This window comes from Malania oleifera, chromosome 1, assembly GCF_029873635.1.
Source record: "Malania oleifera isolate guangnan ecotype guangnan chromosome 1, ASM2987363v1, whole genome shotgun sequence".
Taxonomy (NCBI): Eukaryota; Viridiplantae; Streptophyta; class Magnoliopsida; order Santalales; family Ximeniaceae; genus Malania; species Malania oleifera.
Window position 1 is genome coordinate 144,832,552 of NC_080417.1, and position 72,089 is coordinate 144,904,640.

Genomic DNA, 72,089 nt, shown 5'->3' on the forward strand with positions numbered 1-72,089 from the left:
ACAACTAGCTTTGGTACCAAGATTTTCTTGGGTCCAGGGGGGTAAGTGCTAGATTCTCCTTTTACCTTCCATACTTTCTTAATTTTAACATCTTTATTTTTGAAAGGACAGTCAAATTTTATGTGACCCAACCTTTTACATTTAGAACATGTAATGTTTCTATGATATTCCTTAGTTGGAACATATGATTTTGAGTCTCTTACAAAATATTTCATATGAAGATATCTTTGTTTTAGATTTTTTTTCCCATTAAAACTAAGACCTTCCTTTTCTAGAGAATTCCTTTGAGCTCCTAGGAGTTTTTCAAAATTCTTTTGTCCTTCAGTAAATTTACAAATGATTTTAGATTTATCTTTCAAGTTTTTTCTAACTCCTCAATTTTCAATTCTTTGTTTTTCATAAGAGATGCATGAGATTCATTTTGGCTTTCAACTAAGCTCTAAAGTTCTTTAACTTTACTTTTCAAATCAGAAATTTTCTTTATTTTCTTCTCAACCATTTTAATAGTGTACAAATATTCTTATTTCAGTTCATCATATGAAATCATGTCATTTTCATTTTCAGAGTCACTAGAATAATAAGAAGATGATGAAAATGATGATTGTACCTCCAGGTCATCATGTGTCATTAGACACAAATTGACAATCTCATCATCGTTGGATTCAGATTCTGAACTGTTGGGAGTCCCAACCCGGAGTATATAGTTTAGAGGGGGGGGGGGTGGTGAATAGACTCTTTTCATGGAATACGTATTTTCTACAAAATAAAAACTCTTGGCAAGATACAAGAAATTATATCGCAATATAAATATAAATCATACACAAGATATAAAATAAAGAGTATAAGGGAGGGAAAGAACAACACCGGTACTTTTACGTAGTTCGACACCAAACCTATGTCCACGCCTTAGCACCAAGCCAAGGATTCCACAATCCACGATAATCACTCCTTCCACAATGGAGCGAGCGTTACAAACTCGGGAACAGATCCCTACCACTCATAAAGAGCCTTTACCAATTCAGTTCACAAAGAACCTTACAACTTGGTTCATAAAGAACCTTTCACAAGAAGATGGAAGATTACAAAGAATGCTCCTTACAATGAGCAAATATGATTTACAAATCAAACCTCACACTATTCTCTCAAGAATTGAATCAAACACAATAAGTGAGCAAGAGAGAATGAGCACAAGTAATGAAGAACTAATATGCAATGTGTTTGGTTTTGTATAAAATGATGTTTTTTACTAATAATGATCAAAGACCTTCAAAAACCATGTTAATACAAGTCTAATAGCTTGTATTTATAGCCCAAAAGCCTTAAGAGCCGTTAACTAGTCGTTGGGGGGGGAAGAAAAGATATTTTATTTGGTAAACTAGTCGTTTTTCGCCCGTTAGTGTCATTCTACCCGTTGGACTTGTCTATGAATCCCCTGTGTTAGTCAATGAGGTCCTTGAATCAAAAAAAGTCATCAACATAAAAGTTGTGGAATTTTGTCTTAGCTTTCTAGGGACACCAAGATAGTCTCATTTGAACTTTTCTAGCAAATGTTATGCCCAAAATATCAAAAGGTGTTCAGGACTCAAGGCTGCACTATAGTAGTGACGATTGGTTTATTTTTCCTTGTCAAAAAGTGTTTTAATGAATCAAAACATTCTTGGACAAAAGTATATAAAATGTATTAAGTCTAATGAATATTAAAACTTATCCAAATGAGTTTCCTTTTGAATATAAGATATCTTGATTTATAAAACAAATTTGAAAACCCATTTTGATATCTTATATGCTTAGTAAGTCCTTTTATAAATATACTTGACTTTCTTTGAACCTTTAGGAAACAAGACTCATTTTGATAAAACCAGAACTAAGTATGAAGATTTTCAAAATAAAAAGATATTTGTAAACTTGGCTTTTTAGAAAACATATTGGAGTTTAGGATTCATTTAACAAACTCTTTAAGTTTAACTTTGGAAGCTATAAAAGATGAGTTTGTGTTTATATCTTTAGTGAAATCCTATAAACTCATGTGTCCTAATATGCATGTGCTTTACTGAACTCTTGCTCAGAAATCATGCAAGAAACACACTCGCAAGAGTTACAAAACATGCTACCTCACACAACCCTTATTACAAATAATTCTAAAATTAAGCTTCCTTTAGTTGTGCTTGGGTCATTCTGAGTACGTGTCCATTTGATCTTTCCTTCTTGACGTCTACTTGGTTTTATCTTTGCCTTCGATCTGATAATTCATGTACGAGTACCTATACTAAACATGATCTGCAAAGATAGGAAAACACTAGGAACAACATATAGGTCAATATCATCAAAACACATTAAACAATGATGGTGTAGCCACTAAGGCTAACATGAACAACTAGTATTGTGTGTATCCGAACCGACTTTTAGCCCCTTCTTCTTTTTCTTAGAGGCTTTCATTGGTTTGGGACACTCGAGCTTGATGTGTCCAACTTCTCTGCAGTTGTAGCATGTTGGAGGATCTTCCTTATTTTTCTTCATGCTTGACTCTCCTTAATCTGATTTTGAGTTCCGAAATTTTATGTTGTACTTCTTATTCTTCTTCAAGAACTTTCCGAACTTCTTTGTTAGCAAGGCCAGGTCATCATCTGATTCTAAGTCACTTCCCTCACCGGAGCTGTGAGATGTTGCCTTAAGCGTTGTGGCTTTCTTTGCTTTGCTTTGCTCATTCTTCTTCTCATTTATTGCTAGCTCAGAGGTGATGAGTGATCCAATGAGTTCGTCAACCGACATCTCCTTGAGATTTCTCCCTTCCGCTATTGTCGTAGTTTTTGCTTCCCACACTAGAGGTAGTCCCCTGAGTATTTTCCTGATCAACTCATAAACAGGGTAAGTCTTTCCAAGTGCATTTAAAGAATTTGTGATATGTGTGAATTACTTTCATAGGAACATGATTACCCTTAGTGACTTTTTTCCATACCTTCCAATCTACGTTTAATAAGTAGATGCTCATCCTACGTTTCCAATAGGTGTAATTTACACCACAGAAAATAGGTAGTCTAGTGGATGAATGTCCCTCACCGAATGGAGTTACAACGATATGTGTCATGTGATCTTTTTAAAAATAAACTATTAAGTTTATGTAAACCCGCTCTGATACCAAATGTTGATTTAGGTGTAATCCCAAGAGGAGGGGTGAATTGGATATTTTAAAATTCTTTAAAACTATTTACCAATTAATCCCTATTTTTATATTTAACTAATTAATGGCAGGGATTTGAAACTGATTTAAATTACTATATCAATGACTTTCTTTTTACTCAATTAAGTGTGTGTGAAGTTATTCAATATACACAAGCAAGCTAGATATTGAAATGTAATGCATAAAATAAAGAGATAAGGGAAGAGAGAATGCAAACAAAGTTTTTACGAGGTTCAACCAACCCGGCATACGTCATCGCCTTGAGCAACCCACTCAAGGATTCCACTATAATCTCTGCTCCTTAAATTGGGACGGAGCTTCCCTTACAATCCGCTGCTTACAAGAGGTACAACTCCCTCATAATCCGTTGCTTACAAGAGATACAACTCTCTCCTCAAACCCGGTTCACAACCCGAACTCTGAATACAATGAAATCTATAAAACACTCAAATCTGCTTCCAAAAAAAAAACTAGTGAGTACAATTCAAATTCCTAATACATAATCATATGATCAAACTTGAAGTTCAGAATGTATGATCAATACGCAAATTCTCTTTTATCAAATCTTCCAAAATATTTGTATGAGTAATAGCCTCAAAGACAAGATGCACAAATATCAAATATGATCTTGTTAAAAAAATTTGTCTTGAATATTGTAAAGATCTAAATCAAAAATCTTTCTTTCAAATATTCAATTACACCACGATCTTTGTAATATGCAAATATATACACACACATGATATGTATTCCAAAGAACAAAAATCCAATGTAATATCTTTAAGAAAATATCCCTAAATAAAATATATATTTATGAGTACCAAGGATATTTAATCAAGTGTTTTAATATCTAAAGTACAGAACCTTTAACCGAACACACACTTGAATCAACTCTATTCAACCAATGATGAAACCCTTTATCAAATACTGAGATTATCTTAATAATCTATATGAAAGTATACTCACTATTTATTACTCAACCTATTTCAACAATAGATTTTGAAATGAGAAGTTCTTTGACGAATATATATCAATGGAAAAATAAAATTTTCTCAAGTAACAAACTTGTCAAAAAAAATTTCTATATGATTAGGAACACTCAAGATCAAACTCTCTAACGATATTCAATAACTGATGATGATATGAGAAACTCTTGAAAAACACTAGACAGATTCACCAAACCTCAATGCCAAGTTGAAATCAAGATGTGTAAATGAATCCGCTTCGATTTTCTGAGTTGATTTGCCCAAGCTTGATGAGTATGTGCAAAAGTGCAGGCAATCGTATATCAAGACGTTCAAGTTTCTCAATTCTCGTTTCAACAAGATGTTCTCTTCTCTTATCGTTTGTCTTGGCTTTTACACTAGGGTTTAGATATTCAGTATATATAGTTATCTTGCCCTTAGAATAGATCTTGACCGTTGGATCAAAAGATAGCTCGCGTGTTCGCTCATTAAAAATTAGATTTTTAAGTTTTTCTGCAGGTTCAGGCGACTGAAGTGGGGTTTACGCTCCTGAAGTGGCGAGTTCAGGCGCCTAAAGTGCCATGTTTAGGCGACCGAAGTGCCTCAGCCAGATTTTGTGTTTCACCATAAAATCTTTAGGCGACTGAGCTTAATCGTTAGTGTAATGACCCGAAGAATAATGGTATTTTTTAAATAAGAGGAGCTCATCGACGAGGATAGGTGTTGACTCTACGAGTCCAATCTTGTTTTGATAATGACAAATCACTTGATATTTGATCTGTGCATTGAGTTTGTGAACAGGACTTACACTAAGCATGCACGGAGAGTTAACAAATCTTGGCAAGATCCATGGAACTCAAAGAGTACGAGAATCAAGATGCAAGTGGCAAAGTTCAAGAATATCTTGGCAAAGGTTATTTAGAACTCATGTTTCTACATTCTCGTATGATTTATCTTGAGGCTCAACATAACTTAGAACAATTTTAGGATTCACGCATTTCATGTATATCATTAGGGAACCTTCATGGACTTAGAAATGTTTTTGAAATCATGGAAAATATGTTTTATAAAAGGTCCAAGAAAAAAAGCAAAGCATTTTTCTAAAATTAGAAAAAGGAAATAAAAATTTGGACTTCGGTAGCCTGAACTTCACTTCAGTAGCCTGAAGAATTTCTTCGGTTTCCTGAAGATTAAGTTCAGTCGCCTGAAGAATTAAATGGGAAAGATAGAACCTAGAAGAGGTACCTTGGTCCCCTGACCTTGGAACCTCAGGCGCCTAAAGTTGACACTTTAGGAGCCTGAAGTCGAGTTCGGTTGCCTGAACTCGCGGGAAAGCCTAAAAATCTGTTCTTTATTAAAAAAACACACGAGGTATCTTATTGATCCAACGGCCGAGATTAATTCTAAGGGTAATATACTATATATTATGAATATCTAAACCCTAGAAAAGAAAGAGACACGTAAGAAAGAGAAGAACACACCTTGTTGCAAGTTTGTTGATTAGTGCTATTCGTTTGCCTATACATCAATCTCATATCTTCAAGCTTGGGCAAATCAATTCAGATTTTCAAAGGAAACTTGGTTACTCTACTGTACTTCAATCTAGTATTGAGGTTTGATCTTTCAAGTTATTAGTCTTGTGATTTTTACATATCATCTCATTGGTTGTTCTTGACTAGTATTAAAAAGTATTGATCTTGAGTGTGCCTTTCGTACAAAAATTAATCTTCTAAGAGATCATTACTTGAGAAAGTTTATCTAACTTGGTAGATTAAATCTTTGTTCAAGAGTATATAAATATACATTTATTTTCTTAAAGGGCTTCTTATTGAAAAACCTAGTTTTTGATTAAAAGAGTGATCTTGAAAGTATCTTTATATATACCAAGCTATTTTAAACAAGATCATTATTTGTTTTATGGTGTGTGACTCATTGATAGGTTTGATTCAAGTGTGTGGTTTCTAAAAGGATCTATCTTTAGATACATTAGAACTTTATTTAATATCCTTGATACTTATAAATATAATTTTAATTGAGGGATATTTTTCTACAAATTAATATACTCAGTTTTGTGGTTGAGTACTTGAAATAAAAATTTTGTGATTTTGATTAAGTGTATATTCAAGACAAAGTTTTTGCCAACAAGTTCACTTCAATTATATAAGTGTGCATTTTTGCAAAGTGAACCAAGAACCCTAGATTATTCCAAAATGTTTTGAATTTATCTTTACTTGAAAGTTTTGGTTAAAAAGGGATTCGTGTGTTGAGGCATATCATACATAAAATGAGTTTATCGTTTTCATACATTCACGAGCTTCAAGTTATATCATATATTAATGTGCTAGGAAATTGAATTGTACTCACTAGCTTTTGTTAGAAGCATTATTTTGAGTGTTATTTTCAGATTTCATTGTAAACACGGTTCTGGTTGTGAACCGGGTGTGAGGAGGAAGCTGTACCTCTTGTGAGTAACGGATTAGAGGGAGCTGTACCTCTTGTAAGCAGCGGTTTGCAAGGGAAGCTCCGTCCCACCTTAAGGAGCAGGGTTTTTAGTGAATCATTGAGTGGTTGCTCAAGGCGAGGATGTAGGCCAAGTTGGCTGAACCTCGTAACATCGCATTTGTCTTCTCTCTTCCCTCTACTCTTTATTTTCCGCGTTATATTTAATTTGAGTATATTGCATGCATAGATAGGATTGTTACACACATACATAATTGAGCAACAAGGAGTAGTTGGTAAATTGATAAGAAGTGTGTAAAAGGAAACTAAGTGGCTTAATTTTTTTTATATCCAATTCACCCCCCCTCTTGGGATTACACCTTAATCAACAACAGGTTTCATCGACGAAATTATTAAAGAGCTCGTCAATGAGATGAGGTGGCTTGTTGACGAATCTGGCACAATAAATTGTGAAAACCTGGATTTTTATGAAGAAATTCGCGCAAGAAACCCTCTCTCTCTCCTTCTATGTTTCTCTCTCCTTCTTTTTTCGATTCCGGCTCTATTTCTCACTGGATTGAAGATTTGAGGCCACCACAACACTCCTAGCGAAGTTCTCTACACGTCTACTGGAGCTAATCGTCGGTGGGAGTAGTTTGGATTTCATCACAATCCCAGGGTAAGGTATTTTATTGAGTTTTTGCCTTTCCCATAGTTGTATAAAATGTTGTATGTAGGAAAATACTGAGGTTTTGTTATGGGAAATGTCATTTTCAGGATGTTGAGTGGAGAACCTTGCGGGTGTAGGGCCAGAGTTCAATTAGAGCTTTTTAGAAACTAGGTAAGGGAAATATGTTATGCTAAGAGATTTGAATATAGTGATAGGAATTTTACAAACATGCCTGTATATCAGTTATTATGTAATTTTACAGAATATGTATTTTTAAAGTATGTGTGGCCTGAGTACATATTATCTGATATAGAGTTTTATGCAGTTTTTCAATATATCGAGTTATACAACATATATAGATATAGTCAGATATTATACAGATAGATATATGTATATTCACAGTTTTAGCCAGATGATTATATAGATAAATGTATGTATAACTGTATACAGATATTTATTCTGAGTAGTATGAATAGTATTTACAGAATGTCATGTTTTCCTAAATGCCATAACACTCAGAGTATACAGATAGCTTATACAGACAATTTATAAACACAGATTATACAATTATAGCATCAAGATGCTACAGTTATTCAGATATCACAATATTTACAGTACAAAATTATAGTATTATGCTTATTTTGGAAACATATGAAAACAGTAAAAATATATTTATATACTTATATAGTATCAGATCCTTGTGAAAATATTACAAACAGATACAGTTTATAGAGCACGGTACCGTTATTATACACAGAATAGAGTGCAAGCACATATCTCAGATTGTGTGTGGGTACCGTCAAATTGTGCTCGGAGAGGATGCAGCTCCCTAGTACACTCGATTGAGGGGGCCAGTTTGACGAGGTAGTAGTCAGTCCCGCGCTTAGGAGTGGATGCAGTTTGGTCGGGCTGAGGTAGTGTAGAGTATGATGACTTACCTGGAGGGCCGACCAGGTTAAGTCTCGCCTACGGGCCGCACAACCCTGTCATGAGGGGTTAAATCATGACATACAGAGTCCCAAGGAAATAGCATAGTTATGTATATGTATATGTATACAGTTTTACAGCTTTTGTCGTATATAGTATGATATAGCAGTATGAATAATAGAAAAGTCAGATGATACAAATGTTTTAAGCTACTATACCTGTATTATACAATTTTGCAAGATCATGCAATTTTAAATACTATTATTACAGTTTTACAACTCAGACGCCACACACTAGTAATAGCATATTTTCATTTACTGAGCCTCTTCTCACCCCATTACTTGACCACTTTTTAGGTGAGCTAGTTAGGCGAGCAGATCAGGCTCGCGGATAGAGAGTTGGTTGGATTACCCTAGTTGTAGGGTAAGTCTGTGACAAGTTTTTGTATTTTCTGGGATAGATGTTTCTAGAGGGAGTTAATGTATATAGCTATGGTTTGAGTGTACTGAATTCTGATATTGTTTAGTATATGGTTGTATGACTTGTATATCCGCTGCGTTGGTATGACTTTGTATATTTTAAAAAAAAATGATGTAAATTTTGAGGACGTTACATTCAGGCTCCTGAAGAAATTCTTCAAACGACTGAGGTTAAGTTCAGGCTACCGAAGTGACCTAATCCTGTTTTTTTTTTCTTTTTGATTCATAAAATCTGCTTTGTTCTCTTTCTTGGTTCTTTCATAAAATTATTTTCTGGGGTTTTGAAAATATTTCTAAGTCCATGAAAGTCTTCTAATGATGTTCATGAAATGCATGAGTCCTAAGGTCATTCTAGTTCATGATTTGTGCCTCAAATTAAATCATATGAAAATGTAAATACATGAGTTCTAAGTACCCATTCCCACGACACTCTTGACCTTGTTGCTTGCTTGTTCATTCTTGTACTCTTTGAGTTCCATGGATCTGCCCAATTGTGTAAGCTTTACTCTTCATGACTTCCATGACTTGTTATTCTTTTGTGCATGATTAATATAGTTTTTGTTCACAATCTCAATGCGCAGATCAAATACCAAGCGATTTGTCATTATCAAAACAAGATTGGACTCATAGAGTCAACAGATATAAGTCAATCATTTTTGGAGAATAAGATTGGAATTTAGGATTCTATCTTGCAGCCTAGAGGTAGGAAATTCTGGGGTTGTTTATGTGGTTTTCCTAGGGTGACAAACTCGGGAAAGCCATAGTAAACTATCGCCGGTTCTTATTTCTGAGCAGTAAGACTGAACCTTAAATTGGGAAAGAGGATGTTAAGGTAAATGGTTATAGAAGAATATATTATGGGTTTTAGTCTGATGAGTATATTAGTTGGGTGATAATGATAGAGTCTACGACTGTTTGGTTCCCTTTGCAGAATGGACCCTAGGAACAGTAACACGAATGCAGGAGGTGATGAGGCAGGGCCTTCTAGCTTGGGTGGCGGAGATCCAAATAAGGTATTGCGCATAGTGTCACCCAGCAGGTGATGACAGAGATGGCCAGAGGTTCAGGGGAGCGGAGCTGCACGATTGAGCAGTTCATGCTAACATGCGACTTGATGAACATTAGACATAGACGGTTGGATTTCTCCCACCGTTCATGGGCCAATTGATTGATATGTAACTGGACTTGATTCCGTAGGTACTGTCGGTTTGTCAATACGGAGTGCTAGATCAATATCCATGCACCCTAATGTCAAGAGGATTTTGTCCTTCCAATCCGAAAAATTTTCACCGTTCAGAATTGGAATATGAGAATCATTACTTAAAATAGAAGTAACAGCAACTGCAATAACCAAGAAATTTAATTAATACTTTGAAACAAAACTATAGTTTGAACCAACCAATGTTAGATTCAAAAGCAAAAATCTAAACCTTTCCTGTGGGTATAGGTTGCATGTTAGCTTTGGTGCAATCCCAAGGGGAGGGGGGTGAATTGGTATTTAAAAGTTCTTCCTAGGTTTAGCTAATCCAGCAGACAGTATTTCACAAGCCTAGGGTCTTTCTACGTATTCACAATCCCAAACAAATATTCAAATAATAAACATAAACATATAGGTGTAGAATGTAAATTTGCAGAAAATGAAATCAATACTAGATATGATATCGGGGTTCGACTAATACTGCCTATATCCCCGTCTTGGCACACCTGCACAAGGATAACACTATAAGCTCACTTAACGGGTGGAGCGGCATCGATTATAACCAGGTCAATTAAGGGGTTGACCTCAATCAACATGCCTAACTAGGATGGCGCACCTAACTTTCCTAACCGGGTCTAAGCGAGTTTGGGATTATTCCACAGAGCTAGTCTCCCTCTTCAGGCCCGCGCCTGGAATACAACCAATGTGTATAAAGTTTGTACACATAAATACGCTTCTAGAAAAGCAAATGTGTGCACCAATACAGCTCAGTAAATATTACAATTACAAATGATATGAAATATGCTCAGTGCTCTAATGTGTGCTAAACACTCAATCAAGTATGATAATCAGTCTAGATCTAGAGTGTATATCAAAGCAAGATTTGAAACATGATATGTAAATAACACAAGATCAGATAAGGGTTTCAAATATGCTAAGCAAGTTAAATCAAACAAATTCAATAGGTTATTTCAATATACAAAGCACAATGGAGTTGTTTGAAAGACTAGCTTTTTGAAAAGAATTTTTGCACACTAAAAACTAGGTTTAGGTATCTTGCAATGATAATGCAAGAACCACAACCCTTAAAGTCTTCCCATACAAGATTTATCAAATGAAATCGGTGGAAGAACTTTAATGCTAAATTCTCAAATAAAATCAATCAAACAATAATACAAGTGAGAGTTATAGCTAGAGAGATTGCACAATAGCCTTAGAGATACTCACAATGCTTAAAGAGATCAAAAGTGTGGAGTATGTGAGTGTTTGGAAGTAGTATTGGCTATAAAATGATTTTTGGATTTGAGAGAATTTTGGCCTTAATGATCTTACTATTCTCTTGCTAATTATTCCAAATGAAGGGGTATATATATACTTTCCCAAAAATATGACCGTTAAGAACACAAATGGAATAATTATAAAAGTTTTAATATTATTTAAATAAATTAACCCCATTTAAAAAATATTAACTGCAGTAAAAATGAGGGGTAACCCGAGAGCACCGGGCGACTATGTCAAATTTGGTTGACTCAAGTTCTTGGGGTTCGGTCGACCGGTCTAAAAATGAAATGGAGTCTCAGTCGACAGGACTCATATGTCCAAAGGCGATTTTCCAATTTTCACGAGGTTCGGTCGACCAGGCTGATTTGAATTAAGCTTGTCGGTCGACCAGACCATTGGGTTCCCAGACATGGGAACTCGGTCTACCAGGTTGGTGCAATACAAAAAGTTCTCAGTTGACTAGGAAGTCCATTAAGTTGACTTCAGGGAGGTTCAGTCGATCGGGGTCAAATGAACTAACATAGTTCGATCGATCGGGCCGTGGCCAACTAGTTGACCCGGACCAAGTTCGTTCGACTGGGAGCGAAATGAACGTGAGGTGCCGGTTTACCGAAGGTGCACATTTTGTGCATTTCAGTCCTATTTCATCCAAGAATCACTCTATTCACTTAGTCGTACATATGTGAGTGTCCTAGGGTCATTTCGAGGTTTTTTTTATTTTATTTTAAGGACACCGAAAAAATTCGGTGTCGGTCGACCAAGGGTGTTCCCTAAGGTCTTTCTATGGTCTATGTAGATACCTAAAGCCCAACTAGGGTCGATTTGAGCATAGCTACCTATCAGGTATGATGCAAAATATTATAGGTCATAGAGGTGCAGAGTCCACAATTAAGTTTACATCCCAGAATGAAGAAATGAAATAATGAATACAAAAATAACACACAAATCTTCATTCTTTGGCATGAACACTGCACACCATCATGATATGTCTTTCAACACGTCCACAGTGTTGCTATGGCTAGTGCTTATACTTTATAATAAGACTAGTGGAATAAGGAAACCTATACCTATTGGTATTTAGTATTCCCTTTCTTAATCACTCTCTTATTACAATCATGTCAAAGAAAATAATTACCTCCCTGTAGGGTAAAGTAATCATCAACTACGACTTAACTGCAATGTGGATTTAAAACTAATTTATAAAAAAAAAAATTATCTACGTGTCATAAAATTGTTGTGGCTAATTTTTAATACACAATTATATTCTTTTTTCTTGATATAGCTCAATCCATTATTTAGAAACTTTAATATTCTAGGCCTATTTTACTGTAGATATGAATAGCACTACCAAGTAAGTTCGCAGGAAAGATTTTTCTTTCCTAGATAGAACTTCAAGATTCGTAGGAAAGATGGAGGGGCCACAATGGTCCCGCTTAAAATCTAATATCCTGGACAGAATCTCCTTAGATGTACACATCCATACCCCACAACAAACAGTCCATTAATTTAATTAAGGCTTGTATAATCATGTATTTCAATACTGATGTACATGAAATAAAATACAATTTTTAACAATAATAAGCCTAATTAATAAAGACATATATTGACATTTGCATAAAAATTTAATAAATGCACAAATAATAATCACAATTATAGGCCAAAATAATAATAATAAATGCATATATATATATATGACATGCATTAAATATATATGCACAAGTTATTATTTATTTATTTATTTTAATTTTAATTTTTTTTATTATTTATTTTTTTGGTTTGTCAGAGCAGAAATGTTGATGATAAACTTAATCAAAGTAATCAAGCAGAGTGTCTGATAGAGGAGAAGAGGGAGATGGGTGCAGGAAAAGAAGTAGGTTTATTTCCTGTTTTGGGTAAATTGCAATGTTGTTCCTTGAAGTTTAGTCCAATTGTACTTTAATCCCTAATATTTCAATAATGACATTTCAACTCCTTGTCTTGCAATCAAATTGCAACTTGATGCTTGACCAATGACCACCATCAATCTGCTAACATACATAACAGATGCAAGAAACAAGCGGCAGAGCCTTGTACATGACTTTTTCTCCACTTCTATTAAGGCCTAAAAATGAGTCTTTTAAATCAACCTTCTTCTTTTTTTTAAACTAAACTCAAATAAGAAAAAAAGTAATTTAAAGGACTTGCAGGTTCCTTCTGAAAGCTAAAGCCAATTTAACGGTCAAGAATCATATAGTAATTTAATTGCAAATCTAAAGAGTTAAAATCAAAATACGAGGTTAAAGTGCCAGTTGCAACTTGAAGGATCAATTATGTAATTTACCTTTTTCACTTTTTACCCCAAAAAACGTCATTAAGAAAAAGAAAAAAAAAAGAAGTTGACTTTGGAAGGATTCATTACAACCCATTACCAATAAGCAAAACAAGATAATTTTCCCACTCAACTTTTCCTTCCACTCCTTTTTTCTATTCATGCCGAAAGTGAATAATTCATCATAGAAACTAATACTGTAATATCAAAATCAATTTCTTGAAAAATAATTTAATGCGATTTTAGAATAATAGAAACTAAACAATATGGCATGGAGTTGGCTCTGATACCACTAATGAAAGCATAATTCCAGAAACTACAAACCAACAATTGTTTACAAGCGGAAGAGAACAGTGATCTAACCTCCAGCCAAAACTGTTCAAGTCTTCAAGAAAGGGATCTGAAATAAGAAAGATAACTATGAGAAATAGAGAAAGAGATTTGGGAATTATCTTTACTCTCACTGTGTTTCAGAAGAGTAGAAGGAGTAGAATTTTTGGCTAGTTCTATATCACCATAAGCCATTGTATGACTTAATGATTAATCACAGGCCCTATTTATAGACTGGTCAAGACCCCATCCACTGAGAGATTTCCTCTCACATTTCCTACCATCAAGGGATTGTGAGTTTTCAAAATCTCTTACTTGAATTTCAAATCAGATTTAAAATCTTCCATTTGAATTTCAAACCGATGACTTAATCTTAGGAGACTTAGTCTTAGTATATCAAGTAGTTACTGTGAAATCTCATCTCTCATATTTGATTTTTTTAAATAAAATAATAATTATAATAATTTAGATAATAGTATTTTTAAATAAAACAAAATGTGTTATGTGTGGCACCAAAAAAAGGAAACATGTGCGCTAACATAATATGCATAAAATACTACATTAAAAACTTATTATAAATATTTTTTTACGCATTGTCATGCTATCATAACTTACTATGTATTATGAGTACTGCACCAAAAATACAATAATTAAGAGCACTTATCATCATAGCTTATATATATTATGAATTTGCATGCATATTTATATGTCACGGTACATAATTATTTCAACCTTTTCTTCTGGAACCGTGCATGCCTAAGCTTAGAAACCAAGGAATGGAACTAGTTTACTACACTTTGCTCTCGCCTTGGTCTGTAAAGATGCTCATGTTGTGTTACACAGACAATTGTAATCTAACTCTCAACCTTCTTGCACGAGGACAAGTATTTCTTAATAATATGACATTATTGTTAATAATAATAATGGAGAACTGTATTATTTCCTGTCCCACGAATCATCTGAGACTCCCGAATGAAAAATTACTGGCATATCAAGTAGTATGCTACTCTAACAAAGGCTTTAATATAGAGAAAAGGTTTAGATAGTTTCTCAAAACCAAACCAAATGAGCATAAAGCAGAACAGGAGAGAACCAGATCCGATGGTGCAAATAAGAATGGCGAGCCCCAAAGCTTCTGTAGAAATCACCGCATACAACCCGCTCATGAAAGCCACCAATGTTCCACAAAGTGCGGCAAGCAACAGTACGATGCTACAACGAATTCGCCTATCCAAAACCATGATGTCGTCTTCTTGTTCCCATATAAGGAGAAATACCACAACTATGGCAAAGCACACCGCCAAGGTATCCGCACACACAAATATATGCAGCACCGCTTACTTTCCTAGGACCGCGTGGCCCGCATGGGGAGGATTATTGTTGAAGCCGCCAGGTATTGTGAATGCAGCTGCAAAGGCTATGGTTGTGAGGAGTGCAGCAACCACTGACAAACTATTGGCCCTTTGTTTCAAGTACCCCATGAATATTTCTTCTGATTTTGATTTATGGGATTCAGTAGTTTTCTCTCCACATAAATTTTCCCACGCAATGGGTTTCTGTCGTTGTTGAGGTGCCTTTTGATGTAAGAATGACTTAAACAGCAAGGAATTCTGTAAATATGATAAAAGATCATCATAACGTATGTATACATTGATTCACCGCTCCCTGTGAGACATGAATCACCGCTCCCTGTGAGACACTGTTTATTGAAATTTTTTTAGAACTTCACTTCAAGGTTTACCACATATCTAATTTACATGTGAGATTTCCAAATGCTAACAAAAATTAAATTTATTGTTTGATTGAAGAGGTATAGGATGGTCAAAAGAACAATATCCTTGTTTTGATGAATTAGTCACCTATTTATATTTAAGTGTGGCGAGGGAGTATGTATATACCAACCAAACTCTATCTATATAAATAAATAAATAAATAAATTATATATATATATATATATGTTCGCAAAATGTACCTCTCTAAAAGTAGTTTGAGAATGCTTCTAAAAAATATTTTTTTAATAAGTACTCTTTTAAAAAAATTAATAATAAATTTTCAAAAAATACTCTTTTTTAATAAAAAATAATTGAAAAAATACTTTTTAAAATAAGTTCTCATTTAAGTGTAAATTACATACTATTTATTGATACAAGTGCTTAATTTAAGTACTTTTTTTTAGTAAATACTTGTTTTTAATATAGACTATTAAATAAAATTAATGTTAATGACTTTACATATTTATTATATAATTTTTTATTTCATTTAAATCCACAAAATATTGGATAAGGGTTTAGTCAAGCCTATCCTGCTAATTGCCAAAGAAACACAACCTTTAGGCTGTGAACAATGAAAAAAAAAAAAGTTTATATTATGATTATTAAACCTCTCTTCTAATTTTCAAAACAATAAAAAGTTTGTAACTTTATTAATCTTTGTTAACTGAAAATGTGTGAAAAGACCACACAAAATCAAAATTGTGTGTGTGTGTGTGTGATCAAAATGTGCAAAACAATGTTTTATTTTTTATTAAAAGATTTCAAAATAATCACAAAAAAGACAATTTGGTAAGAATTTCATAACCTTGAATTCATTGAAAGAATTTATCCATTGTGTAATAATCTTGGTTTGTTATAATAGTTGAAATCATGAATTTTGAGGTTTGAATTTGAATTTGTGTGGATTTAAAAAATTTTTATACATAATCCACACAAATTAAAGTCTAATATTTGAATTGATGTTCCCATACAAAAAGTAATAGTTAGAAATTTTAAATAATAATAATAATAATAATAATAATAATAATAATAATAATATGTTTGCCAACTTTTCTAAATAAATTTTAAATATTAGAAAATATTGTGGTATTCTCATAATTATTTAAAAACTACAAATAAAAAATAAAACTATTTTCACACAAAATGCAACATAAATTGTATTAAATTGTGTATAAGTTCTTACAAACCTAAATTCAAAATCTAAAATTTATATTTCAAAACATATAATAGTTATAAATGTATTAATCAACAAAAATCTCAAATAAAATGGATCCACCTTCACAATAAGGCACAAAGTGAACCTTCAATTCAACTATATATTTAAATTATTTTTTGCAGCCTCATATTGGGCCTATAAAAAGGCATCAAACTTGACGACACTCATGTATCATTGGGTTTATAAGAATTTTCAAAATTTCTAAAATTGTACTATTCATGACATTATATTTTCATATATAATCAGATCCAAAAAGTAACATAACAAAGTTATTACTATTGAATGAGTATTCACTATATATTAAATGTGCAATAACCTGCCCGTTTTAGAAAAAGAGTTATTTAAGATATTTTTAATAGGTGAAAGCTACCCAAGAATGTTCATTTTATCAACTACATAAATCCATCAACAAACACTAATTGCTATACTCCACTAAAATATAAAATATTACGATTAAAAAAAATTAACATAAAATATTCCACTAGCATATTTTAAAAAATCTTATCGTTTAATAACTTGCATATTCTAATTAAGATTTTACAACAACAACAACAAAACCAAGCCTTGATCCCACTAGGTAGGGTCGGTTATATGAATTATTTTCCATCAATTTATGCGATCATGAACCATTTCTTTTGATAGATTCAAGGATATTAAATCCTTACTTACTATCTTTTCCCAAGTTATTTTAAGTCTACTCCTATCCCTTCTATTGCCCTCTCCCAACAGTAACTAAGTCATTCTTCCTCACAGGTGCACTCTGTGGCCTATGTTACAAGTGTCCATACCATCTGAGTCGTCATTCTCTTACTTTTTCTTCTATAGAAGCTACACCCAACTTACCACAAATATATTCATTCCTTAATTTATCTTTCGATGTTATACCACTCATCCATCTAAGCATTTTCATCTCGACAACTTTTACTTTTTGAATATTATGTTTCTTTGTCACCCAACATTTCGATCCATATAGCATAGCTGGTTTTATAACTGTCCTATAAAACTTCAATTTCAATTTCAAGGATATTCTACGATCACAGAGCACACTTGAAGCACTCCTCTATTTTACCCAACCCGCTTTAACTCAATGCATTACATCATCTTCAATTTCTCCTTCAGCTTGCATAATAGATCCAAGGTATCAAAATCTACAAGTGATATTTTTTTCTTCATCATCAAGTTTAATTTTGTCTCCAATATTCCTCCTATCATCACCAAAATTACATTTCATATATTCTGTCTAAAATCTACTTATCCTAAAGCCTCTAGATTCCAAACTTTCTCTCCATAATTCTAACTCACCCTCTAATCCGTCCCTTGTTTCGTCAATTAATACAATATCATCTGTAAAACAACATATACCATGGAACCTCCTTTTGAATACTTTTAGTTAATTGGTTCATCACTAAAGCAAAAAGACAAGGACTCAAAGCAGATCCTTAATGTACACTTATGGTGATTGGAAATTCTCTAATTTCTCCATCTATAGTCCTTACACTAGTCATTACTCCATCGTACATATCCTTAATAACATCGATATAGCTATTACGTACACCTTTTAAAAAAAAAAAAAAAAAAACTCACCATAGAACTTCCCTAGGCATCCTATCGTATGCTTTCTCAAGGTCAATAAATATCATATGCAAGTCCCTCTTCTTTTCTCTAAACTTTTTCATTAATCTTCTTAAAAGATAAATAGCTTCTGTGGTAGATCTCTCAGGTATAAAACCAAATTGATTTTTTGAGACCTTCGTTTCTAACCTTAATCTTTGTTCAACTACCCTTTCCCATACTTTTATCGTATGACTCATAAGTTTAATTCCATGATAGTTATTATAATTTTGAATATCTCATTTATTTTTGTATATAGGTATTAAAGTGATTTTCCTCCATTCATCTGACATTTTCTTAATTTTTACAATTGTATTAAATAAATTAGCTAATCATATAATTCCATTATCACCTAAGCATTTCCAAACTTCAATTGAGATGTTATCTAGTCCCATAACTTTCCAAATTTTCATCTTTTTTAATGCAAACTTAACTTCGTTAACTCTAATTTTGTAAATAAATCTCATATTTTTAATCTTTTCCTCATTTGACAATTCTAAATTTAAGCATTCTATTTGGTTTTCATTAAATAACTTACTAAAGTAACTTCGCCATTTTTCTTTATTGTCTTCGTCCTTAATCAAAACAATATCATCCTCATTTTTTATACATTTTACATTTCCTAAGTCCTTACTTTTCCTTTCTCTAAATTTAGCAAGTTTAAATATATCTCTTTCCCCTTCTTTTGTACCTAATCTACCATACAAACAATTAAATGATCTATATTTGGCCCACTAACTGTTTTTTTTGCATCTTTTCTTATCTCCTTATATTTTCAAAGTTGTCTCTATTTCTACATTTTTGCCATGTTTTATTCCAAAATTTTTTTTATCTTTATGATCTTTTGTACATTTTTATCTTACCACCAACTCTCTTTACTATTCGAGAATCTTCCCCTTGATTCACCTAAAATCTCTTTTGCTATCTTTTTAATAGAGCTAGCTAATTTATTCCAAAGAGTATTTGTATCTATCTCATCCTCTATGGTCTAATCCCTATCTTTGATTATTTTATCTTTAAATTTTATTATATTTTCTCCTTTTAGGTTCCACCATCTAGTTCTCTTACACTGATTTATTTTATCTTTTTTCTTCCATTTTTTGAATACATATATCTAACACTAAAACTCTATATTGTGTGGTTAGACTTTCACCTGGAATAACTTTACAATTCTTGCATAATAAATGATTTACCCTCCTAGTTAAAATTTTTTTTTTTTTTATTTGACCTCTATTTTGTCCACTTTTAAAGGTCATTAAGTGTTCTTCTCTCTTCTTAAAACAAGTATTCATTACACTAAAATCATATGACATAACGAAGTCTAAGATCATTTCCTAGATTCATTTTTGTCTCCATATCCATATCCTCTCATAATTTTTATTATCTCTCCCAACGTATTCATTCAAATTTCCTCCTATAAATATTTTCTCAGTCCTTGGAATGCCTTGTATAAAATACTATCCATATCTTCCCAAAATTATCTTTTAAGATTTTCTGCTAAGCCGACTTGAGGAGCATAAGCACTAATGATATTTATTATCTTTTGTCCTAATACCATCTTTACTTTTATAATTCTATCCCCTATTCTAATTACATCCACAATTCTATCTTTTAAATTTTTGTCTATCATAATGTCTACTCTATTCTTATATTTCTCTTTTCCAGTGTACCAAAGTTTAAATCCTGATTTATCAATTTCTCTAACTTTCTCCCCCACCCATTTAGTTTCTTGAAGGAAAATTAAATTAATTCTTCTTCTAATCATTGTATTCACAATTTCCATGCTTTTACCCGTAATTGTCTCTATATTCCAAATTGCTAATCTAATCCTAGTTTCCTAAACTAACGTTTTTACCTGCCCATGTCCAGAATGATGCAGGAACCCTAACATATTTGACACCGTACCTGGGTGCCGACACGGCGCGCCACTTCGGGGCAACGACCTAGCCCACTCTCACCCACTTTCGCTGCACATGGATGGTTCAAGTGCAACGCGTCGCTCGTAGGAGACGCCCCAACAAATATTCGGTAAGGATTGATATCAAGTGATCTGAGAAATTTTACGTTGGATGTCAGCTGCCTAACACAACCCTCCTCCTTTACCTGGGGTTGGGACTGGCTGTGTGTGAAAATATTCTAATCAAGATTTTGAGAAAAAAAAATTACTAATGACTTGTTTGGTTCGCCAGAATAACTATTCCTTATTATATGAACTTATAAAAATGTTTTACTTTTTTATTTGTTTTATAGTAGTGACATAATTTTTTTTTATATAAACAAGTGTAATCAATTGTTAAAATTGGAGAAGCATGATTTTTTGTATTGATTTTTTTAATACAAGGATTACAAAGGTATATATACATAAGAGAATTGGAAAAAATGGAAAGTAAAGATTGTGCTAAAAATGGAAAGTGTGTGTGTGTGTGTGTGTGTGTGTGTGTCTATATATATATATATATCTAATACTCCCCCTCAAGTTGGAGCATGGAGATCCGTAATGCCCAACTTGCGTGATAAAGTTTGGAAATGTTCACGACCCAAAGCTTTGGTGAAGATATCGACAAGCTGACTGTGGGTAGGAATATGCTTAGTGAAGAGTCCAGCCCGTAACTTTTCACTAACAATATGACAATCGATTTCTATATGTTTGGTACGTTCGTGGAAAATAGGATTCTGGACAATGTGAAGAGCCACTTAGTTGTCACAATATAAGAGCATAGGCTGAGAATGTGGTACGCTAAGATCATGTAAAAGAGTTTTGAGCCATGTAAGTTCACAGGTAGTAGACGCAAGTGCCTGGTACTTAGCTTCGGCGGAGGAACGAGAGACGGTAGTTTGTTTCTTAGTGCGCCAGGAAATGGGACTAGTGCCTAACTGAATGAAAAAACTAGTGGTGGAGCGGCGAGTGAGAGGGGACAACTAGCCCAATCCGAATCAGAATAAGTCGAGACTTGAAGAGTGTTGGCAGTAGGAAAAAATAAGCCTTGACCTGGAGATGCCTTAATGTATCGAAGAACACATACAATAGCATCATAATGTGGTAGTCTGGGTTGGTGCATAAATTGACTGAGAATGTTGACTGGAAAGACAAGGTCGGGATGAGTGATGGTGAGATAGATCAAACGTCCAATGAGGCACCGAAACGAGCTTGGATCGGAGAGGAGAGCACCATCAGTATTATTGAGCTTCAAATTTTGTTCCATGGGAAAGTGGGCAGGACGAGCATTTAGATGACCGCTATCAGTGAGGATGTCAAAAGCATATTTGCGTTGATTGAGAAAAATGCCAGTGGGAGAGCGAGCAACTTCAAGGCCAAGGAAATATTTCAATTTGCCAAGATCCTTGAGTTTGAATTTCTAAGCGAGCATGACTTTGAAAGTGCTAATAGCGGAGAGATCATTACTTGCCATGAGAATGTCATCAACATAAACAAGTATAAGAGTAAACTACTGACCTCGAAAGAGGGTGAAAAGAGAGTGATCGGCCTAAGATTGGGTGAAACTCGAAGCAAGTAAAACAGAAGATAATTTAGAGAACCAATTGCGAGAAGCTTGCTTGAGGCCATAAAGGGATTTCTAAAGATGACAAACACGAGTCTCCACTTATTTGCAATAACCTGGGGGGGGGGGGGAATCATATAAACCTCCTCATCAAGGTCACCATGGAGAAAAGTGTTGTTGACGTCCAATTGAAGGAGACACCAATTTTGAGCGGCTGCCACTGTAAGAACACACCTGACAGTAATGAGTTTAGCAACAGGAGCAAAAGTATCATGATAATCCAAACCTTCAACCTGAGTGTAGCGCTTGGCCACCAAGCGAGCTTTGTGTCGCTCTATGGATCCATCGGCCTGGAGTTTTGTTTTGAACACCCATTTACAACCAATTGGTTTTTTTTTTTTTTTAGGGGGAAGGGGTTGAAGAACCCAAGTATTATTGGTTTTTATGGCTTGTATTTCAGAAGTCATGGCATCACGCCAATGGGAGTGTAGCACAGCCTGAGAATATGAGGTGAGTTCGGGATTTTGGGACACAACAGAAAGAAAAGCCAAATGTGGTGTAGAGAAACGATGGTAAGATAAAAAGGAGGAGAGACAATGAACCGTACTTGAGGGACGTCTTGAAACCTGTGAAGCCGTGGAGGATGTTGACCTTATTGGTCATACCCGGTTTTGATAATGACAAATATTGATATTTGATGTTTGTCAAATATTTGTGCAGATTCAAATCAAACTTCCTTGATGACACTTGAAGTGACAAGAAAACCGTGAAGCCTTGTAATTTACATTGTAGTATATAGTCATATCTGTAATAAGGTCTGTAATAGTAATCTAGGATATGTCTTGTATGCTTATCACCTACACATCATGCACACAATGTATAGTGTGAGCTCAACTTGACCATAGTAAGACCCTAGGCTCCCACACACATACACACATTGTATAAAATACGAGTGTGAAATAATTTTGCTTAAATTGAAATATATCTAAACAAACTTAGAGGGGACGGGCGACCGAACCCTGGCAATTCAAACTGCCTCGGGCGATCGAACCATAGAGGTTAACATGTTGACCTGAACTAGGGCGACCGAACTAAAAATTTTCACATATTCCTCAGCCACCTGAGCGTCTCGAAAGGGACATCTTACAAACTCGGGCGACCAAGCATATCAGTTCAAAAACTGACTTAGGCAACTAAACTCAAGAGTTCGGGCACCCGAACAAACCACCGGGCACCCAAAATCACATAGCTTTGCTACTGACTTTGATTTGGGTTGCTGAACTAAGACACGGGCAACCGAACTTCTTTGAACATCTTTTTGAGCTGTGTCTTGTCGGGCGACCGAACTCAGGCTCAGCCACCTGAACTTCATCCGGTTAAAAATAGTTTAATCGCGGTAAAACTAAGTTTGTACGGGTTAAATGAATTTTAATTGTTTGGGACTTTCTTAATTATTCCCATTGTGTCCCGAACGACTATAAATTTTTACCAGCCTATAAATAGGTCTTCATTTGCATGATTAAGGACAGATTAGCAAAGTGATTAGCAAAAATTCTCTCTCTTCTGAAAATCAAAATTTTGCCCTAAAACTCTCAAACTTGCATCCTTTGATAAAATCCGAGATTATGAGAGTTTCATTGGTGTTTGTTTATTTGGTGGTCAAAGCTATTACTCCCATTGTTTGTGTGTGTTTGAGATTTATTTTGTTGGGAGTATAGTTTAGGTTTATCCGACGGATTTCTCATTTATAAATCTCGTATGGGACCAAACCTATAAAGCTTAGGATATCTGCACTTCATTGCATGTATCTAATAGCTTTGAATTTGGTGTGCAAAGATTTTTCAAACAAGTAAGCAACCCTTTCAAACTAGCTTTGTACTCATTTCATTGAAGAAAACCTTTTTTTGAAACTAGTTTGATTATCTGCATAATATACTTGGAATATTGATGTATTGTTGAAATATTTTGTTTAGATTCCAAGTCATTGCTTGTGTTGATTATTTTTGAGCATCATACTAATTGTATTGTGTTGAATACTCTTGAGCTTCATATTAACTATACTGTGTTGAGTATTGATTAAGCAAAAAGCACATCACTGAGTTTACACTATATTCATGTGTCTGATGTGTTTGTGATTGAGCGCATTACGTGGGTACAAATTTGCTTTGTGTGAAAACACTATTTCATTGTGCCATTTGATTGTAAATCTGAGTGATTCCAGGTGTGGCCTGAGGGGGCGGTAATCCAGTCTGGTAAGGATTGGTGTAAAGGTTGAGGTCATCCCCGTGCTAATTGACCTAGTTTGTATAGGTGTTGCTCCATCCGGTTAAGTGAGCAAGTGATAGTGATAATCCTTGTGCTTGTTAGCCAAGGCGGGGACGTAGGCAATTGGCCGAACCTCGATAACATCTCTGTGTGTCACTCTTACTTTATTGCTCTTTTGGTGCATGTGCTATTAATTAAATTGCTTGATTTAAATTCCTGTTATATTTATATTGCTCGCACTAGATTGACCATAGGGTTGTGAACATACTGCTATTAGGAGGAATACCTAGGTGCTTAATTTTAAAAATACAAATTCACCCCCCTCTTGGGATCACAGTAAAACTAACAATTGGTATCAGAGACATGTAACATAGACTAGTTTTTATTTTGCGAAAAGATCAAATATGGGTCATAGCTCCGTGACCCCTTTCCCTGAGGGACCATCTTCCACACGACCCCTTGTTTTCAGTAGTGTTAATTACATCTTCTAGAAACATAGGATGCGCATCTACCTTCAGAATACTGATTGGAAGGTGTGGAGGATCGTCTCTAAGGGAAACTATATCCCTATGAAAATTGAGGGTGCAACTAGGGTTCCTAAAACCGAGGATGAATATGATGATGATGATATGAAAACTGCTAGTCTTAATGCCACTGCCATGAATATTTTATACTGTAGTCTTGATGTAAAAACAGAATTATGACACGTTCTATTGCAAAAGAAATATGGAATAAGTTCGAAGTCACATATGAGGGTACTAGAGATGTGAATGACAGTAGGATAGATATGTTGACTAGTGTATGAGGCTTTTAGGATGAATGTAGGTGAGTCCATTCAGAGTATATACACTAGATTCACACACATCATAAACTCACTACATGCATTAGGAAAGACCTATCCCATATATGAGATGATTAGAAAGATCCTTAGAGGCTTACCTCTTGTTTGGGAAACCAAGGCTACGACCATTGCTGAGGGTAGAGACCTTAAGGCCATGACCTTAGATGAACTAATAGGTTCCTTGATCACTTATGAACTGTCCATAAATGAAAGGCTTAATGAGCACAAAGGAGCTAAGAAAGTTATTGCATTAAAAACTTCCACAAACATATCTAGTGAGTGCAGTGGATCTAAAACTGATGAGGATATGGCTATGCTAACCAGAAAGTTTAGCAAATTTTTTAGGAAAAACAGAAAGCCATTCAAAAATTACAGGGAATCCATTACTAAAAAGGGAAAGCCTAACAAAAGAAAAGAAAAGTCAAATGCTCCCACATGTTATAACTACAATAAAATTGGGCACATCAAACCAGACTGTCCATTGCTGAAAAAGGAAACCAAGAAAAAGAAGAAAGCTATAAAGGCAAGCACTTCATGGGACCGATACAGCAGTAGCGAGTCGGACATAGATCATAGTGACACAGAGGTCGCTAATCTGTGCTTAATGGCACGCGAAGATGAGGTATTGTCCTCTAGATCATTATCTTCACTTTATTCATCTGATTCTAATTTTGACTACATGCCTACTTTTAGAGAGATACAACTTGACTACATTTGTGTATCTAAATTATTAGGCAAAATAACCACAGAAAATGATGATTTGAAAAAGAAATGTGAGAATTGGTCAAAACTGTTTAATATTGCGAAAACCTCTCATGCCTCCATTTTAAAAGAAAAGGATGCTACTATTTTTTAGCTTGAAAGGAAATTGGAGGATAGCTCCAAAATCATTTTTAAATTCACTAAGGGCAAAGAAAATTTTGAAAAATTACTTGGTGCTCAAAGAAACTCCTTAAGTAAAGAGGGTCTTGGCTTTAATGGTATGGAAAATGTAAGATGGCCTAATCTTTACTTAGGACACTTCACACGTGAGTCAAAAACTCATATACCTCCTAAGGAACCTAAGTGTAGACTAAAATGCTTTAAATGTAAATAGATTGTTCACATACAATTTGATTGTCCACTTGGAAATAAGCAGGCTCGAATTAGGAAGGTATGGGTAGTTAAGGGAGATCCTGCTACTAACCCCCGTGGACCCAACAAAATTTGGGGACCATCATCAATCATTTAGCTTATTTTGCAGGTATGCCTAAGATCGTCCTCCTCCAAGGACAGATGGTACTTGGATAGTGGGTGCTCACGGCACATGACTGGCGACAAAGAAAAATTCACATCAATTGTTCCCAAGGACGGAGGCCATGTAACATTGGGGACAATGCCACAGGACGCATCATTGGGGTAGGTAAGGTTGGTGGGATTCTTCTCTTACTATTGATAATGTTTTGCTGGTTGATGGACTGAAACATAATTTACTTAGCATAAGTCAGTTATGTGACATAGGATATAAAGTATCTTTTGAAAATGACAAATGCATAGTAGAAAATAAAACATATCATAAAATACTTTTCACTACTGATAGGCATGAAAATATTTATACTACCTCTCTTGACAATCTAGCTTCACAACAAGTAATATGCATTTCTGCTATAAATGAAGCTAGCTGGTTATGGCATAGACGTTTAGGACATGCTAGCATGGATTTATTGTCTAAACTTGTTAGAAAAGAATTAGTTAAAGGCTTGCCTAAGATGTCCTTTGTAAAGGATAAAATTTGTGATGCATGTCAAATGGGTAAGCAAACAAAGTCAAGTTTTAAGAAAAAGAAATTCATATTCACTACTAGACCTTTGGAGATGCTTTATCTAGATCTATTTGGACCTAATTCTGTGAAAAGTCTTGGTGGTAAATTTTATGCTTTTGTAATTGTGGATGACTTTTTTAGATTCACATGGGTGTTATTTCTTGCACATAAAAATGAATCATGTGAACAATTCACCAAACTTTGTAGGAGAATTCAAAATGAAAAAGGGTATAAAATCACTCACATAAGAAGTGATAGAGGCACGAAATTCAAAAATGAAAGCATAGAAAATATTGTGACTTAGAGGACATTTTACATAACTTCTCTGCACCTAGGACACTTCAACAAAACGGTGTAGTAGAAAGAAAGAACAGGTCACTGCAAGAAATGGGTAAAATTATGTTAAATGAGCATAACTTACCTAAATATTTATGGGCCGAGGCTATTAATACTGCATGCTATGTTATGAATAGGGTGTTGATCAGACCATCAATTAATAAAACTCCTTATGAATTATGGAATAATCACAAGCCTAATATTTCCTATTTTCATGTGTTTGGTTGTAAATACTTTGTACTTAGAGATAACGAACATCTAGGAAAATTTGACTCCAAATCTGATGAAGGTATTTTCCTAGGATATGCATTAAATAGCAAAGCATATAGGGTTTTTAATAAAAGAACTTTAGCTGTTATTGAATCTATTCATGTTGTGTTTGATGAGTCTAATTCATTTTCTAATAAAGATGATGAAGATGATATTGATATTAGAAAATGCTTAGAGAAAATGTCAATTGAAAACAATGCAAGTGAAAATCAAGAAGCAAATGAAAAATCACTTGAAGATGATGAAAATAGAAATCAGGAGTTGCCTAGAGATTGAAAATTTATTAGAAATCATCCTATAGATCAAATCATAGGCGAACCATCCCGTGGAGTAGCCACAAGATCCTCCTTAAGAAATATAGTGAATCATTTTGCTTTCTTATCCCAAGAAGAACCTAAAAACATTAAAGAACCTATAGAAGATGAGTCTTGGGTGATGTCCATGCAAGAAGAGCTTAATCAATTTGAAAGAAGCAAAGTGTGGACCTTAGTTTCTAGGCCTAACAAGCACACCATCATTGGATCTAAATAGGTATATAGAAATAAGAAAGATGAGAATGAGGTAGTAACTAGGAATAAAGTTAGACTAGTTGACCAAGGGTATAACCAATAGGAAGGAATTGACTTTGATGAAACATATGCTCCTGTTGCTAGGTTAGAAGCCATTCATATGCTACATGCCTTTACCGCTTTTAAAAATTTTAAACTGTTTTAAATGGATGTTAAAAGCACTTTTCTAAATGACTATATTAATGAAGAGGTTTACATAGAACAACCACCCGATTTTGAAAATCATAAATATCCTTATCATGTTTACCGGTTATCTAAAGCCTTGTATGGATTGAAACAAGCTCCTAGAGCCTTGTATGAGAGGCTTAGTAGCGTTCTACTAGAAAATGGGTATATCCGTGGAAAAATTGACACTACACTCTTCATCAAGTCCAAAAATGATGATATGCTTCTTGTTCAAATTTATGTGGACAATATCATTTTTGGAATAACTAATGATGTGTTGTGTAATGAGTTTGCCAAATGCATGCAAAGTGAATTCGAAATGAGCATGATGGGTGAATTTAGTTTCTTCTTAGGGTTACAAATTAAGTAAGCTAATCATGAAACTTTCATATGCCAATCTAAATATATTAGTAACTTGCTAAAAAAATTTAATATGGAAGATTGTAAAATTCTTAGTACACCTATGAACCCTTCCATTAAACTTGATAAGATGAGTAAGGAATCCCTATTGACGTAAAATTGTATTGTGGCATGATTGGGAGTCTCCTGTATCTCACTGCTAGTAGGCCTGATATTATGTTTAGTGTATGTATGTGTGCTAGGTTTCAGGCTGCTCCTAAGGAATCTCATCTAAAAGTTGTTAAACGAATTCTTAGGTATCTAGTTGGGACTGTTGAATTAGGATTGTGGTACCCTAAGCATACTACCTTTAAGATTGTTAGTTACACTGATGCTGACTTTACCTGTAGTAAGGTTGATAGAAAAAGCACTAGCGGCACTTGTCATTATTTAGGACAATCTCTTGTTTCTTGGTTCTCCAAGAAACAAAACTCAGTTGCCTTATCTATAGCAGAAGATGAATATATTGTGGCCAGAAGTTATTGTGCACAAACTCTTTATATAAAACAACAACTTGTAGACTTTGGATTGCACTATGAAATAATACTGATTAAACGTGATAATACTAGCGCAATCAACATCTCTAAAAATCCTATTTCACATTCACGAACTAAATACATTGAGATTAGACATCATTTTCTTTGTGACCATGTACAAAAAGGAATTGTTGCACTTGAGTTTGTATGCTCCAATGAAAAATGGGCTGACATATTCACTAAACCACTACCCGGGGATAGGTTCATACAAATTAGACGTGAATTAGGCTTAATGCATAGTAGAGAAGCTTCCTAAAACTTAAATGTTTCATAACTTGCATAAATTTAGGGGGAGCTCTCGCACGGGAACTTTTTCAAGTTTTAGCAACTAATCCTATTGTTGACGTATCTTCTTGCTTGAGACTTTGTGAAAGTTAATTATTGATTATGTGCACAGTTCATATTGCATGCTTATATTGTTTCTCATCTGTAGTGCAAAATTTGTTCACTCCATGTTCATAGTAATATTTTATTTACTTGATTAAATCATACTGAACTGTTTGAGTAGTTGTGGATAAAATGCTCGGATATATAACCTCAAACCGGTTACAATTATACAGGATATATTTTGGAAAGTCCGATTTACAAACGGCACTCCGCTGAAATTTTTATAAATTTTTCCAACTTTTCTTGAATATTCGTAACATTTACTCATTGTCTGGTTTACTTTACTTGGCCCTTTTTGCTGTTGCCAAAAGGGGGAGATGGAAAAGGGGGCAAAAATAATGGGTAACATAATTTGTTTAGAATGCATATTGAAAGGGGGAGCCTTATTTGGCTTAACCCATATTTTTGTTAGTTTTATTTGTCATCATCAAAAAGGGGGAGAATGTTGACCTTATAGGTCACACCCGGTTTTGATAATGACAAATATTGATATTTGATGTTTGTCAAGTATTTGTGCAGATTCAAATCAAACTTTCTTGATGACACCTGAAGAGACAAGAAGACCGTGAAGCCTTGTAATTTACATTGTAGTATATAGTCATATCTGTAATAAGGTCTGTAATAGTAATCTAGGATATGACTTGTATGCTCATCACCTGCACATCATACACACAACGTATAGTGTGAGCTCAACTTGACCATAATAAGACCCTAGGCTCCCACACACATACACACATTGCATAAAATATGAGTGTGAAATAATTGTGCTTAAATTGAAATATATCTAAACAAACTTAGAGGGGACGGATGACCGAACCCTGGCAGTTCAAATTGCCTCGGGCGACCGAACCATGGAGGTCAACATGTTGACCTGAACTAGGGCAACCAAACTAAAAATGTTCACATATTCCTCAGCCACCCGAACATCTCGAAAGGGACATCTTACCAAATCGGGCGATCAAGCATTTTAGTTCAAAAACTGACTCAGGCGACCAAACTCAAGAGTTCGGGCACCCGAACAAACCATCGGGCACCTGAAGTCACGTAGCTTTGCTACTGACTTTGATTTGGGTTGCTGAACTAAGGCACGGGCGACCGAACTTCTTTGAACATATTTTTGAGCTGTGTCTTGTCGGGCAATCGAACTCAGGTTCAGCCACCCGAACTTCATCTGATTAAAAATAGTTTAACCGCGGTAAAACTAAGTTTATACGGGCTAAATGAATTTTAATTGTTTGGGACTTTCTTAATTATTCCCATTGTGTCCTGAACGGCTATAAATTTTTACCAGCCTATAAATAGGCATTCATTTGCATGATTAAGGACAGATTAACAAAGTGATTAGCAAAAATTCTCTCTCTCCTGAAAATCAAAATTTTGCCCTAAAACTCTCAAACTTGCATCCATTGATAAAATCTGAGATTGTGAGAGTTTCATTGGTGTTTGTTTATTTTGGTGGTCAAAGCTATTTCTCCAATTGTTTGTGTGTGCTTGAGATTTATTTTGTTGGGAGTATAGTTTAGGTTTATCCCACGGATTTCTAATTTATAAATCTTGTGTGGGACTAAACCTATAAAGCTTAGGATATCTGCACTTCATTGCATGTATCTACTAGCTTTGACTTTGGTGTGCAAAGATTTTTCAAACAAGCAAACAACCTTTTCAAATTAGCTTTGTACTCATTTTATTGAAGAAAACCTTTTTTGAAACTAGTTTGATTATCTACATAGTATACTTGGAATATTGATGTATTGTTGAAATATTTTGTTTAGATTCCAAGTCATTACTTGTGTTGATTATTCTTGAGCATCATACTAATGGTATTGTGTTGAATACTCTTGAGCTTCATTTTGACTATACTGTGTTGAGTATTGATTAAGCAAAAAGCACATAACTGAGCTTACATTATATTCATGTTTCTGATGTGTTTGTGATTGAGCGCATTACGTGGGTACAAATTTGCTTTATGTGAAAGCACTATTTCATTGTGCCATTTGATTGTAAATCTGAGTGATTCCAGGCGTGGCCTGAGGGGGCGGTAATCCAGTCCGATAAGGATTGGTGTAAAGGTTGAGGTCATCCCCGTGCTAATTGACCTAGTTTGTATAGGTGTTGCTCCACCTGGTTAAGTGAGCAAGTGATAGTGATAATCCTTGTGCTTGTTAGCCAAGGCGGAGACGTAGGCAATTGGCCGAACCTCGATAACATCTCTGTGTGTCACTCTTACTTTATTGCTCTTCTGGTGCATGTGCTGTTAATTAAATTGCTTCATTTAAATTCCTGTTATATTTATATTGCTCGCACTAGATTGACCATAGGATTGTGAACATACTGCTATTAGGAGAAATATTTAGGTGCTTAATTTTAAAAATACCAATTCACCCTCCCTCTTGGGATCACGGTAAAACTAACAGAGGACTTTGGCAAAGTAGGGCATATATAATCAGGTAAGTGAGAGGTATGTGTGACAGCTCGTTTGGGTTGTGAAGAGGGAGGTGGTGGGGGTGGTGGCAGGGGGGTGGAGGGGAAGGGGGTGAGGGTGGGGGTGTCGGGGAAGGGACCAAGGGAGAAGGAGATAGAGAGGAGGGGCTAGGGTTAGGTGTGGGTGGTGGAGAAGGTAAAGTGTAGGAAGGATGTAGATCAGAAATAGGAAGAGGAAGGACTGGTGAAGATGTGGGAGTTGGAGAGACGAGATGATAGGGAAAAACATTTTCTTCAAATGTGACATCACGGGAGATGAAAATTTTTTTGTTTTCAAGATCGTAGACACGATAAGCCTTATGATGAGTAGGATAACCTAAGAAAACACATCGAAGAGCACGAGGAAAAAATTTATCACAATGTTGGCGAGTAGTTTGGGCATGGCACAAGCACTCAAACACGCGCAAGTGTGTATATAAAGGGGGTTTCTGAAAAAGAAGTTCATAAGGGGACTTATGATTGAGGCTAGGTGAAGGAGTGCAATTAATTAAATAAGTGGCTATGAGAATGCATTCGCCCGAAAAAAAAAATGGGAAGATTGGCTTGAAAACGTAAACACCGAACCACATTAAGAAGATGACAATCTTTACGCTTGGCAACACCATTTTGCTGTGATGTATCCACATATGTGCGCTCGTCAAAAATGCCTTGATCATGGAAAAAGGTTTGTAGCGGGGTGGATAGAAATTCTCGACCATTATCAGTGCGTACATGTTTAACAGTGCAATTAAAATGATTTTTGACCATGACGCAAAAAATTTTAAGGCAAGTGAAAGTATCAGATTTCATGCGCATAAGATAGACCCATGTAGCACGTGAGTAGTCATCCACAATTGTTAAAAAGTAATGTGTACCAGAGAGTAAAACGATAGGATAACCACCCCATATATCACAATAAATCCGATTAAAACAAAATGTGCTCTTATGTGTATTCAAGGAAAAAGGTAAACGAATGTGCTTTGCTCTAACACAAACATCACAAGACAAATGAGGAGAAGAAATATTTAAGGGTTTTGGCATACATGAAATGGAAGGGTGATCTAGACGTTGATGCCAAAGAGTAGTGTCAGAAACACGTTGAGAGTGGAAAACTAAGGCAGAGGGGGGTGTTTATAGTGGTAAAGCTCATCACGTACTTCACACGTTCCAATTAGCCTCCTTGTTGATAGGTCGTGAAAGATACAAAAGGTGGGAAAAAAATATAGTAACACAATTGAGATCAGTGGTAAGTTTGCTGACGGATAATAAGTTAAATTTAAATGAAGGCACATAAAGAACATTAAAAAGAGAGAAATAAGGAGAAAAACACATAGTGCCCATATGAGTTACAGGAACAATGTCACCATTTGGAAGCTTAATGGGGCATGGCTGATTGAGAAACTGAATATTACAAAGAGAAGACAAATTGGAAGTTATGTGATCGGAGGCACCTGAATCAATAATCCATTCAGTGTTAGAAAGAGAAGCAGAATGACAAGAAGCGAGGTTACCAGCAAAATTGGCAGAATAGGTGTTCAAGAGCGATAAAGGATCCAAGAGTCGACGACATTGTTCGTTGGTGAGGTTAGGGATAACAATCTCAGAAGAGGTTGAAAAACCAATAGGTGCCGCCATTGAAAAACCATATGCTTCCATGATCTCAGATCAGTTCAGTTCAGAGGAATCAAACCGCCGAATTGGGTCAAATCCGAGTTTTGCAACTACCAAAAAAATAAACTTTCAATTTAATAATCTTCAAGTGTAGAGAAGGCGAAGGTGCTGTCGGAATGTTGAGACCACGAAGGTGAGCCGAAACCGGAGATGGTCAATCGAAAAAAATGTTGAAGAAGATGGGCTATTGTAGTGAGTATGCTGCTGTGTGCGGTCTGGGGGCTGCTGGTATGCTGCTGAGAAATATAAGTCCAGGACCCAAGTACGCAACAACTACAGTACCAAACTCAAGTGAGTCGGTTGACCACCACAATATATATAAAAAAGGAAGAACACAACCGTTCGATTAATACAAAATGCAGAACAAGAAAAGGTAGATTTTGCTTTGAAGCTGGAATATTCGGAAGGCTACCAGCATCCCATCCCACCTCACTTCGTAGGAAAAAAAAGTTGAATCTGCTGCTGTTATGGAGTGAAATAGAGGAGAGCTGGTGTGAAGAAGATATTGCAGCAGTAAAGGGGTGGCCTCGGGTAGCCTGCGGCTACTGCTGAAAGTAGAAGAAGAACCCGAGAGATGGCCAGAAAATCGACACAAAGGATCCGAGAGACGGAGCTATAAGCAGAGATGTCGCCAGAGAAGGCAACCCAAGACTGCTACAAGTGCCGAAGACGACGACGGTTGAAACAAGAGACGAGCAGAGACGCTGAGATGGGCCGGAGATACTGGAAAGACTGAGAGATATGGCCGGAACTGCAACAGAGGAGAGGTTGCCCAAAGGAGACGACGGGAGAGTGTCGAGACGGTGTGAGACAATGCCGGCGAAGAGGAGAGACGGCCGGACAGAAGAGGTTGCTGGTGTCCGTGCTACTGTGGATGTCACTGGTGGCCGGAGGAGGTTGCAGCAGCAGCAGGCTGGTTGGTTGGAGTTGCAGAGGGTTGCTCGGGTGGTCTGTGCAGAGACTGGAGGAGTGCTGAACGTCGGAGCAGACAAACTGAGATACGAATGCCGCCGATGTACTAAGAGACAGATGGAATCTGCTGTGATCAGAGAAACCAGAGACGAGATAGGAGATCTGAGGACTAAGAGAGAATAGATGTAGCTGGAAAAAACAGAGGCTTGCCAGGGATACTGAGAAATGGCGGAACAGCCATGCGAACGCCGGAGAAAACGACCGGAACTGGAGAATCTGAGAGACGGAACTGATACAAGCTGCCGGAGATGGAGAAACGGCTTGCAGGAAACGGATGGGTGTGCGGCAGCGGCGGCAAGGTAAGGAAAACTTGATTAAAATCTAGGTTAAAAACCAACTTACTCTCATACCATGTTAAAATTGGAGAAGGATGATTTTCTGTATTGATTTGTTTAATACAAGGATTAAAGGATTTGTTTGATACAAGGATTAAAAAATAAAAATTGTGCTAAAAATAGAAAGTATATATATATATATATATATATATATATATATATATCTAACATTAACCTACTAAAATTTATATATTCTTAAGAACAAATATTTCACAAACCAAACATAACCTAAGAGTCCAAATAAAAGATATTTGTCAATAGAAATTCGCTAGTGAAAACAAATGTTATATTTGTCGGCATGAATTTCAAATTTTAAATTTAAATTAGGATGAATTTAAATAAATTTTAAAAATAATTTTGTATTACATTTGATCCAAATCCATAACCTGTACAAATAATTTCTAGAAAAGTTAAATTTTATTATAAATTGGCTGGACATTGAGTGTGTAGTGTTTCCCTGCACGTGTGAAGGATGACATTACCTTGTGCCTTCCCAATGGCAACTTGCTATTGGTAAGAATAAAGCAATCTTTTTAGCAAAACTGAATTTCAAGAAAATCTATATTTTGTCCAATAAAATTTGAAAATACAACCCATAGTCATACGCATCATAAAATTCCGAATATATATATATATATATATATATATATATATATATCTACTAACAAAAACAAAGGAGCGGAAACCAAACAAATTTCAGATAATTTAAATTCTCTGAAATTTAAACCCTGAACTATTATATTAACAAATTTTGATTATTCAAAAATTATATACCAATAAATTATTTAATTAAATTTTATAAATAAAAATGTTTATTAAATTATAAGAATTTTGATGTAAGTTATTATTTTGATTCATATATTAATAAAAAAATTTAAATGTATAATATGTTGAACATATAATTTAATACAACATAAACATATAAATTGATTTTAATAAACTTAATATATAATTTCATTTATTTTTAATTTAACATAACTATTTCAAAAAGTATGAATATAATCTAACATTATTTTTAATAATTCTACTGTGACTAAAAATTATTTTAGTACAAATCAATAAATTTTATTAAATTAATTTAATAAAAATATTTTTTATAAAATTTAATATATAAAAAATATAGAAATAAATATATAAAATCATTTTAATAAATTTAAAAATTACACTATTACTTTGATAAGTATAAATATAATTTAACATTAATTTAATATATTACTACAACTAAAAATCATATTTCAAAAAATAATATATTGAAATTGTATAGAGACATACTTTTTTTAAAATTTAAGAAACATATATTATATCTCAATAATTTTAATATAATTCATATATTTTTAATCAAGTTAATAATTAATTTATTATAATTAATGTATTAATAAAAAAAAATTTGCACTTAATTACAATGTTTAAAATTTTAACTTATTTCTTTTAAAAGGAGGAAATAACTTGTAAACTTCTTTAACATAGCAATACAAAAGATGTCAGCATATCAACCCAACGGAAGTGCTAACAGATTGTTGAATCGTACCTTATCAACGTAAATTCGGAACTCCGGATCAGATTCGCAAAGACTGGAAAATGAGATACCCTTCTTACTTTCAGCCGAGGCATCGACCCACTTGGTTTCTAGGAGTTCCTTGATCACAGGAAAATGCTTATTCTGGATTGCAAGATGAAGGGGAGTGCTTCCATTCTCATCGGTTCTGTTTAGAAGCTTTCTCATCTCTGGAAATTTCAGTAACTCTCGGACAGAGTCAAGATTGCCAGATGCAGCGGCAAGGTGAAGCGGGTGGCGGCCATCCCCGTCAAGCAATTCCATGGAGTCTGGGCAGAAATCAAGTATGGCTCTTATGTTTTCCATTGCACTAATTCCTGCAGCTAAATGTAAAGGCGTAAGGCCCTTCGCGTCACCTTTGTATGCAAGACCTGCATCTCTCTCTAGCAACCATTCTGTAAATTCTGATGATGATTGATCAGTCGCAGCATAGTGTAGGGCTGTCCTTCTAAACTCATCTTCTTGGGTTAAGAGATCAGGCTGTTTGTCTAGCAGTTGTTGTGCACAACTTATGTCACCTAGGAAAACTGAAAAACAGATTTTATAATTAAGATACTGTAGGAGGTGAAGGTGGACGGAGGATCAGTAGGATCACCGATCCAATCACCATCGAAGTAGGCAAGTAACTCTTATAATGAACAATATGAAAAATGAAGACCATGAATTTGGGTATCCTTGACATATTAAGAGACTGTAGGAGAAAATTGGCAAAAAAAAAAAAAAAAAGAACTACATGGATTAATATTAGGTTGAGTTATCGTGAGACGTATGAACTGCTAAAAAACTATCAATAAAGAGTAGCCTCACAAAGTAGTGTACCATCAAGCGAAGCAAGCTTGATATTACACAATCACTAGGCTAAGATCAAACTTCAGAGGTACCCAGATCCCAGAGCCTTCTCTGGTACAGCTAGAGAGAGCTTGCTAGGAGACTTGGAAGAGAAATTAACTAGTAAACAATTCAATGGATGAATCATGTGAATGGGATGCTTAGAATACGAATGAAGATAACAGTATATGTTTCCAAATGATTACATTGCAGGAAATGTGAACATGGTTGTAGAGAGGATCCCAACATTTGTACCCTTTGTGATTGATGACATATCCAAGAACACAAAAAGAAGCTCAAGGGCTCTAACTTGTCATACTTGTAAGGTTCGAGCGGAAAAAAGCATAACTAAAAGTTTTGAGAGCGGAATAGTTGAGGAGAGTTCTGAATAGGCATTCCAGGGGGATTGACTGTTAATGATTGGAGAAAGGATTTTATTTATGGTAGTGTAAATAGTGGAAAGAGCTGCTTCTCCCCAAAAATGCTCAGGACTCAAGGTAGGTAGCAGGAGAGCACCGATAGCATTCAAAATATGTAGAAAGGACAAATGTGTTGCAGATCTACATGATAATATGTCTTGAATTTTTACTATGGAGTCGTTGGAGAGCTGTTCGCAGAATCAGGAATTGACATGTGAACCCAACAATAATGAGATCAGATCCAAGGAATGATGGTGCATGGATGACATTTTTGCAGTGAGGTTCACGTTGAGGAATGAAAACCATTGGCGTCAGAAATCTAGACTTGGCAGTGGTGTGGCTGAGATTAGGCAATGAAGAGCCAGTAGTGTCGTGCCATGCATGGCTGTGTGTTTGCACTCCTTAAGCATGAAAATCAGACAAATATTCCAATAACATTTGGAAGCATGGTCAATGGTTCACATCAGGCCAGTTTCCTAGCAGCAAGGCCTGCAAGCAGGTGATCCCTTATTTCCCATTCACGATAATGATGGGTGGATTGAGCCTTATATCAAATAAAGCAGCAGTTGCTAATCTCCTCTCTACTTTCCATATTGCAGAGTCACAATTTTGTACATTTCTTGGTGGATGATACACTAATCTTCTACAAAGGATCCAGTCAAGAGTTCCACGTATGGGGTGTTCTGCACTTCTACTTTGCCGCGAGGCAACTTCAAGGCTTAATATTAACTTTGTCAAAAAGCAAATTAATTTTGGTGGTGATTGTGCTGGAGGCTGAGAGATTATTTGCTATCCTCGACAGCAAAGTTGAGACATTGCCTTCCACCTTACTTGGGACTGCCATCTGGAGTGGCATATATGGTTGAAGAGCTTCGAGAGTAGATTAGCAACATTGAAATCTGGTTACTTATAAAGGGATGGTCCAACTAACGCTTATTTATTATTTTAAAATACTCTCCATAACAATTTTTGTAGGAACCCGAACCCGAAAAATAAAGGAAAATGAATATGAAAAAGAGAAATAAAGAAAAATAAAAGAAAAAGAAGGAATTTGGAAAGTGGGAACCCAAACCAGCGACGGTTTTGTGAGCCAGAAGAAAATTGGCCACAGTTTTGGGTCAGCTGGGCCAGTCAACTATAAAACCGGCAACGGTTTTGGGAGATGGGGAAAATCGGCACCGGTTTTCCTGTAGGTCTGCTCACCTATAAATATGTTTGAGCTCATTTTTTAGAGAATTTCAAATCTATCTCCTCTCTCCTAAGGTGTAGAAATTTTTTCACCAAAAAGTCTTTCCGAGCTCTTCTTTAATTCTCGGTTGCCTCTCTCACCCTTAGTCGAGCAAGTATGCATGTTTTCTCCGGTTAGAAGTTCTAGGATTTTGTCGTTTTGAGCCATTCGAGTACATTTTTCAGGAAAAAGGTAAGGGGATTTATTTACATCAGTTATTTTTGAAATCTAAATCGGTAGAACTGCAGGTTATAATATTATGTACGACATGACTGCTTATTTGGAAAATATTATCGGGTGGAATTGCCAATTTTTCTGTTTTATGGTTTTGGTAAAAACTAGGGTTTTGGGGTATGACCTCCATTTTTCCTAAAACTCATTTCTTTGTATTAATCTTAAAGTAGAAGGTGCTTGAAACCCTTTTTTTTGATTTAAATTATATTTTTACGAACCATATGCTATACGAATGTTTTTTAAGCCAAATGAGTGTGGCATGAGATTTTAAATGGAAACATACTGAACTGAGAAATATGATTATGAGATATGGGAACTAAAGTTCCAAATTGTTATCAGGAAATGTAGAAAAGAGATGCCGGTTAAATACCGAAAGATTTATGTACCAAGGTTAAACTGAGAGCTGTGTGTGTCGGTTTATACCAATGAATAAATGAATGAATGAATGAAATGTGAAAAATACTAGAACTGCTTAAATGTTTTACGAATGAAAACAGGTTGCTTTCGTTATAAATTGTATATATGATATATGAACCGCTTAAGAAAACTTGTTACCAAGAGAGCACAGTACTATTGCTAGCATGAGAGATACATTGCAACCACACGTTATTCTTGAGTGTGGGTATCGAACTAGTCAACTTGGTAAAAAGGGCCATTGATCGACTTACGGACCAGGTTGGTGTGGGCCAAGTTGGTTTGGAGAAAGTAGCGTGACTAGCCTAGTGACCCTAGGTCTAGATCAGAGCATTATAAATGCATAACCCGTATCATGAGGGAAGTAAATGGTGTAGTGATGATGTTTCAAAGCTAAGATGACTTCATTATGCATATACATGATTTAAAAATAAAATGGGTAAAGTTATAGTTTTGAGTACCGAGCTGAGGAATCGTACAGTGTATAGGCCTATACCCTACCCCAATCTCGGGAACTTTCACTTGTAATGAGTCGTAAAATTTTATACAGGAATTATGTGTATATATAAATATATATATATATATATGTATTATATATTACAGGTTTGTGAATCATATAAATGTCTAACTTCTTTCTACCGAAATAAACTCATGTTGTCACACACTGATGTAATATGATCTACCTTACTGAGAAGTGTCTCACTCCAATATACAAATTTTATTTCAGGTCCTACAGGAAACCGATCCTAACATTCTAAAGGGATTCTGGAGCATAGTTGTTTTTGTTAGTTTATGTAAGTTCTTGTATATGTAATGGGCTTTGGCCAAGTTGTCTTTTTGAGGAACTGTAATAGCAGGTTATGTTTTTAGTACGTATGGATGTATATGAGGAAACAGTTAGAAACTCTGGTAAGTTTTATTAGATTATGTATGTTTAAGTTTTTCGCTATGTATGATTATGTAGATCAACATGGAACACCCGATTTCCCTTATTTGGGTGGGATGTACATATGTATGGTATTAGAGATATGCATGTTATATATATATAGTAGCACTCTGGGCCCACCTAGAGGGTTGGGGCCTTACAGTTGGTATCAGAGCTAAGGTGTTGAAGAGTAAACTTGAATAGTGGGACGGTGGTAGCAAAATTTGACGGTGGAAGCTTCATCAACCGGCAGCCTATGTCTGTTGAAATTGGGCAAGAGTCGGCCACTAACCTCACCAACCAACCCACAATCTTTGATTATTTTGTTTTAGAATTTGCTATAAATAGGTGTGTGTGTGTGTGTGTGTGTATGTAATGTATAATACGGTGTAGAGAGGGTGAATAGTCAGTGAGCGAGCAAGAGTGATTTTTGATTCCTCTGTAATTTAGTTTTTGAAATAAATTGAAAGCGTTTATTGTGCAATTGATTCTCACCGAGTTTCAGTCACAACTAGTGACTGAGTGTCCCCTCCACCCATCAGTGGTATCAGAGCGTCTAGGTACACCGGAATTCGCAAAATAGAGGCGAACATAGGAGAAATTCAATTTTCTCCTAGATTTGAAATTGCTTAAAATCCAAAATTGGGCCTACCATTGTGAAATTCGCGTTGAAACGATTCCAATGGTGAAAACCATGCTTAAAATGGAGTCCGGGAGCTCCCACACACGCCTCTAGCGAACTCAGCGACCTCCCCATGCGCCGAGGAGGATTATGACCGCCGACATCATGCCCTCCACGTGCCCAAACGTGTCTTCTCCACCTGACTGATGTGATCTGACCTAGAAACCCAACCCGCAACTCGCATCCATCTACCCGGATCAGCAACCCAGTTCGTGACCCGTGATCACGACCCAACCCGACTAAAGGACCCGCGTCCTATCGCCAACATGCGGCACACACAGAATCCGCCACGTGGCCTTAATGGTAACAACTAATGTCGTTATTATCCGTTAAGTCAAACCATTTTTTTTTTTTTATAAAGAAAAAAATCGGTTCAGAATTTTTGGTCGGTTTAGTGATTTTTAGATCGGTTCTTTGCAACCCAAAACCGATTCCTAAGGTTTTTCAACCTTCTAAACACATTGGTGGCATCAAATTTGCCAAAATCTATCCCCATCACTCTGTTTTTGATATATTAAACCTAATGGCTAATGGTACTACCCAAGCGGTCATTCCAAAGTTGACCCGGGAGAATTATGACAACTGGTCTATTCAAATGAGAGCTCTTCTAAGTGCTCAGGATGTCATGGACATCATTGAAGATGGGTATAGAGAAAGCCCATCAAAAGAAGTCAAAACAGCTATGTTCGATGCTCAAAGAACGACCTTGCGAGCTGATCGAAAGAAAGATTGCAAGGCAAAGTCCATAATCTACCAAGGCTTTGATGATACTACATTTGAAATCATCGCCTCCGTTAAGACATCCAAAGAATTTTAGAACTCTCTCCATCAAACACACAAAGGTGCAGACAAAGTGAAGAAGATTCGTCTTCAAACATTGCGAGGTGATTTTGAATCTTTAAAGATGAAATCTAATGAATCTATTGCTGACTACTATACATGAGTTATGGTAGTATCAAATCAACTGAGAAGAAATGGAGAGACTCTCAATGATGAGAGAATTTGTGAGAAAATTTTGCGATCTTTGGATCCAAAATTTGATTATATAGTTGTGACCATGGAAGAAACAAAAGATCTAGAAACCATGTTCGTAGAAGAACTTGTAGGCTCACTTCAAGCCTATGAGCAGAAAGTCAGCAGAAGGAGTGATGATAAAGCATTGGAGAAAGCCCTCTAAATAAAGTTGTCCCTCACTATAGATAGATATGACAAAGGGGGGACGTCACAGCAAGGAAAAGGACAAGTGTAGAGACCCAAACCCGTAAATAAGGAAAATAAATAAGAAAATGGTTAAAAGGGGTGTTCAGCAGGGTTCATTGACGAAGTCAGTATGTTTGTCGACGAAGTCCCTTCAGTGCTTCATCGAACGAAATTCAGAGTGTCTTTGACGAAGGAATACCGAACGAGCCAAAGAAAATATCCAGATGGGATTCGTCGACGAAGGTATGGCTTCATCGACGAGCTGAGTGGCTGGCTCTTCGACGAGGGCGCCGCCTCTTTGACGAAGTTGATTCGATCAAGGGCCTTATAAATATCATTCTTAGTTGCTTAAGGGTTAAGAAAACCCAAAAGCTCTCTCTCTCTCTCTCTCTCTCTCTCTCTCTCTCTCTCTATACGATCCTTTGCCGTTCGTCGTCTATTGCTACGATCGGAGGTTTCTATGTGGACTAGGGGAGGAAACTCTACAGTTATAGCGAATTAGATAGTCATTTTGAAGATTTTTGGGATTTTACCTAAAATCAATGTAAGGATCTGATTTCGTGTTCGATTAGGTAGTTATATAGTAGTCGAGATTGTAGTGAAGTAATGTTCTGTGGTTTTTAGATTTTGAGGATCCCGGGTTGTTATTTTGGACCAATCCGTACGTGTTTCTATTTTCAGGTTTAAGGCCAGGGGAATTTATTTACATCAGTTTTTTTGTAAAACTAAACCGCTAAAAAGTTCATTATGTTTATATGTATGATTTGACTGTTTATTTGCTAAATTTCATTAGATAAAAATGCCAATTTTACGATTTTACGGTTTTGGTAAAAATAAGGGTTTTGGTGTATGATCTCCACATTTTTCAAAACTTCCTTATTTGCATTATTATTAACATAGGAGATGCTTGAATCCCTTATTTCCCATTTAAATGATGTTTATTGAATTATATATATTATATAGCGGACTTTCGATCAAATTAGTGTTACATATGTTATGAAATGGAATGTGTGAATCTTTTATAGTACTTGTATGAACTATGGGAACTGGAGTTCCACCTTGCTATACGAAACATGTGGAAAAAATTAGGTGACGATTATATACCGAGCTATATACGTAAAAAGGGTTAAACCGAGAGGGTGTGTGCCGGTTTATACCACAATGTGATTGTATGAATTTGTGAAAATACTAGAAATGCATAGATTATTATGTTTTCATTGTAAATTATATATATGATAAATGGAACCACAACTTGCTACCAAATGAGTTGAAAGATACTTCAGATTAAAGGAGTTGAAAAATACTCCGGTTTCTAAAGGCGCGATTCCGTTGCTAGCAAAGTACAGTGCAATTACACATGTAAATCAGTGTGGGTATAGAGATAGTCCGCTTGCAGGAGTATTGGGACCATTGGTGAAATAATAGACTAGGTGGGGCAGTCGGACTATATAATAGATGCTTGAAAATACTTGCACGAACAGGGCATATTAGAGTTATCAGTGCACAACCCGTGCCACGGGGTAAATAGGCATAATATGACATACCAAGCTGGTCGTTGTTCTATATATTCATATACATGATTTAAAAGCTAATATGGGAAATTCACACGTTTGAGTAGAGGGAGGAGAAATAACTTTCATTTGTAATGATGCTAATCCAACTATCATCACATTTATGTCTATAGATCTTTTATGTTACAGTATTGAGAACATGCCTTATATGTATATATTTTTAATTGAAATAAATGCATGTGGTCACACACTGTTGTAAAATTTTCCGCCTTACGGAGAAGTATCTCACCTCATTATACAACCTTTGTTTCAGGTCCTACAGGACTTCGGTCCTAGTTGCTAGAAGGACTTGGAACGTTGTTTCGGTGTTAGCTTACATAAGTGTTTTGTATATGTAACAGACTTAGTTCAGAGTGCCTTTTTGGAGATTGTAAGAACTGATTATATTTTAAGTAGGGATGTATGTATTTGAGGATATAGTTTGAAATTTCTGGTATATGTCTAATAGTATCCCTATAGATAATTATGTTTTTCTACAACATTTGAATTACATTTATGTATGAAATACACCCGTATGTCCCTATTTAGGGTGGGTTGTTTATGTATGTTTATCAGGTACAAGTATTTTGTATGTGTGGTAGCAATCTGGGTCTGTATAAAGGGTCGGGTCGTTACAGTTGGTATCAGAGTCATAACCAGTCCAAAGTGTGATTTGATTCATACTTCCTGGTTAGGGATAAGTGCAGAACTTTGGATTTGCTAGTTTCTGTAGTCTAGAATATACCAGAGTATAGGACATGGATAAGACCTTGGGTTTTTCTTTGTATACCTGGAGACAGAAAATCCATTGATAGACTTCTATGTTTTTCAAGATCAATTGAAAGGTTCAGAAAATCACAGTAATCCATTGATGATTTTGTTTCCAAGTGGAAGGGCAGAACTTGAGTTAGAATGATGATGTTAAATTAATGGAGTACGTCAATATTAAGGATATGAATTTAGGGGACTGAGTCTATAGTATGTTAGTATTAGCCGATACTTAGGCTATTACCCTTCTAATGGATTTTCACAATTGCTTTTCAGGATGGAATCCAGGTGCATTACTACGAACGTGGGAGGCAGTAGTAGTGAGGGTGCCAGCCATGAGGTTGGTAGTGACTCTATGAGTGTATTGCAGGATTTTGCACAGCAGCTTATGGCTAAGGTGGTGCGAACGAATAGGGGAAGGACTGTCCCACAACTAAGATGGGATGCTCCATTGATTAGTTCACCAAGATGAAGCCTTTGGTTTTCATAGGAAGTGCAAATCCAATTCAAGCTGAGAATTGGATCCAAGAGATCGAGAAGATCCTAGAAGCAGAGGGTAACCTTTGCAATGTTCAAGTTGGCAGGGGAGGCAGACAGATGGTGGGTGTTGGTAAAGAAGATGGAGGAGCACTGACTGATACCAGTAGCGATGACATGGGCTTGTTTCAGAGAACTATTCTTTAAACGATACTCTTCGGCCACCATAAAAAATGTGAAGATGGAGGAATTATGAGCCTAACGCAGGAGTCACTGACAGTGCAGCAGTACGCTGCTAAATTCTAGAAGCTATCTCGATTCGCTCCATTCATGATGTCAGATGAAGCGATGAAGGCTTGGAAGTTTTAGAGGGGTCTGAGAAAGGAGATCCAGAGATAGACAGTGATATAGCAGTTGCATGACTTTACTACATTGGTAGACAAAACCACTGTGGCAGAGGAGAGTCTGCTGGAGGACACAGAGGTTCAAGTCCCAAAGAAGAGGTCAGTGCCTTCCAATTCTTCTTCTGGGGCAAGGCAGGGTAACTGGAAGAAGAACAGTGGTGGTACATCTCAGAGCACCACATCTTATCGTGGTTGCTCTACATGTGGTAAGAGGCACTCTGGGAAGTGTTGGATGACTACGAGGGCTTGTATGCGGTGTGGTAAGCAGGGACATCAGGAGAGACATTGTCGCATGCAGGGAAATGGTGGAGCTCCACAATAGCCATATAGAGGAAATACAAAGGCATAGTGTGGTGGTCAACAAGGGGATACAGGCTAAGCTAGGGGGTATTCTCTAACTCTAGGCGATGCAGAGAATGTTGGTGATGTAGTCACAGGTATCATTTATGTACTTTCCGATAAAGCTGTTATATTATTTGATTCTGGGGCAACATTTTCTTTTATTTCCCGAGGATTTGTTAAACTGTGTGGATTAGAGGTGCAATTGTTAGATTATGAAATGGTAGTGGCTATGCCATCTGGGTCTGTAACCGGGTGTAGCAAAGTAGCTCGTGACTTCCCAGTAGAAATTCATGGGAGGGTACTACCAATTAGCCTTGTTGTGTTTGATATGTATGGCTTAGATGTCATCATAGGGATAGATTGGTTATCTGCTAGTTATGCCAGTATCGATTGCCATAGGAGGGAGGTGATGTTTAGATTGCCAAAGGAGCATGAGTTCAAGTTCCTAGGGTTATGTGTGCATTCTGCACCATAGATCCTTTCAGCTATGCAAGCTAGGAGATTACTTCTAAAAGGATGCCAAGGGTATCTGGCATTTGTGAAAGACACACCAATCGAAGAATGTAAACTGGAGATGATTGATATAGTGCGTGAGTTTCCTGACGTGTTTCCAGAGGATTTCTAAGATTACCTTCGGACCGAAAAGTGCAATTCGCTATAGATTTAGCTCCCAATACGACGCCAGTATCGAAAACTCTGTATCGTATAACTCCAGCTGAACTGAGAGAGTTTAAAGAACAGCTGCAGGAGTTACTAGACAAGGGGTACATTCGACCAAGTATTTCACCCTAGGGAGCATCGGTGTTATTTGTGAAGAAGAAGGATGGGTTAATGAGGATGTGCATCGACTATAGAGAGCTTAACAAGGTGATGGTAAAAAACAAATAACCGCTACCCAAGATTGATGATTTGTTTGACCAGCTATAGGGTACGCAGATCTTCTCTAAGATCGACCTACGATTTGAGTATCACCAGCTGAAGGTGAAAGTGGAGGGCCCTCCAAAGGTAGCATTTCGAACCCGGTATAGCCATCACGAATTTATGATTATGCCTTTTGGTTTGACTAATGCACCTGTAGCATTTATGGATCTGATGAATAGGGTCTTTCATGAATATTTAGACTAGTTTGTCGTGGTTTTTATTGATGACATCCTAGTGTATTCTACGAGTGCTGCAGAGCGTGAAGTTCATTTGAGGCTGGTACTACAAATGCTTAGGGATAAGAGGTTATATGCTAAACTAAAGAAATGCGAATTCTGGTTGGAACATATTACATTTCTAAGGTATGTAGTATCTAAAGAAGGGGTATCAGTGGACCCGAGTAAGATAGAGGCAGTAGTGGACTGGGCGAGACCAAAGAATGTTTGGGAGGTCATAAGTTTTTTGGGTCTTGCAGGTCACTACAGATGGTTCGTAGAAGGGTTCTCTAGTTTAGCAGGTCCTTTGACGCGACTCACGAGGAAAAATGTGAGGTACGATTGGACTGATGAGTGCGAGCTGAGTTTATAGGAGATGAAACGACGACTTGTATAACTCTGGCACAGATGAGGGTTACTTTATGAGGAATAGTTGTATATGCATTTTTGGGAACATCTTAGCACTCTGGTATTATGTTTATATCTGTTTATGGTTATATGGATACAACTTCCTACTGCATAGGTTGATAGTTAAATATATTTATATATCAGAAGGTTTCGGCGATATGGAATTTCATGGTATTTATTATTAAAAAATTTTAAAATATTTATAAAGTATAGCAGGTCGTTATAGGTACAAACAATAGTACGGAATTAAAAGCAATACGGGGAGGAATTCGCTTGTACAAACGACTTCATTATTTCAATGTGATTATTGAAAGTGACTCGCGAATTGTAGTTGATTGGTTTCAGAAAGGTAGATGTACCTTGTGGTATCTTTGGGATTTTTGGGAGGAGCTCGTGGCAGAGTTAAAAGGAGTGAACTTCATGGTGATACATCAATCTAGGGAAGACAATAGTGTGGTTGATTTTCTTGCTAAAGGAAGAGAAATGGGAAACAATATCATCTACGAAAACCAACATTTTTTACCACATTTTATGAAAGGTATACTTCGGATAGATAGGTTGGGTCTCACTTCCGTTCGTCATTAGTTCAACTCTTGAGTTTTTTTGTGGTAGATTTTGCTTCTTTTTTTTTTCGTATTTTTATCTAGGCCTATTTAGATTTGTTTCTTAATTAAGCATTGTTTGGTTTTATTGTCCTGGAATGGTTGGTTGTTGGTGTTATTTTTGGGTTTATCTGTAATCTCCCTTTTGCTTGTCTTGCAACCACGGTTTTCCTCCGCCGAAAGTGAGGGCATATCAATAAATAAAAGGAGGTGTTACCCTCTTTTAGTATAAAAAAAAAAGTCCCAAGTGCCCCTTTTTCTCCTACAACAAACCTAAGGAAATCATTCAAACTATGATTTAGAACCTCATTTTGATCATCAATATGGGAGGGGGTGAAAGGCAAAAGAAACATCAAATTATTGCCATACAAATTCTAAAATTATCTTCAAAAAGTAACTCATGAACCAAACCATATAGTGAAACAACTTATCTAAAAAATAAGCTGGGTTCGTCGACGAAGGTGTCATGTTCATTGACAAAGTCCTTTCAGTACCTCATTGACAAATTTTAGAGCGTCATCAACGAGGAAATACCAAGCAGGTCATAGAAAATATCCGGACTGGGCTCGACAACAAAGGTATGGCTTCGTCGACAAGCTTTATGGCAGATTCGTAAACGAAACGCCGCCTCATCGATGAGTTTGACTTAGTCAAGGGCCCTATAAATATCCATTTTGGTTGCTTAAGGACTAAGTTTTCTCCCAAAAGTTCTCCCTCTCTCCTTGGCTTGGGGTTTTTTTTCTCTCTCTCTCTCTCTCTCTCTCTCTCTCTCTCTCTCTCTCTCTCTATGACCCTTCGTCATTCGATGTTCGTTTCTAAAAACAGAGGTTCCTGTGTGGATCAGAGGAGGAAACTTTACAAATATAGCGGATCGGATCGTCGTTTTGAAGATTTTTGGGTTTTCCCAAAAATCGATGTAAGGATCTGATTCCGTTTTTGATTACGCAGTTATATAGTAGTCTAGATTTCAGAGAAGTTATGTTCTGTGGTTTTTAGATTTTGAGGATCCTGAGTTGTCGATTTGGACCGTTTCATACGTGGTTTCATTTCGAATTTAAGGTAAGGGGAATTTGTTTACAATAGTCTTTTTGTAAAAATTAAACTGCTAAAAAACTAGTTTATGTATGTATGAATGTTTTGACTACCTGTTTACTGAATTTCACCGAATAAAAATGTCAGTTTTGTGATTTTATGATTTTTGGTAAAAATGAGGATTTTGGCATATGATCTCCAAACTTTACAAAACTTCTTTATTTGCATTATTATTTATGTAGGAGATGATTGAATCCCTTATTTCTCATTTAAATGATATTTATTGTATTATATATTATATAGCGGGTTTTTTATCAAACCTAGTGTGACATATGTATTGAAATGGTATGTGGGAATCTTTTATACGATATATGTGAATTATAGGAACTCAAGTTCCATTTTGCTATACTTAAATGTGGAAAACAGGTGTCGGTTATATACCGAGCTTTATACCTAAAAAGGGTAAACCGAGAGAGTGTGTGCCAGTTTATACCCGATGCGATTATCTGAGTTTATGAAAATACTAGAATTGCACAGGTTATTATGTTTTCATTATAAATTATATATATGATATATGGGAACACAGCTTGGTACCAAAAGAAGTTGAAAAACACTTCAGTGATGGGGTTGAAAAATACTCTAAACTTTCATATGCACGGTTTCGATGCTAGCAGTACAGTGCAACCACACATGAGGATCATGGTGGGTACGTAAGATAGTCGGCTTGCAGGAGTTTGTAATTACTGGTAAAATAATAGACCAGGGGAGGCAGTCTGACTATAGAATAGATGCTCGGTAGTGTCTGCACAAACAGGGCAAACCAGAGTTATCAGTGAATAAATCGTGCCACGGGGAAAAGAGGCAAACTTGTCATACCAAGCTGGTCGTTGTTCTAATATTCATATGCATGATTTAAATACTTGAATATGCAATAAATCTCATATGTTACAATATTGTAAAGAAATGTTTTATACATACATATATATATATATATATGTATGTATATGTATATGAGTTTTTATTGAAATATGCGTACGTGGTCACATACTGTTGTAATATCTACTTCCTTATTGAGAAGTGTCTCACCCCATTATACAACATTTGTTTTCAGGTCCATCAAAACGTTGGTCCTAGTTGCTTAAGGAACTTGGAGAATTGTTTTTGGTTGTAGCATACGTAAGTGGATTATGTGTGTATTGAACTTAGTTGGAGTATCTTTTTGGAGTTGTATTAGTAGGATATGTTCTAAGTCTGTATAAATGTATTTTAGGATACAATAGTAAACTCTGGTATATGTCTATTAGAAATCCCGATGAATGTTTATGTTTTTCCGCAACATTTGCATTCCAGTTACGTAAGAGTTACATCCGTATGTCACTGTTTAGAGCGGGTTATCTATGTATCTTTGAATAGGTACAGGTATTTTGTATGAGTAAGTAACATCTGGGTCCGTATAAAGGACCAGGTCGTTACAAAGCAACATAAATTTTATGGCAAAGAATAAAACATGACATCTTAGAGAACTTGTCAACCAAAAATAGAATCACAACATCGGGGTGTTTTTTGCACAAACCTAGAACAAAATTTGTACTCTATTAAGTGGCATATGTGGCAAAAGAAGAGATGTGTCTAAAAACCTATCCTCAACAAGGGCAGTGGTCTTGCCTCTACCTAAATGACTAGCTAAACCACCTGCATGCAACTCCCAAACTAAAGATGTCAAAATGAGATGTGCATAATGCATAGTATAGTGCCCTTAAATAAATAACCTTCATGATGAACAGAATCAACATAGTTCGTACAACTACTGCTATGCACTTCTTAAGAAATGACCCCAAAATGAAGATATGTCTTTTACTCATCCATCAATATTTTAAATACTACAATATCGGTTCTCATCACATGAAGAATAGTTACTACTCTACTATGCTATTGGAAACCTTATTCTCAACACCTAAACACTACTCGAGAACAAAGGTGTACTCATTCAACAATTCTACACACCTAGCATGTCGAGAATCAAATTTCTTCAATGAAGTCAAGTATCATGATAATTATATTAGAGTACAAATTCTTAGGCAACAAATATTGTCTCCAACAGTGGTAGCAATCTAATCAGAGCATAAAACTCTTTATCATAAGTATTGTACCTTTGTTTAACCTTGGCTTGCATAAGAGTGGTGAGGATTTGGCATAAATGAACAAGATGCTCATCTCTAGACCTAAACAAGATGTTCTTCTCTAGACCTACTATACATTACAATATCATCAAAGTGGACCACAAGGAATTATGAATGATTGTAAGACATGTCATAACCTTAGTAGAGGTGCTAGCAATAGGAGCATGAGAAAAGCCAAAGGCATAACTAACCACTCAAACAATCCATCATGGGTACTAAATGCAATTTTCCATTTGTCTCCCAGTCTAATGCAAATTAGATGATAACCACTACATTGGTCAATCTTAGAGGACCAGCTAAAGCCTGCCAGCATGTCGAACATATCCTCAAGTCTAGGGATAGGAAACCTATACTTGATGTTGATCTTATTAATAATTCTACTATCTATACCCATCCTTTAGATCCATCAATTGTTGGCATAAGATGGCTTGCCAATACACATGAACTAAGGCTATGCCTCACACAGCGCTTCTCAAGGAGCTCCCCTACCTACCTATACAATTCAGCATGCTCCATTTGGATTCATCATATTTGAGGGAAGTTCCGCAACGGTAAGCCTAGGATCAAATCTATAGCCTCTTGATATCTCATGTTGGTGGTAACTTGCTACGAAGCTTAATACTACATAACTAAACCAACAAATTCTCTGCCTCTAGTGGAAACTCAAGTAGGAACTTAGTGACCTCAAAAGCAACTTTTCAGATTATGACTGCTAAGAAACACTTGTTCTCTAAACTCGCTCTCTCTTTAAAGTCCTACAATCTAGCAACTAGATACTTTTCCTAATAGGGACACATAGGACTAGCTTGTCCCTAAACTTAGGATCCTTTAGAGTGGGCCTAGTAGGGTCAAGATGATCTTATTCTATTTGTACTTGAATAAGTATTTTTTCCCTATCATGGTCAGTCGTCATATAAACACCAAGCACTCAAACAGGACATGGGCCACATCCATGGGCAACACACCATGATAAACCCTATCTTTATAATCACTCAATTGGATGGTTGCAAGGCACCTAATAGATCTGTGTTGTTTACTCAATTTACCCTAAAAGGATAGGGGTGTGGTTCTACATCAACGTTCAATCAACCTAGAGCAATTTTTGAGACCACGTTGATGCTACTATCCCCATCAATAACCAATTTACATGTCCTATCTCAGGAGAGACCCGTGGAGTTTTGAAATCTTAGAGAGGTTTGCGTTTCGCTAATGTCAGGAGTGGTTAATGTCCTTTACCCAAATATATATACACACACACACACGACAACTCAGCATTCCCGAAGAAGAATGGACAGAGTTAGAATCATATCCGTAGCAGATGACTTACAAGTACTAAGCGCCATGGCATGTAGGGGATTCTGATTCCAGGGGCCGTCTGTGCTATATGGAGCTTCTGATGACAAGATATTTTTCATAAAATTCAGGTGCCTTTTTTCGGCAGCAAGATAAAGGGGGCTCTCGCGGGCATTGGTTACGACGGAGGCCAAACTGGAGTCTTGCTCCAACAAATATAGAGCCATTTCCTGATGATCATTCCTCAGAGCTTCGTGGAGAGCCGTGTAACCCTCTGCATTTGTGACTGTCCAAGGCGCGGGGGAGGCCGCTTGCTCTGCAGCCACGCCCTGCTCCATGTCAGTAGCGCTGGCGCTGGCCGTGTTTTTGTAGGATTCCACCAGAAGCTGGACGATCTTCAAGCTCTCAGAGCGGGCTGCGAGGTGGAGAGGAGTATCGCCTTCTGAGTTCTGCCGTGAGAGAAGCTTCGGACATAGCTCGACTGCTTTCTTAACAAAGGATTCTCGGCGCATCTCCGTTGCAATGTGAAGGATGTTGTTTCCCATGGGCGTCTCACTCAGGAAATATCCATCACCACCACCTCCACCCTTCTCGGACAGAAACTCGACCTTTCCCTCTTTTGCCGCTTTGTACGGTTTCCTCGCCATATATTTACCCATCTCCCTCCCTCGCCACCTCTCTTTCTCTTCTCCCTCCAAAAATCTAGTCAGTTCAAATACTGTGTGCGTGTGTGTGTGTATGTATATGTATATGCTACACACGCATATACATATACAAACGCATCTACTCTCAAGCACAACAGGACGAGGAGATGGCAGCTGGGGTGATCTGAGTCGATGAGGCAAAATGCTGATGTGTAAATTGACTTAACGTCAACTCTGCCGGCCTCCAGCTATTTTGCGCCTTTCGTTTTGTATATCAAGAATCTATTCTGAGCAACACGTGAAATATGCCTTGGTAGGTTGGACAATCAATTTGAGTGAATGATACTTGGTGGGCAGATGTCAATGGATAAAGTGAATTAATAATTGAGGAGTACAACTGCGTTTTAACCTCGAGTTCACGGTCCATGTTTTGGGTCTTAAGAACCTTCCCGTCCAATCATATGATTTCTTAATGTTAGATAGGTAACAAATTAGTCCAACATCCATTAATATAAAAAAAATTATTTTTTATTAATATATAATTAAGTAAATAAAGCACATGCATATGTGGAGGAAAAAGTTCCCTGTATAATTTCTGCATCAAAAGTCACTTCATTTCGATTTTTTCCCCACCAAAAATTTCCTAATTATGTAAGTAGCTGAGATGTCTAAGGCTATAAATTTTTAAAGTATTAATTTTGAATGTGTAAATCTAAATAAAGTTTTTTTAATGTAATTTTTTGGTGTTCTGTTAAATCTAGACTGTGGAGTGTGGACTCTCAAACATGTAAAAACTATAATTAACAATTTTAGTTTAAGAATAATAATTAAAGTGAGATGTGGTTTTGAGCCTTTTAGCATAAAAAAAATTATGTATTTTACATCTATAATTCAATAGTTAGATTTAAAACTACAACATCATACAAAAAAAAAATTATTTAAATTAAGAAGTCTAGTGGGTTATTAGCTATTTAGTTATAATACCTAATATGTGCAATGTCTATACAACATCATGCTGATCAATTTTGGGTTTAGCGAGATCAACTAACACAATTGAACTGGGGACTGGATGGCCATTTGATTCACTTACTGGGTTAGGTTTGAAAACACTGGTAAATCCTAAATTGTTGCAATTTCTTTCAAGAAAACTGCAAAAGGTTTGCATGTGGATTGTGGCAAGTTTAGAATGTATAGGTGATCCTAAGAATTTCTACAGTGATTTAATATAAAACATATTTTTTCTTTGATTGAAAAAGAAGCATTTATTAAGAAGAAGAAGAAGAAGAAGTACGAGGAGGAGCATAAGAAATCCTCCCACTTCCTTAAAAGACACAAGAAGAATCAACATAAAACCCATTTAAAAAATTCAGTGATCAACTTAGCTTTCTAACTCTTATTAAAATTTTCTTTAAGATAGTTTTGACCCTCATAATTTTATAACATTACTTCATGTTAAGAAATGTCTTCTTACTTATATGGTAAAAATTTTAATTTATGTAATATTGCTTTCAATATTGTTTGCTATTCTTGTCTTGCATGTTGTTGTATGTTCGGACATACTACATATCAGTAGCCATTAAACTCAGATACTTTTCATTTCTGAAAAATTAATGAAAAATACTAACATAATTTGGTTTCTACTTATTTGAAGTAAAAAAATGCACTAGGGTCAATTACGTATAATCATTTGATGTTATTTCCAACTCGGGTGCAGTGCATGTTAGAGAAAATTATTGTATGTGTATGTGTGTTTTCACCTGTAAAACCACATGTACTCACCCAAAAAATCGTATTATTATCTGTTTTTTTGAATTAAAACATATCAAATGAGCAGAAGGTGGAACAGGAGAGAACCAAAGGCGATGGTGCAAATAAGAATGGCGAGCCACAAAGCTTCTGCTGAAGTCACTGCATACAACCTGCTCATGAAAGCCCAATGTTCCACAAAGAGCGACAAACAACAATCCGACGCTACAGTGAATTCGCTTGTCCAAAACCATGATGTCGGCTTCTTGTTCCCATAAAAGGAGAAATATTGTTGGGCTTTGCGAAGCATAGTTGTGTTTGATTCGGATGATGTCTAGACCCAAAATAATATTGCATGATTTTTTAAGTGGAGATTTTTTTCTTATGAGGCCTAGTCCATGGAGCAGAAGAAAATTTTTTTGGCCCATTTGGCAGCCCATTGTGAATCCTGTGCACAGGATATAAAAACCGTTGTTTTTGGTGATTAGGGTTCAAATGGATTGACGCAATTTTGAGAGAGAGAAAAAACTATATTGCCGCACTCTGTATTTTTTCCTTGATAATAGTGAAATTCTTGCAACTCTGTGTATGCAGACAAAATTACTAAACCACGTAAATATTTTCTTATGCGTGTGATTATTTTGGCGTGTGTTTTTCTCTATTTTGTTTCTCACAAATTTTTTTAGAAATTTCCTAATAATTTCCCTACAACTGGTATCAGAGCCTAAGATTATGTTTGAGTGGGAGCAATGGCAGAGGAAGCATAAAAGGCGCTTAGAATAGAAAAGTTCGATGGCACAAACTTTGGATTCTGGAGGATGCAAATAGAGGATTTTCTTTATGTGAAGAAGTAGCATCTGTCGTTTCTAGGGAAAAAACCTGCGACTATGAAGGATGAGGAATGGACTCTTCTTGATAGACAGGTGCTAGGAGTTATCAGGTTAACTTTGTCTAGGTCTGTTGCACACAATGTTGTAAAGGAGAAGACCACAGTAGATCTGATAAAAGTTTTGTCTAGTATGTATGAAAATTCGTCAACAAACAACAAGGTGCATCTGATGAAGAAACTGTTTAATTTGAAGATGGTAGAGAATGCATTAGTAGCACAATATCTGAATGAGTTTAACACTATTACAAATCAATTGTCGTCTGTAGAAATTGATTTTGATGATGAGATCCATGCACTGATCGTTTTGGCTTCCTTAACAAACAGTTAGAACGCAATGAAGATGGTAGTAAAAAGTTCTACGGGAAAAGAAAAACAAAAGTACAATGACATACGAGATTTAATTCTGGCTAAGGAGATTCGCAGAAAAGATGCAGGTGAAACCTCAGGATCTGCTTCTATCTTAAACCTTGAGACAAGAGGTAAAGGTAATGACAGAAATTCAAATTGGGGTAGATCAAAATCCAGAAATTCTAATCGGAACAAAAGTAAATCTATATCAGGTCAACAAATACAATGTTGAAACTGTGGGAAAACAGGTCACTTTAGGAGGCAATGCAAAAGTCTTAAGAAGAAGAATGAAGATGATTTTGCTAATGCTGTAATAGAAAAGGTACAGGATGCATTACTTCTTGTAGTAGACAGTCCACTTGATGATTGGGTTTTGGGCTCAAGAGCTTCATTTCATACCACTCCACACCAAGAAATCATACAGAACTATGTTGCAAGAGATTTTGGTAAGATGTATTTAGCTGATGGTACAACCTTGTTTATTGTGGGTATAGGAATCGTTCGGATATTGTTGCCTAATTGGTCTATTTGCTTATTGGAGAAGGTTCGACATATTCCTAATGTAACGCCCTAGAAAATTTTATGCATAGAAGTGTAAAAAAAATAATAAAATAATTATTAATTATTAATTAATTAAACATTATTAAATTAAATTAATTAAATTAAATAATATGATGGTTATATATATATATATATATATATATATATGCAAAAATATATAAGGATAAAGTAATGTGTTTATATATATATGTTAAAGGAATAGGATGGTTCCTTAGTAAGCATTCCAAATCAAAATTGGATTGCAGAGGCAAAAGTTGCCACCTCTCTCTCTCATCTCTCTCCTCCGCCAACTCACTTTCTCTCCTCGATTTTCTAGGCCAAACATGTGCTGATCGGGGAACGAAAAATACCCCTAGGTTCCATTCTCTGCCACCGACATTTTAACCGAAATAGATTTGTCGTAGGAGCATCATAGGCACCACTCTTGAGATAAGGTAATCTCTCTCTCTCTCTCTCTCTCTCAATTTCTTTCAAATCTCCAACCAAATTGATGATCGGACACCACCACAAGGTCCTAAGTTCGATCCTCATCATGTTAGTAGGAGCAAATTTTTGATTTGGGTATCCTAGGCACCACTTCAAGGCTAATGTGAGAAGTACAAATTATGTTAATTATTTTAAAAATTCAACCAGTTAAATTATAATATGTGATTATTAAATTGGAGTATTTGATTATATCATATTTTTGGGGAATATTTTGAAATTAGATTAAATTGCGGGGATTTGATCATATTGGTATTTTTAAATATGATAGAAATTAAATTTGAATATGGAAAGTGGATTGAACCCTCGTTTTTAAAGTTTAACCAGTTAATGGGAGAATGTGAGCCTAAGAATATTAAGATAATTGTAATTATGGGGTTGTGTTGATTGAACTCGGGAAATGTTATTTTAGGGTTTTGAGCTCTGAATGCTGCGGGTGTGGAATTAGGAATTTTAGGAGGCATCTCAGTAAGTCAGGTAAGGGGAATAAATTATAATAGTAGTTTTTGGGGAATTAAATGATTGATTAAAATATGTGAAATGTGAATATGGTAAGTAGTTTTGGAAATTAAGATATGGATATTTTCCTTGTGAATAATATATTATGATTATCAGTTAAAAACTGTGTGGCATGAGGAATAATGAAATTACTGTTTTATACTGGGAATGTGATAAAATTGAATGTGTATATGTATTATGATTATGTTTTTATATAGAAATGATAATGTGAGATATACTGAGTATTTTATATGGATATGAATATATGAGAAACTTTGATATGTTTTATTCAAATATGAGATTTATATAGATATGGTTTTTGCAGAGATATGATAAAATGTGAATATAAATATGTTTTACTGGGAAAATGATGATGAATGGTGATATACATATATGTTTACACAGAAAAATGATAAAATGTGTTATACATATATGTCTTACTGAAAGGATGATATACATGAAATAAAGATATGTTTGTACAAAGATGTTTTATACAGAAATATTGAATAGAGTTATATACTGATGTGAGATGAAATGTGTCCTAATATGATGAAAATGAAACAGAACCCTGATGGACCATAGTATACAGAGCACAATATCGTTGCTAGCATTGTTTTAGTGAAACCACACGTTTGGTACAGCGTGTGACGAGACAGTCGATTGGTCCTGAGAGGGTTTGTGTTACCCTTTGGGGTCCAGACCAGGATTAGGTAGGCCAATCATACTACAGACGCATTCCCTGTTTTGATCTAACCAGGTAGGCCAACCGCGGCTAGGTCTAGCTTTCTAGCTGCACAACCCGGTCATGTGGGTTGAATACATAACGATGTGAATATCCTCAGGGCAGCCATGAGCTACAGACACAACGTGTATTATATATTGGTGGATGCTCATGAGCTAGAAATGTTATGAAAAGTGAAAAGTAAAATGAATAGCCATGGGTTACAGACGCATCGTGCTATAGGCTGGTGGATACCCATGGGTTAGAAAATGTGAATGTGAATATGGGAAATGAAAGAATGTGAAATTGATATGAGAAATGAACAGTCGAGTAAGAACCCGGAAAATATAAAATGGATTTCTATAGATTTCGATGACGAAGGTAGAAGACTTTTCGTTGACGAAATTCAGAGGTTCGTTGATGAGGAGAAGCCGAGAGGTCAGGGAAATTTTAAATATCAGACTTCGTCGACGGGGCTGCCGACATTCTCGACAAAATCCTTGAATTTTCGTCTACGAAGGCACATTTCGTCAATGAAAACCGGTCGGGTCAAAGGGGTATAAAAGGAATTTTCTCTTTCTTCTTCATTAAGAAATCTCATATCTCTCTCTCAACTCTCTCTCTCTAAACTCTCTCTACTCTCTCTCTAGAGTTCCTCACCGGTCATTGATAGAATCAAAAATCCGAGGTTACCACGAGAATCGTGGAAGGATTCTCTACAACTTCTGCTGATCAGAATCTCGTTTTGAAGATTTTTGGGTTTCGGGCCAAAATCGAGGTAAGGCTCGGTTTTCATTTCTGATTCAGATTATGTGTAGTAGTATGGATTATAAGCATGTTTAGTATTGTGGTTTGTAGATTTCGGAGTCTCGGTTCATAGTTTTGAGGGCCGTAGAGTTCGTGATTTGGTTTCGGGTTGAGGTAAGGGGATTTTGTTTATATCAGTCCATTTTTGAAATCAGGATCGGTAGGCCTATAGGCTACGATCATATGTATGTTTTGGCTACTTATTTGGGGAAATCTATCAGGTAAAAATACGGGATTTTCGGGTTACAGTTTTCAGGAAGAATTGGGGATTTCAGGTATCATCTCTTGTTTGTTTGGAAAACTGTTTGTTTGCTTTAAAACTGTATTATTGAGATGACCGTAATTTATATTTGCATAAACTGTATATTTGAAACTGTAAACGATAGGATTTGCCGTAAACTAAACAAGTGTGGTATGTTTGTATGGATGTATGTAAATGTTCCAGGTATTTGTGAAAACAGCTATGGGGCGGCTAATTATTGTACGCTGAAATGTATAGGAACGTGAGTTCCAAAATGATTCTAGGTTTTGTGAAAATCATCTAGGGGCGGCTAACTACGGTACGCTGAAACGGCTAGGGGCGGCTAACTACCATACGCTGTAACAGTTAGGGGTGGCTAACTACCGTATGCTGTGCCTTGTAACGGTTAACTACTGTGGGTAAGAGTGGCCGGTTCTATATCCGAGGTGCGAAATATCACCAGTATGATTCGGCTGGTCACCAAATGTAGCAACGGACCATAGTGGGCCTAGGTTGACGCAGCGTAGTTTGCATATGGAAACATAATCGGGGTTAGACCAGGTGACCTTGTGTAGTTGCGTATGTAGCAATGGATTCACTATTGGGCTTGAGTCGGAAACCTTCGTAGTTTAATGTGTTGGAACATAACCGCTGTGAGACTAGGTGACCTTGTGTAGTTGTGAGTAGTGTGACGACACTGACCATATGTATGTATGTATGTATTTGAGTATGGTATGAACTGGAATGGATTTTGTGGAACTGTATGGAAATTGTTTTGAAACTGTACGTATTGTTTCAAACTGTATCGTATGTATGTGTTATGAAGTATGAAAATGACACTGGTATGCCACACACTGATATAACCTGTTTTGTCCCTTACTAAGAGGTGTCTCACCCCGAATGTATTCAAATGTTTTTCAGGTCCTTCGGGTAGCCGAAACTAGCATCCTAGCATTCGGAAGCGGGGTGTGGTTTAGCTACTACTAGTGCTTGATAGGTACGAGTTTTGTAAACGGGTTGTCGTGATGGATTTGTAGACGCCCATAGTATGTATGGTATTTGTAGGTATGTATAATGTTGTGTGGTATAGACTCTGGTATGGTACAGTTTGATGAAAAGAAAGACCGTTTTCCGCTGCGTATTTTGATGAGTATGGAGAATTGTATGTATGTGTATAGGGCATTCGTTCACCCCACGGGGTCAGACCCTCCTTGTATGTGGTATCATGTATGTTTTAAATTGATACAGAGACAGATTAGGTTACTAAATTCACCCCTGGGTCCCATTTTCGGGTTCGGGGCATGACAAGTCGTGGGTTACAGACGCGACATGCTATATGCTGGTGGACACCCATAGGCTATGACATGTGAATAATATGGAATATGAAAGAATACGAACATGATTATGAGGAATGAGAAAGTATGTAAATGAAATGAGAATAAATGAGTATATATGATATGAGATTTGAAAGCACATGAATAAGATTTGCGAAAATGAAAATGCATATATTTCCAAGCTAAAATACTTATTTAAATGGATGTGTATAATATATAAAAATTCATGTGCCATACACTATAAATAATTTATTCTATCTTACTGAGAGGTGTCTCGCCCAAAATATAAATATTCAAGGAAATCAAGATAGATCAGTAAAGAGAGCTCTGAGATAAAGGGGAGCTGGTACCCTGATAGACAGGGTAAATGTTTTGAGTTGGGAAATGTGATTTATGAAATTCCCTCGCATATTTGGGTGGATTCTTGGAGTTGTATATGTGTATGTATGGATGGGTAGTACTCTGGTATTGTATTGTATTTGGTTGGGATTGTATATTAGGCTCAGTTATGATATGTATTCCGCTGCATGAGTATTGTGATTCTGGATGAGCTTATCACCCGGTGCCGCACTTCGGGTCAGGTCATATTAACATATGGTATCAGAGATGTTTATTTTAACGACCTCAAAAATCTTAATACCAGAGTCTACTGCATCACCAAAATACTGTATTTATATACAACCTCCAAGATATCAAAATAACCTTAGGATCATACAACAAAAATCTCCTGATCCTAGATCAATGCTTACCCTTCTAGCAAGGAAGCTCAACTCACTCAACGGCGGCCACGACCCGCCGGTCTCTTAGGGTCTCCTGAAAAATTAATTAAGTTCGGGGGTGAGACACTTCTCAGTAAGGGAAAATAAACTAAATATGGCTGTGTGGTAACATGAACATTTAAGGCAATACATATACAGTACATTTCATATTTTTGTAAACATTCATCAAATCGTACCGAATAGTCATATACTTTCATATTTGCTAATAAATCATATCGTACATAAAACATTTGTTATAACTGATAATACTGAAAACATACCCAAGATGAATAGCTAGCTGATGTCATGTATTACCCCCCATGACGGGTTGTGCAGCCCGAAGGCGGGACCCGACAATGGCTGGCCGACCACTGCCGAGTAAAAAATGTTTATAAGTACAATGGGCCCGCCATACCTTGGTCCGGACTGCCAGGTGGACGTCCACACTCTACTGAAAGCCATATTAACTATCCATCTCCCACCCTTTCGTGGGGTGGTTAGCACAAGTCTGAACATAGATATTTGATCTATATAGCTACGGTACCGTGCTCCTAAACTGAACTAAACTAACATCCGAGTTCTAATAACATATAATACATGATATTATAGAATTTTTCATCATTTCATAATTACAGCCTCGCGCCAAACATTTCATAAATATGGCCTCATGCCGATCATTTCATAAATACAGCCTCGCGCCAAACATTTCATAAATACGGCCTTGTGTCAGAATCATACATAAATACGACCTCGCGCCAAAATCATACATAAATACGGCCTCACACCGAAATCATTCCATATATGCATATCATTTTGAAAATAATCAATTTATCATGTATTTTCAACATCATAATGTACTATATTCTTTCATAATTTCTTAAAACATACTTCATTCACATCATTGTCATATCGTAATACATTTCACGTAAAATAATATTCATACCACACATTTACCGTATAAAATCATACTTCATATTCTAAAATCATAATTTCTAGTATCTCATACATATATATACATTTCAGCATAATAGCAGTATTTTCCTAAACGTGCATTTCCTTTACAATATACATATATAATACATGCTTTTCTGAAAATAAATTTACTTATACATAATAATAATTTGCATGAAAAATAACTACTTTAATTTATTCCCTTACCTAGTTACTAAGAAAGCCCCTAAAAATCTTGGTCTAACACCCGTAGGGTTTCCTGATCAATGCCCTAAAAACGACAACCCTCAGAATTAAATATCAATATTTCTTTGTAAATATCATTTCCTACAACTATGTCAGGACCAAATTCGACATAAAAAGCCTTACCTCAACCCAGGGACGTATTTCAACTTAGCTCTATTGACGATCTGCTCCGGCAAATATGGAAAGAACTTCTCCAGGAGCATCGTAGTGACTTCAGATCGTCGAACCGGCATAAATCTGGCCCGAAATCTAAGAAAGAAGGAGAGGGAGCCAAAAGGAGGAGAGAGAGGGAGTTCTGCGCTGAATTTCATCAAAAATTCAAGTTTTTTACTATTTATAGGGCTGGATTCATCGACAAGCCACGTCATCTCGTCGACGAGTCCTTTAATAATTTCATCGATGAAACCCATTCCTCGTCGACCAAATTCAGACTGTCCAAAACCTCTCTCGATATTTCCTCATCGATGAAATTCGGCTTCATCGACGAGGCCCTCTTATACCCTCGTCAATGAATCCCTTGTGTTCGTCGACGAGGTTCTGATAATTTCTCTCGGTTATTCCTTCCAAAGTGCAGTGTCGTTGACGAACGCAAGTTAACTTCCTCCTTCTATTACTATTTCCATTTCCCTTCTTCTTTATTATTTAAATCCCATTATTATTCGGGTTGTCACATTCTCCTCTCCTTATAAAATTCCGTCCTCGAAATTTACTATTCATGTAATTCATCATCCCTTTTTAGGAAAAATGGTCTACTTATTTTATTACTTACCCTCACTTATGGCGGAGGAATACCGTGGTTACATTTCAAGTCCTGGGAGATTACATATACCAAAAGAAAATTTCCCCCAAAACTAAAATACCCCTTACTATCTAAAGTATTACATGTACCTGCAAAAAAAAACTACCTATTTGCTTACATTTTCTAATTACATTTAAACTTCTTGGAATAGTTGCGGGTATTTCGGTCTAATTTGCTCCTCGAGCTCCCAAGAAGCCTCTTCTATCACATGATTCCTCCATAAAACTTTTACTAGAGGAATCTTTTTACTACGTAGTTCCTGTTCTCTTCTGTCCAGAATCTGCACGGGTACCTCCTCATAGACTAGCGAATCACTGAGCTCCAATTCACTATAATTGATGATATGAGAAGGATCTAGGACGTATTTCCTCAACATAGATACGAGGAATACATCGTGCATCCTGGATAGTGTACGTGGCAAAGCTAGCCTGTAGGCCACTGGTCCCACTTTCTCTAAAATCTCAAACGGACCAATAAACCTAGGACTAAGTTTACCCTTCCTACCAAACCTCATGACTCCTTTTAACGGAGCTATCTTTAAAAATACGTGATCACCCACATCGAACTCCAAATTCTTGCAGCGATTATCGGCATAACTCTTCTGTCGACTCTGAGCTGCACTGAATCTTTCCCTGATTAGTCAAACTTTTTTGTACGCTTGTTGTACCAGCTCTGGCCTCATAACTCACCGTTCACCCATCTTATCCCAATACAAAGGAGATTGACATCTTCTACTGTACAAAGCCTCAAACAGTGCCATGCCAATGCTGGACTGGTAACTGTTATTATACGCGAATTCTAACAATGGCATGAACTGAGTCCAATTACCCCAAAAGTCTAATACATACGCTCGGAGCATATCTTCTAGTATCTGTATCGTCCTCTTAGTCTGCCCATCTGACTGAGGAATGAATATCGTGCTGAAAGATAGTTGAGACCCTAAAGCTTCCTGTAAGCTTCTCCAGAACCATGACGTGAAACGTGGGCCTCAATCTGACACTATAGATACTGGCACTCCATGAGAACGAACTATCTCCTGGACGTAAATCTCTGCTAAACGGCTTTGAGAATAGATGATCTTAATAAAAAGAAAATGGGTGGTCTTAGTCAACCGATCTACTATCACCCAAATCGCATTCTAGCAATGCGATGTCGACAGCGGCCCTGAAACGAAGTCCATGAATATATGATCCCACTTCCACTCTGAGATAAATTACGACTGCAATTGACCTACTGGCCTCTGGTGCTCAGCTTTTACCTGTTGGCACGTCAAGCACTGGGCTACATATTCGGTAATTTCTCTCTTCATACCACTCCACCAATAAAACTCTCGCAGATCCCTATAAATTTTCATACTGCCGAGATGAACCGTATACAGGGATCTGTGAGCCTCCTCTAAAATAGTCTTCCTGATGTTAGCATCAGAAGGAACACATAATCTGGAATGGAACCACAAAGCTCCGTCATCTGAAATGTAAAATTCCTCTCCCTGACCACTCTGCACTCTATCCATCACCTCTACTAATTCTGGGTCTTCTTTCTGAGGGGCTTTAATTCTTTCTTGCAGCGTAGGCTGCACCACTAGATTGGCGATACATACTGGAGTATTACTCTCTATTAATTCAATGCCGAGTCTCTCTAGATCCATCATGATCGGACGTTGGATCTCCATAGTTGATAACACTGATTCCCCAGATTTCTTGCTCAGTGCATCAGCAACCATGTTTGCTTTCCCTGGGTGGTAACTAATACTACAATCAAAATCTTTAATTAACTCTAACTGCCTTCTCTGTCTCATATTCAATTCCTTTTGGGTGAAGAAATACTTTAAGTTCTTGTGGTCGGAGAAAATATCACACTGCTCACCGTACAGATAATGCCTCCAAATTTTCAATGTGTGTACCACTGCAGCAAATTCAAGATCATGGGTAGTGAAACACCTAGACCCCCTAAGTAGGCCCGGAGTGCTACTAATCAACTCATTTACCTAATAATCCACATTATAATATCATTTATGCAGCGAAAAACATAACTAAAATCTTTCAATAAATACAACACCAGAGTTTTCTACATCCATCTACATTCTAACATACATCATACATCCACCTGTATTCACATAAATACATATCTCCAAAAAATAATCCCCAAATATTAGTATGTTCCACAACCATCCATCACTTAGAAGACTTTACATAATATATAAAATATTTACATTCCCAAAAACATCAAAATTATACCCTTTTCCTCAAAGGTGCTATAATAGCTCGAGCTCTCTAAGCTCGATCTTGTGGAGGTCCTGAAAAAGATTAGTTCATATTCGGGTGAAACACATCTCAGAAAGGGAAGAAACAATATATTAAAACAGTGTGTGGCCAACATGAGTCTATATAATAACATATTATTTAACATTTGAAAATCGTTAACATAATTTCTGAAATCATTCCGTGAACCTAATCAAACACATGCAAATGTTTAATCCACGAGATTACCGGAGGATAGGGGTGATTACCCGCCCATACAAGTAGCACCCCTCTCCTCTGATATTTAGGCAACCCAAAGGTAGCAGCTAAAGCATACCAGGGCACTCACCTTACTTAGCAAGCCCTCAAGTGATAAATTGATCCCGCACTCACACTCTAAGGATAGGGAAATCTACCCGCCCATACAAGCAGGTTCCCTCTGCCATAGTACGTTATACAGCTACTGCGACATCTGTAGCTACTAGTGAACTTGCCTTACTCAGCAAGCCCTCAGGCGAAAGGTACGCCTCACCCAATCGTAACATGTTCTATGTACATACATACTTCTAATATCATAATGCATCATTCTTTCTATCATTATTCAATCATACACATCTGCTCATATTCATGGCTTAACATTGCATTGCATTTCACTTTAAGTGACTCTTTCCCATTTTACATTGTTTACATTTCATATTTCATTTCCATTTCATTCATTTCCTTTTTCATTTTAGACCCAACATCTTTCTGCTGTTTTACCCAGCATCTTTCAACTGTCATACATTTATCCAGCATTTTTCAGCAGTCATACATTTACCCAGCAGCTTTCAACTGTTTTACCCAATATTTTTCAGCTGTTACACATTTACCCAGCCACTTTCATCTGTTTTACCTAGTATATTTCAGCTGTTTTACCCAGCGTATTTCAGCTGTCATACATTTACCTAGCCACTTTCAACTATTTTACCCAGCATATTTCAGCTGTTTTACCTAACATATTTCAGCTGTTTACATGATTGCATTAACACACACAAGCAACATAGTGCATTTAACATTTTCATACTCAGTTCATTCCTTGTATATCATGCATCTCATACATATAACATATTTCCACACAGCATTCCTATTTACTCAAGCCACACAATTTAGCAGTAAAATTCATACATTATTTTAAAATAAGCCACCCCACAATTAACATTCATATACTAGAAAAATACTTTTAATTTCTTGCATAATTATTTTGAAAAATATTTCACTTCCATCAGTTCAATTTCACATATATGTATCTAATAAACAGTTCTAAATTCGAAAAAACATAATTTAAATGGTTGGCATTTTAAATCCATACTGAAAAATTTACACGTACATATAACACAAATTGTTTTCATTTAATTCATAAAAATTATGATTTAATATATATTTTTCCCCTTACCTTGTTTCTTGAACTACGCCAATAGGGACTCCGAAAAATACCTATGGCAGTCACCCGGACCTTGGTTCAAAAACCCTAGTTCCATTAAATTAATCATAAAAAAAATACTTATTTAAATATTTCCTAGGGTCATAATTCTCAAATAAATAATAATACCCGCAAATATACCCAAATTGCCAAATTTTCCAAACCCCACTCTCACTTTGGAGTAGGGCTTAGAAAACCCAATTAGAAAATTACCTACGTCAAAATGATGACGACGATGACTAGGACCCCGTGGTGGTATCTGATTGTCGATTTCATAGCATATTTACAGAGAAATTGAGACAATGGAGAAAAGTTACTTTGCTCCAGGAGTAGGGCCTAAACCATTCCCACAACAAATCTATTCTAGTAGAAATGTCGGCGGTGGAATTAGGAATCTAACGGCACCTTTTGTTTCCCGATCCGACGCAAACCTATCGAGAAATTGAGAGAAAGAGAGAGACGGAGATGGAGAGTGAGCAGAGGGCACAGGAGGAATTTAGGGGGCGCAGTTAGTGTTCTCTGGAATTTTTTATTCCAGTTGCTTCCTAAAGGTTACTTCAGGAAGCTTTACCATATGAATATATCTATATGTATATCCTTATAATATTATATTATTATTATTATATTATATTATTTAATTAATAATAATAATAATAATAAATTTATTTTTATTTTATTTTTTTATAATTTTTTATAATTTTAATTTTAATTAATTTTTTTTCTTTCATGTTATTTATTTATTTATTAAGTACATCAATTCAATAATTTTTAACTAATTAATTGATTAATAATTTTAATTAATTAATTTTATTTATTCTTTTTCCTAATTATTTTAATCATTTTAATTTTTTGGGTCTTTACATTCTCCCCTCCTTAAGAAATTTCGTCTTCGAAATTCAACTATCCAATCATCTTTTCACATAACTAAAATTTATCAAATCATGCAATTTAGTATATATCACCAAATAAACCACTGCATTATCTAAAATTAAATATGATCATCATTATGTTAAACATAAATTCATACCTGCCCCCCTAGCATTCTCTGGCTTTAGCTGGATCAACGAGTAAACTCGTGTTGGACCACCTCTACCAAGTGATATTGGTTGTTTTCCTCGATCCTGATTCTGTGTAGGTACTACCGGCAACGGTTCTCGACAATTCTTCTTAACATGCCTTGGTTTACCGCACCTGAAATACCTAGGAGTTCGAAACTAGCATTGTCCCCTATGCCTCTTGTTATGTGTCTGACACATGGGGTAAGACTGATTACCTTGATAATCGAGACCCACTGCATCTTTTCCTTTCTTCCCTGACCCCTGACTGACCTCAGCTTAGAAACTAGGTGGTGCAGGCCTTTTCTTCTGCTTTGCAAGCTTTATATTGCCATGGATGCTCTTTTCCAGCACTGAAGCCTTATCAACTAAATATGAATATTTTTTAACTTGAAATCCCACCACTAGCTCATATATTTTGCGCCTCAGACCTTTTTCAAATTTTTTAGACTTCCTTCATTTAGGATCAGAAATGGAGCAAAACGAGACAATTCAACAAACTTGGCCGCATATTCGCCGACCGTCATATTCCCCTATGTTAGATTGGTAGATTTTTCAATCTTTTCCTCTCTGACAAATGAAGGAAAATACCTGTCAAAGAATAGCTGTCTTTACCACCCTCTGATCCTTTAGCAGCTTTGCAAAAAGCTACCAACGTTTTGCCTCTCCAGTCATTTTGAATGTAGTATATCGGACCTTGTTCTTGTCCGTGCAGTCAAGTACCTCCAATATTTCTTCTATCTGTTGAACCCAGTTCTCTACAATCACTGGATCAGGTCCCCCCTCAAAAGTAGGAGGGTTCAACCTCATAAATTCCTTGACGCTACTACCTTTATCTGCAGGTGGACAGTTCTGTTCTTTAGGTTCCTTGTTCATCTCTGTTCTAACCTAGCGGACTATATCCCGCAGCACCTTACAGGTATCTATTTCTTCTTCACTAGAAGTCACTGAATCGTCTCTTCCTTTAGCCTCTACGTTCTCATCTCCAGAATCCATCCTGAAAAAAAATAATACAGGAAAGAGATAAAAATTTTATATCATAACTCTAAATCAACAAAATCATTAAATCACATCCAATAAAAATCCAAAATCTCCATATAAGGACCAATCTCACGGCTAGGAAACATCACTGTCGATGGATTTGTCGTAGTTTTCTAAAACCATCGACTAAATTAGAAAATCACAGAAGTCTGCCAAGGGATTTATGCCTCCAAACTATAAGACAAAATCCTATACTTTCCTACACCAAACCTACTTCTCAACACCTAATTTATTCATCTCCTATTTTTAATCCTAACTTATTCCTATACTCTAGTATAAATCATCCCCAACCTAATACTCTAAAATTTCCATATCCAGGTGATGTGAATCTAATCACACTTTTGGTTGGACATTGCTCTGATATCATCTAAAATGCCCCAACCCCCCAAGTGGGTCCGGAGTGCTACTAATAAACTCATTTACCTAATAATCCACATTATAATATCATTTATCCAGCGGAAAACATAACTAAAATCTTTCAAAAAATACAACACTAGAGTTTTCTACATCCATCTACATTCTAACATACATAATACATCCACCTGTATTCACATAAATACATATCTCCAAAACATAATCCCCAAATATTAGTATGTTCACAACCATCCATCACTCAGAAGACTTAAACATAATACATAAAATATTTACATTCCCAAAAACATCAAAATTATACCCTTTTCCTCAAAGGTGCTATAACAGCTCGAGCTCTCTAAGCTCGATCTCGTGGAGGTCCTGAAAAAGATTAGTTCATATTTAGGTGAGACACATCTCAATAAGGGAAGAAATAAAATACTAAAACAGTGTGTGACCAATATGAGTCTGTATAATAACATATTATTTAACATTTGAAAATTGCTAACATAATTTCTGAAATCATTCCATAAACCTAATTAAACATATGCAAATGTTTAACCCACGAGATTACCCAAGGATAGAGGCGATTACCCGCCCATAGAAGTAGCACCCATCTCCTCTGATATTTAGGCAACCCAAAGGTCACAGCTAAAGCATACCAGGGCACTCACCTTACTCAGTAAGCCCTCAAGTGATAAATTGATCACGTACTCACACAATTCATACAAAATTTTATCAGCGAAGGCCCTAAGGATAAGGAAATGTACTCGCCCATACAAGTAGGTTCCCTCTGCCCTAAAACGTTATGCGGTTATTGCCACATCTGTAGCTATTAGTGCACTCGCCTTACTCAGCAAGCCCTCAGGAGAAAGGTACGCCTCACTCAATTGTAACATGTTCTATGTATATACATACTTCAAATATCATAATGCATTATTCTTTCTATCATTATTCAATCATACACATCTGTTCATATTTATGGCTTAACATTGCATTGCATTTCACTTTAAGTGACTCTTTCCCATTTTACATTATTCACATTTCACATTTCATTTCCATTTCATTCATTTCCCTTTTCATTTCATTTTATTTCACACCCAGCATCTTTCAGCTGTTTTACCCAGCATCTTTCAGCAGTCATACATTTACCCAGCATTTTTCAGCTGTCATACATTTACCCAACATCTTTCAACTGTTTCACCCAACATTTTTCAGCTGTTACACATTTATCCAGTCACTTTCAACTGTTTTACCACGTATATTTCAGCTATTTTACCCAGCATATTTCAGCTGTCATACATTTACCCAACCACTTTCAGTTGTTTTACTCAGCATAGTTCAGCTGTTTTACCTAGCATATTTCAGCTGTTTACATGGTTGCATTAACACACACAAGCAGCATAGTTCATTTAACATTTTCATACTCAGTTCATTCCCTGTATATCATGCATCTCATACATATAACATATTTCCACACAGCATTCCTATTTACTCATGCCACACAATTTAGCAGTAAAATTCATACATTATTTTAAAATAAGCCACCGCACAATTAACATTCATATACTAGAAAAATACTTTTAATTTCTTGCATAATTATTTTGAAAAATATTTCACTTCCATCAGTTCAATTTCACATATACGTATCTAATAAACAGTCATAAATTTGGAAAAATATAATTTAAATGGTTGGCATTTTAAACCCATAGTAAAAAATTTACACGTACATATAACACAATTTATTTTTCATTTAATTCATAAAAATTCTAATTTAATATATATTTTTCCCCTTACTTTGTTTCTTGAACTACGCCAACAGGGACTCCGAAAAATACCTGTGGCGCTCACCCAGACCCTGGTTCAAAAACCCTAGTTCCATTAAATTAATCCTAAATAAAATACTTATTTAAATATTTCCTAGGGCCATAATTTCCAAAGAAATAATAATACCCGCAAATATACCCAAATTTTCAAATTTCCCAATTCCCATTCTCGCTTTGGAGTAGGGCCTAGAAAACCCCAATTGAAAAATTACCTACGCCAAAATGACGACGACGACAACTAGGACCCCGTGGTGGTGTCTGATCATCGATTTCAGAACATATTTACAGAGAAATTAATACAATGAAGAAAAGTTACCTTTCCTCAGGAGTAGGGCCTAAGTCATTCCCACGACAAATCTGTTCCAGTAGAAATGTCGGCGGCGGAACTAGTAATCCAACGACACCTTCCGTTTCTTGATCCGATACAAACTTTTCAAAAAAATGAGAGAAAGAGAGAGACGGAGACGGAGAGTGAGTAGAGGGGGCAAGAGGAATTCAGGGGGCACAGTTAGTGTTCTTTGATATTTTTTATTCTA

General features: G+C 36.1%; 1 protein-coding gene and 1 long non-coding RNA gene across 3 annotated transcripts; one reads left to right on the forward strand and one right to left on the reverse strand.

Moving 5' to 3' along the window:
• Positions 1-7,889: 7,889 nt before the first annotated feature.
• LOC131145189 (protein ACCELERATED CELL DEATH 6-like) lies at positions 7,890-53,714 on the reverse strand. Of its 2 annotated transcripts, XM_058094331.1 has the most exons (4): positions 52,590-53,714; positions 36,407-36,960; positions 13,806-13,842; positions 7,890-8,232 (listed from the first exon to the last, which is right to left on the reverse strand). In XM_058094331.1, exons 1-3 carry the CDS (start codon positions 53,212-53,214, stop codon positions 13,822-13,824), a joined length of 1,200 nt encoding a protein of 399 aa, XP_057950314.1. In that variant the 5' UTR covers positions 53,215-53,714; the 3' UTR covers positions 7,890-8,232; positions 13,806-13,821. The 2 variants fall into 2 exon arrangements, with proteins under 2 accessions (XP_057950314.1, XP_057950306.1); XM_058094323.1 differs by lacking the exons at positions 7,890-8,232; positions 13,806-13,842 and adding an exon at positions 14,684-15,382.
• Positions 36,413-40,565, forward strand: LOC131145226 (uncharacterized). The gene is made up of 2 exons (XR_009134023.1): positions 36,413-36,717; positions 40,284-40,565. It is a non-coding gene; the product is annotated as an uncharacterized LOC131145226 (long non-coding RNA).
• Positions 53,715-72,089: the final 18,375 nt, after the last annotated feature.

What these genes read in the sequence shown, in the direction of transcription:
- LOC131145189 (XM_058094323.1), bottom strand. Translation starts at nt 53,214, where the DNA reads ATGGGTAAATATATGGCGAGGAAACCGTACAAAGCGGCAAAAGAGGGA. An exon ending in TGCCATGGCGCTTAGTACTT is followed by an intron (nt 36,961 to 52,589) that starts GTAAGTCATCTG and finishes TCTGTTTTTCAG; the next exon opens with TTTTCCTAGGTGACATAAGT. An exon ending in TCCGAATTTACGTTGATAAG is followed by an intron (nt 15,383 to 36,406) that starts GTACGATTCAAC and finishes TCATATTTACAG; the next exon opens with AATTCCTTGCTGTTTAAGTC.